The sequence below is a fragment of the Geospiza fortis genome, unplaced genomic scaffold, assembly GCF_000277835.1.
Source record: "Geospiza fortis unplaced genomic scaffold, GeoFor_1.0 scaffold217, whole genome shotgun sequence".
Classification (NCBI taxonomy): Eukaryota; Metazoa; Chordata; class Aves; order Passeriformes; family Thraupidae; genus Geospiza; species Geospiza fortis.
This window is the reverse complement of record NW_005054392.1, coordinates 580,681-652,769: the sequence shown is the minus strand read 5'-3', so window position 1 is coordinate 652,769 and position 72,089 is coordinate 580,681. Positions and strand designations below refer to the sequence as shown.

At 41.1% G+C, this 72,089-nt stretch overlaps 1 long non-coding RNA gene across 1 annotated transcript; it reads left to right on the top strand.

The window, feature by feature from the left end:
- Nucleotides 1-26,320: 26,320 nt before the first annotated feature.
- Nucleotides 26,321-48,940, top strand: LOC106631921. Its single transcript, XR_001335670.2, has 4 exons — nucleotides 26,321-26,420; nucleotides 37,495-37,578; nucleotides 38,932-38,964; nucleotides 47,614-48,940. It is a non-coding gene; the product is annotated as an uncharacterized LOC106631921 (long non-coding RNA).
- Nucleotides 48,941-72,089: the final 23,149 nt, after the last annotated feature.

Sequence of the window (72,089 nt, the reverse complement as noted above, 5' to 3'; positions counted from 1 at the left end):
CTGTGCAGGCTGATAACGTAGTTAGTGTCTGGCCTGCTGGATCTGTCCTCTGGTTTGACTCCCACTGCTCAAAAATACCAGGCCTGTTTGGGCTGTGTGCTTTTGACATAAGGGTGAACTTGTTCTGTTTATAAGAAAGGATGTGGTATATGGGACCAAAGCCCAATGGAATTGTTGCTGATCTTCACAGTATTCAAATCACAAGCTTGTTGGAGGAAAACCATTCATTCTTTTCCTTATTATAGTTGTTGCTTCCAACTAAAGTAGAAGGATGTATGCTTTAGAAGGTCTCCATTAAGGTGGAGACCATATATAGCTGAATAAAAATAACTTGTTAGATGGTTTGGTTTCTGAAGTGACTTTTAGGGGAAAAAGTGGTTTAGCATAACAGAACAAAATGCTTTTAGATTTGAAGGCCAAGGTCAAAATATTTAAGTCATTTTCTGCTCTTCTTTGCTATTATGCATCAACTCTATCCAGAGTCAGCACAGATGATGGTAGTGAAAAGGTCAAGCTATTAATATACTATCAGAATAAAGTTGAAGATGTATGATGAGTGTAGTGATTAAAGACAATAGCAATTTAATGCAAGATGCTTTGCTTGAATCTGCTTGAATTACTTCTAGGCTTAGAGATGTAGCTCTCAGGCTGAAATTTAATCACCTATGCAGACAGTTAATAACCCTGTCTGAGGGCAGGCTGGGAGGGGGTTGGGAATTGCTCACTTCAACTTCTATGGAAGATTACTATAACTTCCCAATGCAATGTCATTTACATTCTGTAATGATCTAAAATCTTCCAGATTGTCAGAAATAGCCATTGAATTTTTAATCCTGGAAGAGCTAACCAATGTCAGTGTTTCATTGCTATTCTGATTCAGAGCTCTATTTCTAAGGAGCAGTGCACTTCATTTCTGGGAAGAGCAGAAATAAGTAGAGGGTGCTTGCAATGTGGTGCACTGAAAGTCTGTAAAAAGACTTGCATGCCTCTTTGTTAGACTGCATAAATGTAGTGCCTGCTCACTGTTTTCCATTTAAATAATGTTTGCTATTATGCTAAGATTCATCAGTAAGTGGATACTTGCAGAAAGATTCCCTTTATTCAGAACTAAACATGTACTCATAGTCTCTCAAGTACTTGCAAGTTAAATCAGCTATAAGCCTGTCTTGGCATGGCGACAGAGTTTAGGAGATGAGGTTGGGAAATAACGAGACAGGTTTGTTTGTGTTCTTTTTCTCGTGGATCTTGTCTTTACTGGTACATTTTTAGTTTTAAAAATTGGATGCCAAGCAATATAATGGTGTTGGGAGTGTGATTTAGAAAGAGCTATTTGAGACTATTTTTAATGCAGACCTCAGTTATATGACACGGAGTTTAGCTTTAGAAAGGTTACTTCCACATGATGCAGACTCTAGGGATAAAAGACCCTTTACCTGAATGGTAAAGGTTATCAAAGTAGAAAACTTTAATAGGACCAGAGAGACTTAAGCTGGATTTGTTTGGTACCAGAACCTGCCAGGCTAATGTACTCAGGTCAGGTGCTTCAGGTGAGTATTGGTCTGGCTGTCTGCTTCTGGGACTGCTTCATTAAAAAAAAAAAAACAAAAAAAAAAAGAAAAAGTTTTATAACCTGTTTGTTCTGGTTTCTGTGAATGCTGAAACTGAGGTTATGGTTGCAGGTTAGTATGTTGAAAATGCAATGCCTTAATTGTAGGACTTGAACTGGCTTCAGTGTTGACCTTTATTAGGTATCTTGGTACTAAAAATAGTTTCTCCACAGATGCTTTGTGTTTTGGGCTAAGTCCATTATTGGTTAAGAATTGCAAAATAATGCTGCATGGAACAACTTACACCATCACTATTCATTCCCGGATGGCTTGCAACTTGTAGTTCAGCATGGAAGTGGTGACAGACCAGTTTTCCAAATGTATGATCTATGTTGTGTTCACCTGCCAAACTTTGTATATGAAAAAAAGAGACCACTGAACTTGTCCCCAGAAACTATTCAATTTTGCAGGTGAATTTCTGTGCTCTGGAGTCCTGTCTATCCAGAATTATAGCATTTGCTATAAATGGCACACAGATTTTTGCACAATAATGAAGAAAGATTTTGCTTGTGCTATGGATTTATTGCTGACTATTTTTTAATGTAGAGATTTACATGTGCAAATCAAATGAGCCCCTAGACTTTGCGCTCTAAAAGCTAAATACAAGAATTGCCTTCTGAGATACTGCTGAGCTTAGCTGAGTAATCAACTATTTTATTAGAGTATGTCTAGTGATATATGGAAGTCAGTGCTTGGCAGGGCATATGATGTTGGTCTGGAAGTACCAGAGTGTTATGTCCAAGCTTATTATTTTTCCATTCCAGGAATGGAAATACCCTGAGACTGTGTTTAAAAATTCACTGTACAATAAAATGCAGTTGGAAGAGCTGCCCATAAAGGCCCTTCAAGCATTTCCATTAAGAGTACAAATCCATGTCAGACTGAAATTAGTATGTGTAAGATTTTCTTCCATCTTCTGGTACAGATACTGCAATGACAACAGTGGCATGAAGCACTGAAATGGGTAGGGGATTTCATGTTGGCAATGGAGTATGGGAGGGAAAGGAGCAATTTAGCTCAGTCCTGCACAGATCAAGAGCTCCCTTTGCCTGATTGCTCAGTGACTATGGAGCTGGAGAGCACCCTCTTTGTCTGTCTTCCTGAAGCTGCTGGGATATGCTAACATTTCCCTCCACACACACTGTCTTTTCCAAAACAGCCTGGTCAGCATCTGCTAAGGCTGCCATGTGGTGATGTGGACCTGATGGTATGATCAAGTACTACTTATGCCTCAGGCTCTAGTGAGGTAATGTTTGAAACTCATTATTCATTTCTCAGAAAGGTGTTTGGTAAGAAAATCCACTGAATAAAACGCTACAGAAGGAAACTTCTGCCTACAGTCTCACTCTTTGAATAGACTTCTAACTTGGACTAAGATCTCAGAAATGGTAATTGCTTGTGGATTCCTTTCTCAATGGATTACAAGTGGAAAGAGGCTGAGAAGGATTTGAGAACTAGAGAGAGAGTGTCACTCCTTTAAAAAGATGCAAGTTAGTAGAAGGCATAATAAAGGATTTCTTTCTTTGGGAGATTGAGTATTGCAGTTCAGATACATTGGAGTAAAGAACTTGTAGGTCCACCAAGGTTCTTAGAAATTTATTTGAATTATTTATTTTGGACAGCTCTTACAGATCTTCATGTTGTACAGCACAAACTTTGGTGTACTCTCTTGAGGGCAAGGGATACTGTGCAACATACTTGTGTCAGTTAAGAGTTGCTGTGATCAGGGATCTGTAAAGGACACAGGCAAGACAGGTGTAGCAAAGGCTTATTCTATCATGTAGCAAGCGCAGAAAGGTATTTGAACCCCAAGAGCAGAAAATGGGAAGCCTAAGAAATGCATGTTATCTTAAAACAAACCTTGTAAAATGTGTGCAGTTCTTTTCGGAGGAGTGGGCTTAAGAATCTGTGAGGGTAGCAAGCACCTGATTGTGATAAAACCAGAGCCTTTTGTTTCTAAATGAACTTCTTAAGATCTTGCCTTAAGTTCTAAGACCCTGCTCTAGTAGGAAATGTACCGCTGTTCAACTACTGAACTTGCCTTCTTTTTGCATGCAACAGTGCAAAGGAATTCAAGGAGAGAAGTTCATCACAGTCAGATGCAAGGTTCTGCACATGGGTCAAGGCAGTCCTGACTACAAATACAAGTGGGGTGGAGAACGGATTGAAAGCAACCCTCAGCAGAAAACTTAGGGGTGTTGGTTGACAAGAACCTCAACATGAGCTGGCAATGTGCACTTGCAGCCCTGAAAGCCAATTGCATCCTAGGCCACATTAAAAGCAGCATGGCCAGCAGGTCAAGGGAGACAGTTCTTCAGCATTTACTTCACTCTTGTGAGACCCCACCTGGAGTACTGCATCCAGCTCTGGGGCTCCTAGCATAAGAAGGACATGGACCTGTTAGAGTGAGTCCAGAGGAGGGCCACAAAGATGATTGGGGGCTGCAGCACCTCTCCTGTGAAGGCCAACAGCTGGAATTGTTCACCCTGGAGAAGAGAAGACTTCAGGGAGCCTTAGAGAGGGCCTGCAAGACAGCTTGAGAGGGGCATGTAGTGAGACGACAAGGAGGAATGGCCTTAAACTGACAGAGGACAGGCTTAGATGAGATAGTAAGGAATAAATTCTTCACTGTGATGGTGGTGAGGGACTAGAACAGGTTGCCTAGAGAAGTTGTGAACTTTGCATCCCTCAAAGTGTTGAAGTTGGATGTGGCTGGCCAAGTGGAAGATGTCCCTGCTGATGGTAGGGGGATTGGAACTAGATGAGCATTAAGATGCCTTCCAACCCAAACCTTTCTATGATTGCAAGAAAATGATTTTTTCTACTAGTTGATCTTTGTTTAGTCTAGATGTCATTTCTGTGCTGGTCATGGTTCATTGTTTTATCTGAATCAGCAGCAATGTTCTTGACTTCCAATTTAAAGCTTCACAACACAGATTATTGTTCAGCAGCTATTCCATAGAAATTTTTTTGTCTTTTTCCTCTCTGTTCAAGATTCAACTGGTCTCTTTGCTGAAACAGTAGGTGTGGTTGTTTTATAACAAGGTGAATAAATAATTGATTGCTTACATCACTTAAGATTTTATAATTGTACTTCTTATTAACAGTAGCTTCCAATCTTTGTGGCTACAAAGACTCTTGTGCCTTCAGGCAAATTGTTTTACATAGAGCCGGTTCTTGATTATCCAGAGTAACAAAAAAGAGGAGGGGGTGGGTGGGAGAATGTGGATACAATGGAAAAACTGTGGATAAAAAAACAAATGGTAAAGTCTGCTACAAATCATGCAGTGAATGTACAGCTGAAGGGGAAGAGGGGGAACTAACTGATCATTAATCTACCCCTTTTAACCATTCAGGTTTATAACAAAAATTGATTATATTGCTTCTGGACTTGAGTGTAGCTTGGATGTGTCTGTACTTGCAGCACAATTAAACTACAACATGGATGATCCATCCCCAGACAGCTGAGAGCAGGTTATATTGTGCTTTTTTGAAGGTGCTAGGCTGACTTGAGCACTGTTGGTTCCTTGTGTTATGACAGTCTCTTCTTATTCTCCTTGCTTTGCATTAGCTGATCTAACCTGTGCTGTCAAAGCAAATGCCTGAAACAAAAATAACCCTGTTTAAATGAGGAAAACACCTATTTCATGGAATGTTTGACTCTTATAAGGCATAGGGAATATTTCTAAATAGGTCTTGAATGTAAATAAAAAGATGTGAAGTTAAGTCTTACTTCAGCCAGAACAAGTAGTGTGATAGTTGACTCTCATGACCACACTAAACTCATTCGCTTTTGATTCGTACCTTGCAAAGACTGGCTGAGCTCCTGGTTGCATTCTCATAATTCTCCCTTTAGAACAGGTTATCGGCCGCTTGAGAACACTGTACTGGGACTTAAAACCCAACCAAAAAAACCTATGTGGTTTGTAGAGCATACTACTGTACATAATGTGTACATAACTTACATAATATTCTGACAGTGCAGGAGATGCCAATGGGGGAAAAGGCTATCCCATCTCTAACCTGATTCAGTCTGAGTTATGGTCCCCTTGTCTCTTGTCACTACAGGTGATAAAGCAGCAGCAGCAATATCAATACATTCTTCCAGTCTTGTGTCTTGCCTGCAGTATTCAAAAGCCAAGCTCTCATTTTTCCCTGCCTTACATCTAACTCCAGAAACTTCTATTTGACAGCACAAATTGAGCAGGTTAGACGTGGTCGTCCATCTTTGTCACCACAACTTTTGGCTGCCTGTTGTAAAACATTAGCAGCTTCTTTTGCTGTTCTCCCATGTGACACATGGAATTATGGAAGTCAAGATTTCTAGAACTTATTAATGCTGGAGAAGGGGTATAAAATCTTAATTGTATGCAGTCCCTCCAGCAGCAGTACAACTTTATTTCAAAGGATAGAATAAATTTAGCTTGTTAAAGATCTTCTTGGAACAAGGAATTGCTTGGGCATAGGTACACACTGAAACAAATCAAATCTTCTTTGAAGTGATAAGTATTTAATTCTGAGGATCACATTTCATTAGCAGAACTGTTACCTTCCCTCCCCACCACTCCCTCCTACCCTGGAAGCATGATATCTATTCTGGGAACCAGTTCAGCATGGCATCTTAAATTATTTTCAAGGAACACACAGATTGCAGCCCCAGAAGGCATCTTGTGTATTTTCAATCCATGTGATTATTTATCAGTAGCATAGATCTAGTGGATCTAAATATAGAGAAAAATCATAACATGTTACTATAGGTCTTTAATTATTAGAACACTTGTAGATTTTTAATTCAGTGCAATACTGTTCAGCCTGTAAAGCAAGGGTAGTATAGAAGATAGCATTAATTAAGAGGCCTAATGGTAAGTAAGTGAATGGCTAGTGTATGTAGTGGTGACTCAGAAGAGTTCACCATTCCAAATATGCTGCCAACAAGAGGATCACACACACTTCAGTCCTCTGTGTTGGACTTCATGAAGTGCAAATGATGGCACAATCAATGCCTAGTGAAAATCCTCTTACCAGACTGTCTTAATAGGATTACTTTCCAGAACACAGAACTGGGAAGGATCTCCTAGGTCACATGGTCTGCCTTATTTGCAGATAAGCTCTTTGCATTTGATGTAATTTTTTAATGGAGTAACTTGGTTATATGATGTTTCTTCCCACATTATTTTATGTATTTAAATATTACTTTTAAACCATTTATGCACTAGAATCTTTCCCATCCTTTCCATAAAATATAGAAAGACATAAATGAAAGACCAGTACTTGCTTGGAATGCACTTGGTTGGACTTTCACTCTGGGGTGAAGTTTAAACAGATTGTAAATGTGCTTTACTGCCTGTTCTTACTCTGGGCATCATCAGACTCAAGTGATGACCACAGCTAAGGGGCAGAAGTATTAAGACAGTGATTCTCCTGTAGGTCACTTACTACCTTATAACAAAATCTGTCTTTTGAGTACATCTGCAGACTCTGGGAGAAATGTGCTTACTAATATTTCATGGAATTCATTTAGCACTCCTTAGAAAAATATGTTAGTGGCTTAAGATCCTAACTTACTTTAGCACTTGAATGATAAATTTTTTGAAGTAGATATCTAAATTAACTCTAGCATGATACAAGTGATTAGTTCTACTTTAGGTGACTGGTATATAACATTTTGATATACTTTAAACACAAAGAATAAGCCTTTACTGTTGATTGGTTTACATTTTAAAAGATAGTACCTGAAGCATGTAGTGCACTTTTTTTTTGTCAGAAAAGAATTCCAAATGGATATACTGGAATAAACTATTGTCTTTTTATTTTTGTTATGCTGTCATGCCATTTTAGGTTTATAGTAAAATTTTGTACTCCTGTTTCAGGTGTGTTGAAGTTAAACTGCATACATAGTCTTCTTTCTTAAAACATTAACAAAGCTCCCTAGAATTTGGATTATGTTGATATGGAAAACTGAATCCTTTCTGAGTGCAGAAACTGGTGAGGGGAAGGAGTGTTGGTGGTAACTAGCTCACTGGCAGCCAGAAACATTCCAGCTCTTACTTCAGCTCTTGCTGCAGTACTGCCTAGTCTGCTTAGCTGAAGATTTAATCAACTTGCTTATAACTAGCCAACTACTTTTTGTTTACTAAACCCAAACTCTTAGGCAGAAGATTTGGTTTAGTGACATGAAGTAATTGTGATAACCAGAGAATTCATTTATAAGAGGAAGCAAAGTATCAGTCTTTCACTGTATAATGTGGAGACTGTCTTGTCTCAGGTTGGGGCCAACAGGGGCTTCCAGGACTAGTTTTGTAAAAATCAACACCTAAACAACATCTCTGCCTTTTTTTTTCCCAGCATGTCTCTGAACAATTTTTATCTTCTTTATTTTAGGTTCTTATTGGATTTCACCTTAAAATATGTAATGGTTACATTGGAATTGTTAGCTCTTACTCTTGGTTAGTAGTTTGCAGTGCATTTAATGTAGCAAGTGGAAGTAGGACTATGTGCCAAAATACTTTTCTGAGAATCTGACAGTAAGAAGCAGCACTGGAATCAAACAGGGGTCCTGTATAGTCTTTAGCTCCCTTCTCTTTTTGTCATCCTTGGTGGGATAGTCACAGCAGGTTATGCCACCTCCTGGATCTGGAGTTGTTTGTGAATTCATTTTAAAGATCCCTCAGGCACTTTTCCATGTTTTGCAGTTCAGGGACTTGCCTGTGTAGCCAAGTGGTGTCTCTGGCCCCCAGGGAAGAGGAGTGTCTGCTTTAAAGCATGTTAGAACTCCTGCTGATATTTCTTGACACCAGTGGACCAGAGCCAAAATGCATTGACTGCCAGTCCCTGGCCTGCCTGCTGTTCCAAATGAGTATCTGGGGGGAGGGAGAGTCATCACTGTGTAGAGCACACTGCTATGCCCAGGCACCACTTGGAGGAGTGACTAGTTACAAAGCATGAGAAACTCTCTGTATCTCTTGCATGCATAAATTTCTTCAAAAAGATTACATTGCTTCTAGATTCTGCAGGATGTAAGTGCACTTGTTTTGATACAACTGAATAAAACATTCCTCCTCCCCCCACCCCCGCCTCAGAAAACAGACTTCTTGTCTCTCGTGTTAAATCTTAAAGGACCTAATACGTCTGGCTAAAGAAATAATAATGATTGAAAACGGTCTCCTGTTCCAATCAGTAACACTTTAATTGGCTGGTAAGACAAAAATGTGGTGAGAAGACTATGAGTGTGTCAGATGCTTGATGTACCCATACTGTATGACTTTTATTGCAGAAGTCAATTTACACGCAGCTTCTCAGTGTAAAGAAAATCAATACCGGAGACTAACAGATTGTTTTTACAGGGCTGCTGAAACTGAGATGAGAAGTGCCATTTAGAGGCCTCATTATATCACGTGCTCTTTCCTTGTGTTCTTTCAAACAATCTGATGGAGTAATTAATCCTTGAAGTGCCCCAAGAGGCAAACCTACTTAATTGCACTGCTGTTTAGCCTAAATTCCCAGACTGCAAAGGACCTGGTGTTGGTCCTGTTTCATCAAAAATTTTTCATGGAGCATATATTCCTTAGGTTTTTTTCATCTTCTCTCTTAGAAAAAAAGCAATCAATCTGTCAAATCTGACCTAGTGTGGCATGGTCCTAGTCGTTATTTCGTTCTTGCTGTAGGCAGAATTATATACAAATTGCAGGGAAGCAGTCAGCTGTGCCTGTTTTTTCTTGGAGATGGAGAGTGACCTGCTCTTGTGAATCGCAGAAGGGAGGTATGTCCTGTGACTACTATGTGGAAAGTCATTCCACTTCTATAGTCATCAAGGCAGCAACATTTAAGCCTGGTGGCTTAAGCTCCGTGCCTTTCAAGAGTGGCTCGGTAGCAGTGATTTGGTGTACAACCTGTATTTGCTAACTATTTGCCAAACTATTTCTGCTTGATGTGAAAGTGGATGATGACAAAAAACCATGATGTAATGTTTTGTTTAACTCAAGCGACATCCAGGCATAGACTTAGCACGACCTATTTTTGTATTGAGCACACAAAGCATTTGTTCTGGAGACAGCACTTGATTTTCAACAAATGTCTTGTTGAGATTGAATCTATGTTATGGGTATGGTTAGGAGGTGTTGAATGCTTGTGTTCCACTGCTCAGTATAGTCTGTGATCAATGCCTCTTCTTCATTTAGCAATTTCACACTCTAGTGATTCCTTTAGACTTCTGTAGAGATGCACAAATTAGACAACAATTCCTTAACCAGCATGTTCTGGCTGTATTTGGATAAGTTGTTTTGACAGTTCAGTTATGAAAACAGCAAAATACTGGTGTTAGTACTGATGAAGATTAAATGAAGTCTGTGACTGGGTATCAGTTTCTTCTCTATGCTTACTAGTAACACTGAAGCTGCAGAATGCAAGGTTCTTTGAATAATGAGCACAGATTTAATTTTTTAAAAAAAGTTAACCAACAGAATTGGACAAGTGGAATACCTGGTGTGCTCTACTATGACTGGCAGTTCCTTCTTGGAAAAACAGGCATTTTGGTATAGTAAAATCTTTCCCCTGTAATCACATCATCTTGCCAATGAATTTTTTCCTGTGTTGTGCTAAAGATGATAGAGGTGCAGCCATTGTAGCAGGGGATTGACTTTAATTATTGAAGTTACAGGCACAATGAGGTGGAGGGTTCTCAAAATTCAGAATCTTGTGGCATTTGCCCTTGTATTTTGTGTGATGCTTGTTTTCCATCATTTAGTAGCAATGACATGAATCCCAGAGAACTGCTCTGCCTTGTGTCTTGCCCGCACCCCCACCTGCTGGCTATAACCCTGTGTTCACTGCCCGTGGCTCTAGGGTAATTTATCCTCTTAGGATGCATACCACAAGGACACGTCTCCTGCCTTGAGAACTGCTCTGAAATGTAAGTGCTTGAGAAGCTGGAGTAATTGGTAACTTTAAAAAAACCCCTTGTCCTAGCAAGTCATAGCTGTCCTCATTGTTATAAACCATGCCTTTTACTAGTGGAGAACAAATACACCTCTCTCCTTTAGAGCTTGTTTCTGCATCTCTGCAATAGGCAGCAGAAGGATTTCCACTACCTCTGAATGGGAAGTGCTGGCTTATCAGGGTCAGGTGGGAAGAGATTGGAGAAGAAAGTGGAAAGTTGTTCCTGGAGAGGTAGAACTAAGGTAGAGATGGCAGTAAGCATGTATAAAGTGTGTAATAGGCTGCCTGCCTTGTTTCCATGTTTTTCCAGGTTACTTCTTTCACTAGCATGTACTTCAGATCCAGGTGTGTAGGTGTATGTCTCTTTGGCCAAATTCTGCTGGCTTGCTTGTGCCAGTTTGATAAATATAAGTAATTTTTCTTCTGGATTGCTTTCTTCCTGTGCCCTCAAGTCCCTGATCAAACTTGTCCCCTCTGTCTTTCTTTGCTAAAAACTCACAGAAATATTCACAGTAGTGAAAGAGAGAACTACACAAGTCAGGGGTTGTAGGGACAAATGAGATTGACAGTAGCTTGCCATAAGTTTGCTTCTTTTCCTCTAGATGTTGCTCTTTGGACAAATAGGAGCTGGAATTTTGTATTTTAGGAAGACTTGTTTGAATTATGTTTGAAGCAGTGCTAGTATTGCAGAGTCCATTAGAGGTGAGGTAGGTTAGAGGGGGAAGTAATATGATTGCTATCAACAGCTGCTGGTATTTTCTACAATTAATAAGGATGTCTGTACATTTAACTCTGAAGACATGATGTACTGAAATGCTTCTAAGGCATTTGTCCAGTGGGTTTTGTCACTTGTACATCAGATCTGGGCAAATGTCTTCAGGTACATTTGTACAGTTACCCCATCACTCCGAGTCTATTGCCAGCAGATGAAATGGTCTTTGTAGATGGCTCTTTCTCAGACAGTTCTGGGGTGATAAGTGTTCAATAAGATAAGTTGCTCATGGCCATAAGGACTTTCTAATGGATCAGGACCCAGGTCTAAATGTCTGAGGTGCTGGCTGCAGCAAAAATGAAATAATAGACAGGTTTGAATTGATGTTCTGCACTCTGTACCTCTTAAAGGCATATTATGGGGCAGATTTTTAATAGAGGAGATTTTCTACTCATGAAAGTCAGCTAAACACTTAATTTTAGTATTCCACCTCTGATACGGATGGTTAGTGTTAGAAAATTGCAGCCTTCCACCGTTATTGTTGAAGTGCCCTGTTCACCCTGTCACATCGTGGCATCTGCTTCTATTACAGAATACTGCTATTTTCTCATTCTTTTGACTTTTAAAAATTTTTTTATAAAAAGGCAAAACCTGAACAATATATGCAATTATTTCTGTAGCACTCAACAGGAGAATTAGGGATGTATTTTGGAAGCATTGTAACAGACTGGCTGGCTATGCCTTGAAAAAGCATATTTCTTCCCTTGTCATTTTCACAGCTGCAGTGTTAAGCATAAAAGCAGTGAAGTTAGGGTATGTCTGACTCCGTCCTCCCACACTGGCTTGTTTTTCATGTTGTATGTTTGTTACTTTTAGGAGTCATCCGTGTTTATGTGGGTTTTGGTTTTGGCTTTGATTTTCAAATGGTCACTTAGCAAATCAAAATTAAGAAAGTTGCATGAAAGCCCAGCCTGGGAGTTTCTTGCTCTGGAAGAGAAAATACATTGACATATATAGACAAGGCAAAAGAAGGGAAGCCATCTGTGCGTTAGCAAAGACTGACTTGCAGGGTAGCTGTGTGCAGAGCAGTTGGCTCTCAGCTCTGCTGCTGTAGATAAGGAGTCTGCTTGCTGTAGTCTAAGGAGAAGAATAATAGCAAGTGGAGGTTGTGTGTTACTGGAGAGGAACTAATATATGCAAATATATTCTTGTTTGGCATTACTCTGACATTGTGTTGGAGATATTGCAGGAAATGAGACATGGAGTGGAAGCTGGAAGAAAAGGAGTGTGACTTCTTGTCTCCTCTCTTCTGATATACGAATTCTCCCCTCTCAAATCTTGTAATGCTCAGTGTAGAGCAGCAGTTATGCTGGAGCTGACTTCTGATAAAAATGCAGCTGCAGAGCAGTGGTGTTGCTGGTGAGGTTGTCTGGCAGTGAGGAAAGAAAAACCTGGGCACCCTTGGGAAAGGAGGATGATTGTGGAATCATAGAATTGTTTAGGTTGGAAAAGACCTTTAAGATTATTAAGTTCTAACATTAACTTAGCGCTGCCAAGTCTGCCACTAAACCATGTCTCTATGTGCCACATCTACATGTCTTCTAAATACCTGTGGGTATAGTGACTCAGCCAATTCCTAGGGCAGCCTGTTTCAATGAATGGCAACCCTTTCCATGAAGAAATTTTTCCCAATATCCAATCTAAACCTCCCCTGGCATGACTTGAGGCTGTTTGCTCTTGCCCAGTCAGTTGTTACTTGAAAAGAGAGACCAACACTTCCTTTTAGATACTTGTAGGGAGCAATAAGGTCTCACTGAGCCTCCTTTTCTCCAAGCTAAACAACCCCAGCTCCCTCAGCTGCTCCTTGTAAGACTTGTGCTCCAGACCCTTCACCAGTTCTGTTACCCTTCTCTGGATGTGCTGCAGCACCTCTATGTCTTGCAGTGAGTGGCCCAAAACTGAACATAGGATTTGAAGTGTGAAGACCTGATCCTCCAGCAGATCTTCCCAGCCATTCTTCCACAAGCTTGTAGAGCTGCATGGGACTGTTGTGACCAGGTGCAGAACCCAGTACTTGGCCTTGTTGAGCCTTAGCCCAACAATCCTGCCTGCCCAAATCCCTCTGCAGATCCTCCAGCAGATCAACATTCCTTCCCAACTTAATGTCATCTGCAAACTGACTGAAGGTGCACTCAATCCCCTCATCCAGATGATCAGTAAAGATATTGAGCAGGACTGATCCCAATACTGAGCCCTGAGGGACGCTCCTTGTGGCTGGCCAGTGGTCACCAGCAGTGGCAGCCCTGTGTCTGGCTCCCCAGGGCTGGGCAGGAGGTGTTCCTTGCATGAGCTCAGCTGGGGATGCCTCTGCCAAAAATGACTGCACAAATGGTATTTGGGGGAAGATCTGCTCTTCAGTGTTGGTTTATGCAGTGGTCTGGCAGTGCTCACTGCAGTGTGCTGCCTTGCTGCAGGTCACCCACCTGCCATGCCTGTTCCATAGGCATTGCCTGGGGCAGGGAATGGCAGCCAGGGCCTGGCCCACCCCCAGCAAGGAGCAGGCAGCCAGCCAAGGGCACTGGGGCAGCCCCAGCTCTGGTATCTCCCTGTGTCTGAGCCAGGGGCAGGCTGGGATGTGGGTCTGGCTCAGCAGGGCCAGCGGCTGGGCAGGGCTGTGGGGGTCACCCTGCTGGGATGTGGCTGGGCAGGGGCTCATGGCCCCAGGAGCTGACCTGGGGGGCTGTGGCACCTGGCCCTGTGGCCCAGGCTCTCAGTTTTGCTTCCTGGTCTGGCTCGCATGTGGGCAGAGCCTGTTTTAGGATACATTTTTATAGGAGCCTTTGGGCCTGGGTGTTTCTTAAGGCTGTTGGGGGCAAATAGAGGAAGTTTGTCCTTGAAGGGAGTGCTCCAGGTCTGGATTGCAGACTGTAACACAGGGCTGTGGGTTGTGTTAACATGTGTGTCATGACTGAGCGTTTGAAGAGGTCAGTGCAGACCCAGCTTTGTTATCACAATCAAAGTGGCCATATGGACCCTGATGAAAAGGTGTGCGTGGCACCATTACTTTAGTTTTTATGTAAAGACTTGTTTTTTGAAGTGCTTTTGTTCAGCCATGACACCCATTTAAATGTCAACTTCTGAAACCACGTTTCTTATTTTAATTTCATCACATCACAACAGTTTGATATGCTGAAAGATTTTGCTTGCTACAGGGTCTTTGTTGCTGAGGCTGAAATAGCTGTAAAAGGCAGAGCAGGGGACAGGTAGGTAGAAGAGGGGCATGCTAAGCCCAGAGTCCCTGCCGTCCTGTTGGGGACTGGGGGCTGGCTGGAGGTGTTAAAAGGAGAAAAGAAGGTAAGGGCATGAGTACTATATCTGATCTACTGAAGCTGGCCATGCACTCTCCTCCCATCACTGTCATGCAAATGCAGTGGTAGATAACACAGGATTAAAGGAAGTACAGGATCTGATTACTTTTCTGGTTGTATCTTCATAACATTTAGAACTACCTGACCTGTGAAGATTTCTGCAAAGATTCCTGTAGGTAAAATAAAAAGGACTAAATTTGCTGGGTAATAGTTTCTTTGCAGCAGTGTAAGCTGGTCTTGACTGCTGCTGTGTTAATGGTGCCTTAAAGAAAACTATCAGCAGGCTAATGGCAGCTTTGAAAACAAAAACTTACCCTGCTTCATCCTATTCATATCCAAAGAGATGTACATTTCCAATCTTAATGATCCATTTAACTGCCAAGATTAAACACAAGAAGAAAATTACATGCAATTAAAAAAGAAGAAGCATGTTAATGCAACATTGAGGCTGTGTGATTGAGGACAGTCAAGCAACTGGAAGACAATCTTTAAAACTCAGGTTAGTTTTCATTTGGCTCTTAGAGAATTTTATTCTTCCTGTTTCCCAGATAAATATTTACATTGCTTTAATTCTGAAGCACAGTCTGAAGTGCTCAAAGGTTAATGAACAAAGCTTCAGCATTAAGGGCTAGCTAAGTATTTCCTCCATGTCAGAGATGGAAACAATCACTTTATGACACGCGTACTTGATGGTAAGATACTAGTGGAAGGTTGTTGGAATGATTCATCTGTTTAAGCTGTATTTAATTTAGGACCACCTCCATTTACTGTTTGTAATTCCTGTTTCCTAAGAGTGGAGCTCCTCACTCTCTTCAGAAACAAAGTTCCTTGAGAATTGCAGACTTCTGCAGGATAGCAAACTTGTAGTGTACAAGCATGCTTCTTTAGTGTGCAAGACAACCTCGCATGTAAACCAGCCAGATGCAGAGGAGGTGCACTGACCTGGCCTCCTGGATCCAGTGCGCTTGTAAGCAGCATGGATCACTGTGTACTTGGCCGCTTCAGTCCCATGTGCCTGTTGCTAGGACTGCTGCTGTCTTATTCCCATGGGGTTTTTTCCTGCATTAAACTGAGCTGCTTTTTATTTCCCAGGGAATTGTGGGAACTTGTCTGTTCTTGAGGCATGTTTTGAAGGGGAAGGGAAGAAGATATTGTGGGAAAGCATCAAATAACTGAATTTGCTTTAGGGCTGAAATCAAAGGGCTATAATCATCAAAAGGTGGAAGAGAACTAGCCCACAAGAAAGCAGCAGCGAGGGTTTTTTGCCTGTAGCTCCAAATAGGCCAGGGTGGCTGGGAGTGGAGCACTGAATGCAAGGTGCACTGACTGCTTATGTGAGTGAATGAGTGAGTGGGAGCTCATTTGGAGCAGTGCATAAGTAAAGGCCAAAGCTGACTTGCAGTAAAACAAAATGTTACAAGAAGGCCAGAATAGTTTCCTGTGAATTAAAAAGTTAAACGAGACAGGTACTGTTGCCTTGGCTACTAGGGCAACATGAAGATGCTTTGATGTAAAACTTTGGCCCAGTGCTTTTCTCACCTAAGCCAGATTGAATGTGTAGATAACATAAACCGCCAAGCTGCTCTTACTGAGAGACTGGTAATTTTAAACTGCAGTTTGTTTCCTCTGTACATTTGGAATCTTGTACATTAGAAGCTCAACCAGCTATTATTTCTCCTTTGGCTCTATCTGCAGTGTTTCAGGGCTTCATACGAATATTCCCTACTTGAGTATATATATGGGTTTTCCGTTATGAAAAGTAGGGTTTTTTCTTTGTGTATACTTTCTGTTTGTTTGTTGAAACTTAAAAATTAACCTGTATTCCTTAGTGTATTTTCATAAGTAGCTACCCAGATCTACAGCAGAAACCACAGTAGGAAACGAGTTCTGGTCTGTGTAGAAACAAGGTGAAACTGATGTCCTAATTTTTCTAATTAACTACATAATTGTTTAATCCCTTTGGAAAATGGTGGTGTAAATGTGTGTACTTTGGTTTTGAATATTTTTGTTTTACAAAGTATCTTATGCCTTGGCTTGTCTTTATTCAATGGTAGATGCCAAAGGCATTATATGAAGCATCTTCAGCGTTTTTAAAGTGGAATAAATACAGAAGTACTCTTGGCACAGCTATCTTCTTCTTACAGCTGAAGGTAGTGGGAATTTTAAACAAAGGGATATTGGGTATGTTTGATTTCAGTGAGTGGCAATGGGTTCTGCTACCTTCTTTTAACTCTGTATTCCACAGGCCAGCTAGAAAGCTTGTGTTGGCCTTTTCTGGTCACACAATCCATCCTGGTTGCCTGTATTTTGCTGTGCTGAAATGAGGAGGCAAGGACTGCTACACCCATTCCATATTCAGTGGATTTTACCCTGTGAATCCTTGTTATGGAAGGCAGCACTGTTTATTATGAATGTAGGATTTATTAGTGTCCTGACTTCTGTGCTTGGCACCATGTGTGCAGAACTGAACCATTTGTGCTTTATCTAAGGTACCTGCCTGTGGGAGGAATATGGGTACAGTGTCTTTTACACAGATCTTCTACAAGCTGTGAAGATGCATTTGAGGGGGTTGTTCCATCTTCTGTCTTCCAAACCATCTGGGTTTGGAAGAATATGAGAAGGATTAAAAGTAGATATTTGGCAGCTTTGGGCAGTAATGAGAATGTGGGGTTCTCAAACAGTGTCCAAATGTAGCTCCTGTAGAAACATCTCAACCTTTTCTGTCTTCTTTATCTTCAGAAAACTGTTCTCACTCCTCTAATCCTGTATGTTGTTTTGAACCAGCAGATAGGGACCTCATAAGGGCCCAAGCTTTCTAAGCCCTCTACCAGAGCAGTCAGACATTTCCTAAGCTGCTGCTTTGACAGTGAAGTTCAGAAAACAGGGGCAGGCAGGGGTGGAAAGTGTTTGCTGCACTGGAGGAATTCCTCATGTTTAGACGTGCTCGTTGTGGAGACATTCTGGAAGTGGTGAGGTGAACTTTAAACTCTGCTTGCATCGGCCATTTGAAGGATTAAGGGGACTGGCACCAAGTGAAGGTCAGTGGGAAGGAGCTGATGATACTACTTTGTGCTGACTGGTAGGTCCCTGTGCCAGCCACTGCCTTCTCTGAGCTAAGTTTCAAGTGCTTTGATTTGGTTTGCTGAAGCAAAGCTCGCCTGTGGAGGCTGCATATGTGTGCAGCCCAGCTCTGCTTGGTTGGAACAAAAAGTCTATCCAGGAGCTTGGATTCAGGCCAATTACTGCATGAGAAAATTCTCATTCTCCTCCTGTATTTTTGCATGCTCACTCAGCCTGACCAGCTCTTGGAAAAGAACTGGTGTTTCTTTAGAATTTGAGGGTGTCAGTCGGCTCATCCAAACTTTATAATTTGAAACTGGGTATTCTATTATTAGCTGTAGCCTGAAGTGATTTTCGGAATCCACCTGTCATTTCGATTATGCTTACTCTTTATTTGTTTTGTTTCCTTGTTCATTGATATGAGAAAATATTAAAGAAATGTGCATCCCTTGCAGCTTGTGGCTAATGTGGTATGCTAGCATGTTTTAGAGTGCCTGAAAAGAGTTTTAAAGGAATCTGGTAATGTAGGTTGGACAGAGTGATTACATGCAACCATGACTATGCATGGGAGTCGTCTACAGCTCAGGCTTTTGATTTGAGAGGAGGGAAAAGAGAGCTTGGAGATACCTGAACACCGATTTACCACTGCCAATTTTAAACAGGTCCTCTTCCATTGCAGAAAATATTTTGAACTGGTGCTACAAGGTATTTAAAAGCTGAACAGGAGCACTATTTTTTTTTTAATGGGCATAAACACTTTTTCCAAGCTCAGGACAGTTTGCTGAACTCCCTCAAATACAAATCCTGAAAGCTGCTTCTCTGGCCTATATGAGTTTGGATTGTAACTAGATCAGGGTTTGCTGCATTTTAAGAGCACTAAGTTTAATTTTTTCCATTATTAAGCTAAAATGATGTGTTAGAAATGTTTGGCAGAAAATTTTGTCTGTGCATCTTCTGCCATGCTCTTATCACCCTAGCTTGAAATTGGCCGGAGAGATAATGATATTATAACACAATGATACCTGTAGGATTAAGCTGCTTATTTTCACAAAATTTACACAACCTTTGAGTATCCACTAAAGCGAAGAACTTCATGCTCTTTTAGTTGGCAGTGAATCCACACAGGTAAGTTGTTATAGCTTCTGTTGTATTCTTGAAAAGGAAAAGGCTTTATTTGGGCACCTGAGAATCAAGACATGAATTACAGGAAACCCACACTTCCTTAGCACTGGTGCTTCCCAATCCATGTCATTGTTTCTGCTCCATGTAAGAACAGACAGGAGGAAATCAAACAAAGATGTGATACACAGCCTTCTTTTGAGTAGCTCCTTTGTTGGATACCGACAGACTAATCATGGCAGATTTATCTTTGTTTGTTTGTTTTTTGTTTTGTTTATGGAAGACTGTTCACTCTAAAGTGTATGTTTTATTAAAGAAAATTATCTGCTAGCAACAAGTCCCACACTGATGTGAAACATTGTCAAGCTACCAGTCATTCCGTAGGTCTCCTTTGTTGATGTGCCACTTCATTGCTCTTTGGTGTGCCACAGTGTAAAAAAAGCAAACCACAAACAAATACCCAAACAAAATGATCCACCTGAAAATATACCACCTCACTTCCCCAAGCCCCAGTGATCCTGGATGGTACTCTGGGAGTACCAGCTTTCATCTACAAGAAATCTGGTGGAAGTCAACTCTTTTGGGATGCATTGGATGTAGTTTGTGCTGAAAACTCCTTTGACAACTGAAATCTTTTAAAGTGGAAAACAACAGAAACATGAGAGAGTAGCAGCATGGAGCTTCCTCTCTTATCTTTTTTTCCCAGGGAGGGAAAGGGAGTGCCTGACTTTGATCTTATTACCTTCCTTCCACCTGATTCTCTGTGCGTGTTCATGCAGTTTCATGTCTGGAGACTTGATTATCCTTTCTGGTGTTCCTGAAATATCTCCCATTTGAGAAAATCTGTAGGTGGAGATAGAAAACCCTGTGAGAATCTGGAGAAGCAAAGATTATAGGAGTCTCCCTCATTAACATATTTGTGTCCAGGCTGATCTCTACAAGTGCTTCAAACCTTAAGACTTTGTGTATTTGTAAAAAAGTAGCCAGTTAAAAATAACTTCATTGTTTGTTTAACAGGGTATTATGCTTCAAATTCAAAGTTCCTTTGAGCTGGATATTCTGTATCAGACATAGATTGGCACACAGCTGGTACTTTAAAAATGCACAGGAGTGCTTCTGGATTCCTTTTGATGGCAGCAGTTCTGTAACCATGACTGTAAGGTCAGGCTCAATGTTTGTGGAAGGCGTGCCATGCTTATGCCTATCATTTTGTCCCTAGAATGGAAATGGGCTGCTGCAGGTATTTGGTTTATATGCAGATGTTTTGTAGGTGTGGGCCAAATTAAGAAGGAGCTCTACTGAAGGACTGTATTTTGGATTCCTTGGAATTAGTTCCTCAGCTATGCCCTGTAGGGTAATGATGTGATGTTTCTTGCATGTACTTCACTGGCACTTGAAACTCTGGGTTTCAGAGTATATGCTAAGTACTGTGTCAGTGAGAACACTGCTGTCCTGTACACCTACCATTTTATCTGAAGTTGCAGTGTTTAACTGCTTGAGGTTTTCTTCTCCTGCATTTCCAATCCTATCTTTTATTTCAAAGGTGGAGTAATGTGAAAAGAATGCAAAATAGTCTGCTCTTTGTCTGAGATGTACTAGTGATAAAAAAGCTGAACTATGTTTAAGAACTGGAGCAGAAAGGATGCTCAGATTGTATTAGTTCCTTTTCTTGGCATCTGGAAGTAAAAAATAATTTTCTACGGAAAAGGCTACTACATTATATTGAGTAAATTAATTAAATCTGTCCAAGTTGAATGTTTGACTTGAGAAGGGTTGAGGTTATGGTTTGTTTGGGGTTTTTGGGTGGGTTTGTTTGTTTGTTTGTTTTGGGTTTTCTTTTTTGTTTCTTTTTTTTTTTTGGTGGGTATTTTTGTGGCTTTTTTTGGTCACTGAAATTACCATTTTTAGGTGTTCAAGGTAACCAGCTGGTAGTGCCCATCTTCTGAACTTTTGATGTGGTAGTAAAGTAATTAGTCTTAAAATACAGTGTAACAGATGGAAAAGAGTAAATTGCATTAGTTGTGATTTATAATATGTGTCTTTTGGTCAAGCATTATGAGCAACACAATCAGACAGCCTTTAAGACAGTCTGTCCTTAGGCCCATGTCCTGACCCAACCTTTGTCATGGTACACTGGTTAACTTTGTTAAGGTCTGAAGGAAAGCACTGTGTCCAGGTTTTCTGGGCTAGGATGATACTCTGTGTTGCCTTCAGGATCAAAAATAGCAGCAGTGAACTTCAGCTACTCCTGTAACAGGAGGATGTGAGTCTTCCATGTAGTTACATGAGAGATACCATTGGTAAGATTTATCTGCTGCGCTGTAGTGCTTGATGCTCCCTTACCAGTCCCCAGTTATTTACTGCAGATGGATGGTTGCTCAATCATAGAATCATTGCATGGGTTGGAAGGGACCTTGGAGACCACCCAGTTCTAACCCCCCTGCTGTGGCAGGGACACCATCCACTAGACTGGGTTGCTCAAAGTGCCATCCAGCCTAGCCTGGAATACTCCAGGAATGGGGCATGATGCTATTTCTATGGTAGATATAGAAAGCCTGTGGCAGACATAGAAAGCCAGGTGAGGGAAATCCCAAATTGTCCAACATAAATGATTTTGACCAGATGAAATTCTCATTCTGGAAGATGTCTGGTCCTGAGTTAGATATGACTCTTTACATACACTCTTTACTCTTAAGTGGCTTAGTATGTATGAATTCTAGTTGTCATGTGATAAATGTGTGTATTAGATAGCAGGGAAGGTGAGGAACAGAGGAGGCTAACCTCCAAGTGTTTCCAAGAAGCAAGATAGTTAAAGGAAAGTGAGACTCAGGAATGAGCAGCTGAAGTGTGAATCCAGGTAAATTCCTTGAGTGGTTCCTTGAGAGTGTGCCAGAGGCTAGAAACTAGCTAGCATTGTCCAGAAGGATGACATACATGTTAGTGTCACCTGATGGCTTGCTCAAGCTGTTCTGGCTCCTTGGTGCAAATGTATTGTATTGGCTGAGTTCCAGATCTAGAAATTTTGAGCCCATAATACAGAAATCATGAAGCAATTTAGAAAAACAAAGTTGGTCTGTCTCTTTACTCTTAATTGTTCTTGCCAGCAACTTTTGAATGATGCCCAAAACCTTATTAAAAACGCTTTGGCAGTTGTTACAGGTCCTTTTGGAGGACAAAGTTACCATTATTAGAGCCCTACTGTGAGAGGCATTCTAGTCGTAAATGCAATTTATGAGATTTAATACTGCCTGAAGAATGTCTAGTGATGGTGACTGCAATGCACCCAAGTGAGATGTTGTTCAATCCATCCAAAACAGCAGCTCTCATCTGAGGCGGCTGGCCTCAAAATAGGGTATTAAAGATGAGCACCATTTTGGACCCTGGTAAGATTCTGGGAAGCAGAAGACTTAACTAATAATACTTTGTTTGTGAACACAAAGGTGGCTTTCTAGAAGGACACTTGCCTTTCATGAGCTTGCTGCAGAGACAGGGGAGTCAGCTCACTGGACATCATCTCAAGGCTGTATAGTAAAGTTCCCGGTTTGTTAAGTAAAAAACTGCATTTTAACTTCTAATCACAGTATTTTTCTGATGCATTTTCACGTGTTCTGGGGCCTGAAAGACACGTTTAAACTTTTAACCTCTCCTCATGGGGATTTTCAGAAATTTGGGCTCAAAACTTTTTAACCCTAAGCAAATTGCTCTGGTAGCTAGATGTAGTGCTGAAGCAGGATATGTGTTGTTTTTAGCCACTATCTGGCCAGGGAGCAGTACACATAGGCATAGTCTGGGTTCCTCGTGGTCCTGTGAGCAAAGCAGGATGGAATTTTAAGGAAATGTTAAAACACTTCACTCTGGAGATGGCTCAGAACAAGGCCCCTACACAATGAGTAGGCAAAGAGGCTACTGTGGCACAAACAGATGGATTTTAGCAGAACAAAACGAGATGTAGCTGTATGTACTACCAGTAACACATCCTCTAATCTGGCAAAGCTTGTGCTCTTTGCTGAACCAGACTTCAACTCTGGTTATTTGTTTGGAGCCGCTGTCTTTGTTGTGAGGATCAAAGTACTATCTGGAGGTACATGTGAGGTAAAGCGTCTGAGATTGCTTCAGAGTTTATATGACAACATTTTTAGTGAAGAGAAGAATGTATTTTGAAATTTGGCTTGTTAAGCACTCCTTTTAATAAGACTTATGCTGTGTTGGTTTTCCTGTTTGGAATTCAAAGACTGAGGAGCTAATATTAAATTTCAATCCCAGCTCTCCTGATTTACTTGCTACATATTTAAATTTTTTTTTATTTTTTTAAGATGTAAACCACAAGGTTTCTTGGTGCAGTGCAGATGATACTGGCTGTTTTCACGTTTTTGTGGCTTTTGATGAACTTGAGCATCTCTTACCATGGGTTCCTGGCATGCTCTGAATTTAAAGATTGGAGCCTTGAGAAAGTTACTAGTTTAACCTTGACTCTTTTGATTCCAGCTCTTCTAGGAGGAGAAACTGAACTGAGGTTGCTGAGATTTAGCTTAAAAATTTTGGAACTAGCAGAGAGCTGTTTTGTGTCTCTTCATAATAGCTGGCCCTGACAGTTTAACAGAGCTTATTGACCATCTGCTTTGTCTAGTTTGCCACATGGCAGAGTAACAACTAAGCCAAAATACTGGCGGGGCAGTGTATTAATTAAACAACTTTCTTGTGAACACTATCAAAATACTAATTTGATTGATGTTATACATTTAACTTGAAGAGTTTTGTCCTTTCTCTTGCTGCAATTGCTGGGTATTGAGCTGAAGACCATAGGATAGTTGGTGAGGAAGGAGATGTTTGACTGTATGTTGGAGTCCCTTTTTGTCTCCTTGCCCTCTGTCTTCTGTTAACCCACTCTTAACAGATGGGATCCGGACAGTATTACAGTCTTGTTCCCCTGCTGCTACTTCTGACTGCTGTTCTTTGCCTCTCACAAGGCTGGCAAGGCAACAGCTGTTTCATAATTTTTCTGTTTGAAGGGAGAAACATAGCAGGGGGGCGAGGGGAGAGACTGAAAGACCAGTCATCTTGCTTGCATAAGACTAGAGAGAAATATCATTCTTGTCTCTTTTTAGAGAGCCAGTAACTCCTCTGTGAACAGATTTCCTGTTCTCCAGTGTTTGTGTTCCTGGAAATACAATGCATCTTTCTCCAAGGTGAGAGGAGAAGTTGAGAGCTTTAAGCAAATAGCACTGGTTCTGTCTGCGTGTACTTAGCTGGAGGAACCTGACTGTGGGCTGCTTGTTAGTGTGACTAATTCTGCTCAAGGGCACAGCCCCCTGGGAAGGCAGATTTTAAATCCAGACTGTGCTGGTGGCAGAGATGTGTAACATGCTCTCTGAAAGGGATGTGGTAAGACTTTGGCAATATCCAACAACTGTCTGCTTGATCAAGGGACATGCTGTAGGTAGCATCTCTGCATCTAGAAGATGAATCCTGTTGAGCTTGTTATAATGAACAGATGGCTTGTTAATATGTTCTGCTGTGCTATGGCAAGTCATGCTTCTTCAAGGCATTGCTAGCTACACTTTCATTGCAGAAATTTGTGTACATTCTCTTTCTTCTGATAATTTTCTGTAACAACGGGTAACTGTTCATGCATATGTGGATGTAGGTGTACATTTCTGGTCTGTTGACATGATCCTGAAGGGTTAATGTTTATGTATGTGTGTCCTGTGTATAGAGTATGCTCTTGGATGGTGTAACGTGAAACAGTATTGCAATTCAGCGCAACATCAGTCTCAATGAAGCTACTGTTTGGCTCTATTTTTAATATATAGAGCTGCTGGAAAGGCTTTGCAAAGTATGGAAAGAACTTCAGGAGAAAACTGAAAGACCGCTGTACCCATTTGGCTCTGTCTGAAAAGCTGTGTGTAGCTGGCTGCAGACAAAGCCTCTGATAACACACCCGTGTTTTGGCCTCTGGAAACTCAGTGCTAACCAGAAACATTGCTCTGATTGTGTTCAGGACTTCCAGGAGCTGCAAGACTACACCCAGGTAGTCTTGGTGTGTGCGTTGCCCTACAGAACCAGGAAGCTATTTAAGAAATGAGATCTTGAGTATGTATGTGAGTTCTCTCCTTTCTGGGAATCTTTGGTATTCCTGATAACTGAAAGGATAACTGAAAGTGGCGCCTTCTGGCATTTAAGGTATACTTGAGAAAATTACATTCCTCTTAAAAGCTTTTTCACCTCCTCACATATTTTTCTTTTTTGTTGTTTTTGGTGGTTTTTTTTTTCCTTATCCCCCCTATGTGTTAATTAAGATACTTAACAGTAATCTTTCACTCTTTTGTTAACTTGAAAACGTGAGGGTTATAGTCCCTCTACTAGGCCTCCAGCCCTGGAAATGAAGGGCTAGGCTTGATACAGCTTGAAAGAAGTAGTACTATCCTGGAGCTGTAGTTCAGTCATAGGAAATGGTTTAAGAAGTTGTTTTCTTTAGCACATGCACGGGAGTGGCACTGCTAAGAAGAAAGGGTGGGGGGAATAAGTGCTCACCCTTCAGCAGCCTGTTGGAGTGCTCTCTCATCTGTTCAGCCCAATTGCAATTCCTCTGCTTTTGCTATTGCCAGTCTGCCAAGTCATCTATTTTAAGGGCTCTCATCAGCCCCGGACTTTCTTTGTTTGCCTACATCATCTTTCTGCTACAGTGATTTGTGAGGACTAGCAGCTGTTGCATGAGCATCTGGAATTTTTATGGTTGTGCTGGAAAATAATGCCTGTTTGTGTATCAGAGGAGCAGAGGGACACCTCAGTGCTTTGGCCCCATTCTGTTTTGGGCTTGCTAACACTGCCACAATCATGTATCTCGCTGCAGTTTTTCATTATCCAATATGAAAAGGTCTGTCACGTTTGCTGCTGGCGAGAGAGTATGTTGTGGAAGATGATAGGCTCTTTAGCATTTAAAAAGTAAAGCTATAAGTAAATCAGAAGCCTCAGGAATTACTTCGGTTTTCTACTTCTATACAAAGCCAAAACAACAAATATCTTGCCTTACATTATACTTTTCTCCTTCTGTATGCCTTTAATTACTTCTCAGGCTATGGTTATGGAACTACAAAGCTTTCGTTTCTTAAAAAAATTAAAATATATGCATATCATCATAACTTACTTCTTTTGGAATGCCATATGGAAGAAAAACACCCTTTTTCTACAGCCTGTTACAATTTCCAAAAATGCATATGATTAGAGATTGCTGACAATTCCTGACTTTGCATGTTTGTGTCTCTGAAAAATGGATGCAAATATTTTCACATGTATTTGACATCTTTAGAAAGAGAAATCTTGAAGTGAAGTAAGAGAAGAGAACAAATTTCAGGCTGACCACAGCAAAGTGAGAGTTCAGTTGAAAAATTGTACTGTTTAGGGATCAAGGGGGCTGAAATGGGAGTTCCTGGTGCTGTGGGTTTTCTTGGAAGGCAGTTAGGCTGATATCTGTTCTTAAAACAGTTGTTGCAGATCATCTGCAGGCTCTGCCAAGGGACACTTGCTCAGTCTGCATTTTCAAGATGGCAACACAATTTATAAGGTTTGCTGGCTGTTCAGAGTGCAATTCTTTGGCAGTGAGCAAAGGTTAGCTTCTCTGGGGTAAGTAAATGTGCCCATAGGGGCCTTTATAGTGAAATGGGTACAAGAATGTGGGAGCAGTGGGAGTCAGAAGGGTTTGCTGGAAGCTTTTGTTTTACCTGGGCTTTGGGCTTGTTCGCAATGAATTCCTCTCTTGCATTTGTGCTCTGGTGGCAAGGATGTGCTCTTGATGTGGAAATAGAGTGTCTCCTTACAACCCATTTTTGGAGACTCTCAGGAAAGTGTGAATGTGTATACTTGAAACCAAATGAATGGCAAGGCATTTTGACAGACTCCTGAGAGTTTTTTAATGGAGGGATCCTAAAATGGTAACTAAAATTCCTTTCAAGCATGCTACATTTGGATATAATAAAAGGATTTTGGAAAGAAAGAGAATGGTTCAAAGCTTGCTGGCAATTAGATATTGACTAAAACAAAAATGACACAGAACCCATGAGCGCAGATGTCAGGTTGTGAAATGTGTGAAGGAAGGGTGGTTCTGCATGATGGAAATCCCAGTTAACAAACCAGCTGGGAAGATAACACTTCAGTGCAAGAAAGAAATCTGAATGATTCCATTGAAAATCCCTATTTTGAAAGGAATTAATACAACATTACAATGGCATAGAATATAGTCTGAACTTACACATTCAGCTTCACCTTCCAGCACTTACTTGTTTTCTCTATCTTCCAGTGATACAAAATTTTCAGATGAGACATTTATTAAATTGTGAAGTGGTAATGAAATGGAGCTTTCTTTGTATGTTTCTTACTGGCTTGGCCTATTTTTTCTGCAGAGAAATGTTGGGCAGAGCTGGCTTTTTCTAACTTAATGGAAGCATCTGCATTGGCATCATGATGACTCTTCCTTGGAGATTAGGCAAGAATTTCCCAGCCAGGAGAGGAAAGCACAAAGAGGTGTTCTGCATGTTAAAGAGAAGTGGCCATGTTTCTGTTGTACTGGGCAGTTGCATCAGTGTCACATCTGATTTTTAAGGGCTGTCACAATTTTTGAAGTTGTCAAATACATGATAAAAGAGAGTAGATCAGTTGTATCTGATTCTCAACTTCCATTTCCTAAATAAACTGATGGAAGTATTTGAATGAATGATGGGGCCATCAACCAAGCAACTCTTGCCAAACTTTTTTTGGCTAGCTAGGGATCCCTATAAGCTGTTCCATTCCAAGTCAGAGCCAATTTTGGTTACTCAGTGTTGGATGCTTTATGGCAGGGGCTCTGAGCAAGTGCTTCCTAAACAGCTGCTCATACAAGAACTACTGTGTGTGGACAGACCAGATTCAGCACTGCAAGTGTGTGACCCCTGACTAGTGTTTCAGTCACCCATTCAAGCAACCAAGATAAATACCAAACTAAAAATAGCAAGTCCGGGGCCCAGGATAAGTATTTTCAGTTACAGGCACAATAGACTCTTTTGAAAGTTGTTAAAACACAGGATACCATGAAACTGATTTGATTAAAAAAACCCTAAGTAGTGTGTGCGTGCATTTGTTTTACCTTCAGAAAATTCCATTTAGGAGTTAATTAGAGGAAAAATTACTCCTGTTGATTCTTCGCAAATTACTTCCTTAGCTTCCATATAATAATGAATAAATAAATAAAAAAAAAACGGAGAGGGGAAAAAATCTTGAACAGAAGCAGGGAAAAGAAAAGTACAAGGATCTGTTATTTAAAGTAAAAGGATCTGTTATTTATCTTTCTTGGCCAAGGCACCTGCACAAGCTGCCAGTGCTGTTCATGGAGTTGCAGGCTGCATCCAACACTGTATGAGTTACCTCCCTGCTGCTGATGGGAGAATGCAGCCAGTGAATTGTGGCAGGCAGCCCAGGCATTTAAATAAAGGGGCATGGTCTTCTGAAAGGGCACAGAAAGCCTTCCTTCCAGCAAGAAAACTTGATGGTGTGCTGGTGACCAACAGTAGGCAGTGTGTCTGCTAGGCAAGCGTGGCCTCAGCTGAGTTGGCAGAGTTCAAAGTGCAATAAAACTTAGTTTTTCTCCTAACACATTATTCTTTCAATAGCAGCTTTGTGGCCCTGCTAGCAAGCAGGTTGGACAGCAGTGGAAAGAGAGGAACCAAGATTTCTTCTTCTGCAGAGGCACTCCAGAGTATTTGGCTGAGGTCACCATGTCACCATTTTCATACGGTCTATATAAACACAAAGGCAACTCTGACAGTAGTGGTCACATTGGTGCAGAAATGTAAAGTGAATTTTAATGTCTAGCTTGCCCATACTGATTAAAGAGAGCCCTTGATCTCTGTTTGAAAATCACACTGCCACCAGTTCTGGGTGTAGGTAGGCCTGAATAGACATTGAAACAGCTTGCAGAAATTATGATGCTTCATCTGTTGCAAGCTGCTAATATTATAAAGCTCTACGTATCAATGTTTTTTCAACTACCTGCTCTATTGCTGTTTGGGAAGTGGTACCGTGTTTTATTTGAAGCTTTGTGTTGCCATAACTGTGTGGCACTGAGGCATTTTAGGTGTGATGGGCAGCATCTGTGATGCAGTGGAACACAGTAGTGGGGGAGTGGTCCAGATTTTCCGTTGTTCTAATTTGTAAAAGCCAGAGTTGCATAGCTTCTGTATATTGAGTTGTTCTCAGAAACTGGCCCTGCCCCCCCCTTCCCTGAGTAACTTCAGTTTTGGCAGTGCTTGTACCTGTCTCACTGTTCTTTAGCTTAACTTCCCCTTTCCCCTCCTCCAGCTGACTTTTTGACATAGTTGGCTGTCTTATTTTTCCCCTCACTCCCTATACAGGTTAAAATGTTGTGCTAACCATGTTATGATTTAGGACCTAACAGCTGACTTAAATTGAGTGCCTGTAACTGTAAGGGGTTTGGGGGGAGCCATGGTGTGTTGCCATCGTTTTTCTGCCCTCTAACCTTCTAATTGAAGGAAAGGCAAAGCTGCAGTGGCATCTGCAAAGGCAGCAGCTGACTCTGTGTTGAATGTCAGTGCAGAAAGGCTTGTGTTCTGGGGGAGGGTGAAGATATTCAGGGAGGCCGGGTGGGGAGACTTGTGCTCTGGATATGGATGTCCTTTCCCTGTCCTCTTTCACAAAGACTTGCCCATAAAGGGAGCTTTCACAGGAGTTGCATTGAGGGATTGATGTTCTTATCTCTGCCCAAAACCCTGATCCCTCCTTACTGATAGAGGGACCCCACCTGGAATAAGGGCACAAGAGTCTTGTGTCCTTCTGTATCACCTGAGTGCCAGGATTGTGCTGTTTCTATTTTTGTGTAGTTGGATGTGATTTTACAGTAAAAACTTCGGGGTGCATTTGCTACTTTAGAGGGGCTGGTTCTTTGAATGGAACTTTTAATTGGAATAGCATCTGTCTGTTTCCTCTGCTCTACTGTCACTTGAGAGCCAAGAGGAGAGGCTGATCTATGATAGTGCCAGCTTGAGACAAACAATGGTTTACAGTGACTGAGGCAAGAAAAAGAGCCCACTTGGGTAATGAGATGGAAGAACTTGGCTTGAGTAGATGATCCTCCCCTGATTATTAAAAATATTAGTTGTTAATTGCTTTAATGAGGTTCACAACTAGAATGTGTTTTGTGTGTACCATATATCCATTGCCATGTTAATTTATTTTTCACTTCCACTTGAAGTCTGAAGTTGCAGCTGTACCCAACTGCTGGCATGTACATGGGCATTAAGATGCCTTTATACTTAAGAGATTCCCAGAAATTTTCAAATGTTTTACACCATGTTTTTATTTGTAGTTGTTTCTAAGTAAGGAAGTTTGAGCTGTTCTTGACTATTGTTAAGTAACATTAACATACAGGATTACTGTTCCAGTTTGCTTAGGGTGATATCCCTATATAGGGCTTGTCCTGCTTGAGATCATTCTGATCTGAATTCCTTCCTCCTTCCCACAACCCGAACTCAAACCCCACAAATCTGTGACCTTCATGACTTACTCTTTCTAGGCAACTTGCAAAAGTACTGATTGACAAGTCATGTCAGGTAACATATCTCACAGAGGGAGCATGTCCCTGTTGTTTAACTCTAAATCTCTAAAGTTGTCATTATGCAGACTAATTGCATCAAAACTGTGTCCCTCTTTTTTTCTGTAAGGAACATACTGCTCAAACTGGTCTCCTAACTGTATGACAGGGAAAGATGATGGTGATGGTTATGGAGGAGGCCAAGAATTCTTAACAGTGCTCTTTTAGGGAAGGCTGACTAGCCTGTGGCATAGGCATGCTTTTTCAATTATCCAAGGAGCATGGTGGTATCCTTTTGACATATAATCCTATGCTTTTTCTTATGGTGTGTCTCTGGCTGGGAGCAACACGCACCTAACTTTCATACTGGCCTGGATCTGGGATGCTGTTAGGTTATGCTTTAGATCTTGGAGCTTGAGAGTGCTCCTTGTTCCCTGGGTTCAGACATGAATTTCCAACAGATTTCCTGGTTGAGATTTCCTTGTAGTATTATGTGTACTTCCTATTATAAGCTTGGGGCTCTTTCCCACTTATCTACTAACCAACATTGGGTAAATTGGCAGATGCAGACAAGGCTTTTTACAAGCAGTTTCTTTCTTCTCCGAGCCAGGTGGTTGTGGGTAAGCTTTGGTCTGGAAATCTAATTGCTCTGTTAATAAACTATGGCACTTGAATATAAATGCTCTGCCAACAGGGGTTGTTCTCTTGGTCTGAAAGCTGCCCTAATGCAGCTATGTTTTTTGGACCATGCAGTTTGTGCACACTGGCTGAGCAAGCTGTGGTCTAGCAGTGCCTGCCTCTGTAAACAGCATCACTGTGTGTTTAAGTGTCTGTCCATCTTCTCACCTTTTCTGCAGCTTTGTTTCATCCTCTATATTGCTGGACTTTGCAAATTCCTAGGTAATCTCCCTTCTGCTTCACAGCAAGGTTTGTAGTTCTCAATGCAGAGCTCTGTAAGCATTGTTCTTGGCATTACTCTTGATTTAACAACTGGCAAACACACTTAAAATGTTCAGCTTGTCCAGATTGAAATAATCTGAGCTAAGGAGGTTCACAGTATGTGCCTGCCTCAGCTGGAATATCTTGAAAAGCTTTTTAGGTAAGATTTCACTTATTTCTGAGGTCAAGATTAAAATCAGGAAGAAAAAAAAGTGGTTTTCCACATTGCTTGAGGACTTTCAATAGCCAAGTTGAAACTCTGGTATGTGTAATCTCGGAAATTTTGGAGGGACCAGATTTGCTGTGCGTCGGAGATGCCTGTGGCCAGTTTATGAAAGTGTTCTCAGTTTAATCAAGCAACTCCCCTCCTCTTTCACTTGCGCTTGTCATGTGCCTGAACTTGTTAAAGTTTGGCAATAAGCTCAAAGATTGGCATATGTGAACAAGCTTGCTCTGTGGGTAACTAGAAGGGGCTGGGCTCTTGTAGTTTCATCTTGGCAGGGAGCCCTCATCACGGTGCCTGGGAGCTGAGTTGCTCCTTTTTCTGCTTCCAGCAGTCCTTTCTCTGGCCCTCAGTTGCAGAGAAGGAGTACAAAGGATGGATGTAGAAGCAAATACCTGATAAGATAGGAGCAGAGGTGGTAGGATTTTGCAGGAAGCAAGATGTTAAAGCTGAGGACTACATTTTTAAGAATAGGAGGGGAGGGCAATATGTACTGTAATAAAATTAGACTTGTTCTCCAGACCAAGAACTGTATGTAGGGTTCAGAAGACCTTCCTGTGCTTTACCAGCAACTCCGGGGGCCCTTGTGTTTGCAAACTGTTACCTCCCTCTAGTGGTGTGTGCACAAGGCTGTGGACTGCTAGCTCCGGGGTGAGGGTATGTCAGATCTGCACCATATCTATAAAACACCTTGGCCTTGACTTTTATCCAGCCCTTTATACCATGTTATGTAGATGTATTTGGTGCACCAGTGAGATACTGGGCAGCTTGCATAAGCTGTCCTGTTGCCAGGAGTGGACTTTGTGTCCCTCCTTTGTTGTGTATTTAACTGGATCCGCATGATGTCAGACTTGAGGACAGGCTCAGCACAGAGAAGGTTTCTGTTCAAGAGCCACACTGCCACAGATAAATTATGATTATTCATAAACAGTAGGATTATTGACTCAAAATGGGTGAAGAAATCTGGTAACTTTGCCTTGAATGTCTCTGCACTTTTATTCAATAAACAAGAGTGATAGAGGAAGATAGACTTGCTGTTGGTAGAAGAGGCTGCTGCTCTGGTTAGGACAGATTGGGTACAACACAGGGTTTTCTACCTCTTAGTTGGAGCCAAGACTGAATGGCATGTGCTCAAGAGTGAGGCCTCTGTCTCTGTGGTGCCTTTGAGATTTCACGTTCAGTGATGGTTGCAAATGAGATAAGTGCCTGATGGGGGAGAAAATATGTAACTGCATGCTAAAGATTGTATCATACTGGGAGCAGCGTCCTAAATGTGTTCACTGACTATCAGCGGTGCAAACTAATATTCACTGTTGCATGAACTACTTCACCTGGACCAAGAAAAAAAGAGCTGATTTTTTTTTTGTGTTCAACATTAGATCATCATGTCTGCTATGGCATTACTGATGTTAATATTTTAGGATTGGAGAAAACATGCTGTCATTTAGTAATTGGGTTTTACCACTGAGGATTCTTCTTCTTACTGCAAATTTCATGAACACTGGCACTTTTGAGTACCTCCTTGCTGTCTTCAGCATCCTTTCCTAATCTTCATTTCCTTATACCAGTCAATAGACAGAGTAGTCTTTTTGTCTTGCAAATAGCTTTGTTTTAGCTGTGTATTTTGACTCTACACTTAACTAGGATTGGCTTTAAACAAAAAAGAGCTTTCTTTAATTCTGGATTAATAATTTTTGATCACTTAAACTAATTTTTTTGTTTTTACTTCTATCCACTTTTCCCCTCATGCTTAAGTCCCCCAAAACAAGTGAATGCTTTGAAATATGAAGCACATAAGTTTTTCTTTTGAGTTTGATAAGAATTACTATTTGATCATATTCATTTACCTGGACTAAGTGCAATCCATTCATAATCCCACCAGATTGCATATGCAACCAATGATTTCTAGTCCTGGTAATTTGTGGGGTTTTTTTATTTATCATCCTGAGACTTACACCCCTGTCTTGCAGTGCCATCCATGCCTGCAGATGAACTGGTTTAGAGCTGCCTTTATTAGATGCCCAGCAGATGCCTGTTCTAAAATAAATAAACATTTTAATACATTGAATGGATATTTCCAGCAAAACTGGTTCTGTTTTCTACTTTGATTTTAATCGCTTACTGGCAATCTTCCAGGACTCTGAGAGAAATCCCTGATTAGTACAATCTGAAACTTTCATATGCCTGAATTGTAAAATCATCTTTCCTTCCTCTTCCTTCATTTTTCTCTTGTTATCCTTTCCTCCTATTTCCAAGCTCACTATACAAATGATGACTTTAACTTTTCTTGCTGTGTTTAACTTCTCCTTTCTTTCCGAGATTTAAAATCTAAAGTAAAAATCAAACAAGCCTATTTAATTATTTCCCAGGACTGCAAATGTGATGATGCACAGTGAATGACAGTGAGGGTATGGGATAATGGATTAATTTGCTAGTTGGATTTATAGTGGGAAGTTATCCATAGGGCAACCATTGCCCTTTAAGTTTTAAACCCTCCAATAAATGTTTAATTAGTAGATACTTGGAATGAGACCTGCTTTTGCTGTATTGGAGGTGCTCTCCTCAGGGTCAGCAGGCTGGACTGTGCAGGTGTTCTTCACGATGCCCCTGCAAAATCTGGTCCTTTGGCTTAAGCTGCTGTGGGAGCCGGTTTTGAAGACCTTTTTCTGGTCTCACTAATGGATGTTCACCTGTTTCTGTTTCATTCAGCACTGCCAGATGGAGAGGTTGTCTTAAACTGCTACAGCTATTTACTACTTAATGCACGTTTGTGCCCAAGGTCTTTTGCCAGCAGTCTGCAAAGAATTCATTCAATCTAAAGAGTAATGGGGCTGTCTTTCAATGCAAGGTTGACTTTAAGTTTTATTAAATATCATGGAAGCTGTCTTTGATATTTTCTGACTTTTGAATGATTAAGCAGAAATCAGCTCATGTTCTGCCTACATTGTCAATGCAGACTGCAGAGGGTGCTTAAAAGGAGAGTGTCCATCCTCCTCTCCCCCAAGAGTCTCGGTTGATAGATGTTTGCGCCCAGAACCCCCACACCCCTATTTTAGCTTTTCTGGAGGCTGCTCCATGTCAGCATGCTGCTAGTGGTTCCTTGGTCCCCCCATCTGCTATTTGCATCACTTTGTCTCCCTCTTACTGGAGCAGAACTGGTGGCAGTGTTTGTTTTTTTGCACAGCCTCATGACAGTAACAAGATCCTTAAATTACCATCCTTTGGCTACGCACAGACCCTTTCAGGCTTGGCCCAGCCCAATTTGTATCTAGCTGCTGAATTGTAATTGGAGCAACCAGATTAATGTCACCAATAAAATCTGTCAAACAGAAGGCATGACTTTGTCTTTCCTCCCTCTGTCATTACAGCTGTTATGGAGAGGTCGGGCTCCTGACCTCAGGGCATGTTTTTCATGCCTTACATAAAACTCTTCAGATGGTGCAGCTGCAGTAGTTCAGATGGAGAAAAGGTGTTTTGATTGCTTGTTCATTCAGCCAAAAATAAGAGCAAGAGTTACCTTTTTGGGCTCCCCCCTCCATTTGTGTTATGTATCAGAGTTCAAATCTGCTGTGAACTGAAGAAGATAATATTTTACAGAAAATGTAACTTAATTGAATGCCATTGTGTCAGATACAATTATAGTTCCTTGTTTCAGAAACATTTGTAATTTATTTTGTATTATCACTTTTTGTGATGTACAGGATCTGTGTTACCTCCTATACTGAAATTTCAGTGAACTGCTGGTGCAGTTGCCCTCTGAATTGATGGCACTGTGAACTTTGAAGATGTAGGAGAAAGTTGATTTGAAGAGGGAAGGAGCAAGGATTTCTTCCATTTGACTGGTACCATTCAGAGTAAAACTAACCTTTCAGGAGCATTCAACTTCGATGAAGTGTGATCACAAAAAAGCATTATATACCTTCTAGGCAATTTCCCCTCACTGCTGCTTTTCAGCATTGTTTCAGTTTGCTAGAATGCTGCTCCAAGGGACAAGAGTTCAAAATGTGTATCTGACAAAATACTGAATGTGCTGAACAGCACTTCTGAATGCAAACATATGCACAATTGCTATTTACACAGTTCAGTGGATGTATATTTGATAAGTTTACAATATTAGCAGTGACTCCAGGCACCCTGTCTGTATTTAGGCTGAGCTGCTTAGATAAAATGTTCAGGAGATTTACTACATATGTGGGGAATTTCTGGTTCTTGGTGTGATATACGCATTAGTATAGAGTTGGGATTATAAACTACTAAGTAAATGTACCACTGTTATGGATTATTCTTTATCCTTTCCAGTTCTGATAGCTTTTACTGAATATATAGCCTATGGAAGTCTTCTCTTCCTCTTGTTTAAATTGCTAGTGAATCTGTTGCATTGGGTTAAAAACTGCCATATTGCCAGATTGTGTTACAGTAACTGGTATCTTTACTTCATCTCAGCAAATGTCCACCCTTCCTTTCTGACCAGGCTGATTGGGCAAAGGGTGTGCCTTGTGCATTTTTGTTCATTGAGTCTAACTGCCTGCATGACTGCCCTGTAGTGTCCCTGCACACTTTCCTTCAGAGATGAGGAATGAGGAACTTCGTCATCCAACTTCTGTCTTTCCTCCTCACACTCAAGAAGATATTGAATAGTTGGCACTTTAGCTGGAGTTTAATACACCTAGTTGTTTGCCACTTTGGTGCTTAACTTCTCTTAGATTAACTTGAACTAACTTACCTTTGTTGTTAATGTTTAGACTGTCTTTTACCCAGTAGAAGAATAATTCGGTATTACCTGAGGCAGTTGCTATTGGAGCTGTTAAATTATTTCACAATTGTTGGAACTTCTGCAACTTGCTAGAACCACCACATTTTTGTAAAAATGCTTCTTTAAGCTTCTTTAAGGATCTTGAGAAGTGTTGGTGGGGTACAAGAAAGCAGCAGCACCTGCTGTTGTGATCTTTTTGCTTCATCCTGACTCTTGAATCCACCCTCTGCTTTGGAATCCTTCAGGTCCCTGTTTTCATTAGGTAGGTACCAAAGTGATGCCACAGCAGTCAGTCAATTGATGGCAGTGCACTTGTGGGAGAGGAGAGTCTTGCAGTGCCCATGTGTTGGCTTAGATGGAGGAGGGTCAACAGAGGAGCTGTGTGCCATGGCACTGAGGCCACTGTCAAGGCTGGACTTGGTGTGGGAGAGTGGCTGAGACCAGAGTTTTGTACGTGCAGCAGGGAGCTGCATAACAGTTTTGATGAGAAAATGTATAAAATGGCCAGCAGGATGTTTTTTGCATAACTGAAAACGCAATATGTGGTGATATCTGTGGATAATGAATTCTCATTGAGATTCTAGAGCTCAGAGGTCCTTCAAAATGTATGGACTGCTGCTCTGGCTCAGGGAACAAGGCATATGATGTGTTGGTGATGCACAGAGAGAAGTGTGTGGGTGGAGGAGGTTTAAGGAAAAATCTCTAAAGTACTCTATGCCTTAGACTTTGTGCTTCACTGCACGTACTGAAAATCTGAGTTCTTCTGATGGAGCATGTATGTCATCCTTGTAAGCCAGCTTTATGCAAGGGAGATCTTCCACAGTGTTACCAAGAAAAGCAGTCCAATCAAAAATGCTTTCAGAACTATTTTGTGGCTTGCTGCAGTTGTTATCTACTTCCTCTTCCTTCTACTTTTTCTTCTATCTCCTCTTGCCCAGTAATGTGAGAGTAGCATGATTTGTCCTGCTGGCCATGAGTTAGTAACACACCCTGGCTGAGAACAAAGGATTTCTTAAGAGCTGTCACCTTCTGTAAGGCTGGGGCTTGGCCTGATGCTGGCCTGGAAGCAAGGAATCAAGCCACCATCCCCTATTGATTTCCTTGTCTGGCACCAGGAAGATGGGTTTGTGTGCCATCACTAGGCTGCTTTTGGGGTTAGTTAAAAGATAGCTCTATGGACTAAGTGGGTATTTTTGCATTTCAGGAAGAAGAAATGCCAGAGGTAGAAATTGACATTGATGACCTTCTTGATGCAGCCAATGAAGAGGAGAGAGCTCTCAAATTACAGGTAATATTATTTTATAATTTTAAATCAGAAGGTGGCTGAAGTAATGCATCTGGATCGATATCTTATGTTCCATTGAATCTAAATGTAGAATTAGAATTGAGAGATTCCTAGATCCAGTCTAGCATAGTCTACCAGACTGTTCAAAGTTAATCAAAATCCTTTTAGATAAAAAAATTTTTGAAGGTAGGTGATAACACTAGTAAATATAAAAGCTCAAAGAACCCAGTAATAGAGGCAAATATGCTAGGCCAAATTAGCCTCATTCTAATTTGTACAAGTATATGAAATAAAGAACAGAAAATGTAGGAAAATGAAGAAAAGCACATGGAAAAAGCTGTATGACTGAGAGTCAGTTATGATGACCAAATAGTTTCTGTGATTCACTTTAGCAGTAGAAATGTGTATACAGACCAGAAATCTTCCCTTGTGCTTAGACTACTGGCAATTATTTCTTTCTACACCAGAAAGAAATTGGAACCCATCAAAAAGTTCAAAGAAAGGGTAAGATGGTCAGGAACAGGAATTAGTCAGGAAATTCAAAAGCTATCTGCTGAAATTAAACAGTTTAAACCAGGTCTCTAAACTTTTGAATCTTGTGTGAGGTAGGAATCAATGAATGGAAGAATGAGGGGGAAAAGAAAAGAACTATCATTGCCTTAATATAAATCTCTCTGTAAATCAGCATATAAAACCAATAGGAAATGTCTCCATATTTATAATCTTTTCAGATGCACTAAGAAAAGGAAAAGTGTTCTAGAGTCATGGCTTGCCCTCAGCTTGCTCCTGGGAGGTGACTAATGTGGTGCTTCAATGCAGCACATCTCATTTTCGTGCCTGTTAGCGCCCTATTCTCAGTGCCCGCTGGCCAGCCACAGAGACCGGGGCATGGCCTCAGGCTGTTTGCTCAGCGTTCACAAATAGCTTTGCTGCTTCTGCCTGAACTAGCTGCAGCAGCCCCCTGCTAGGAATGCCCTGCTAGGAATTACTAACGTCTCTATTTCTGCATTGCAAAGGCTCTCATGTCCTCACAGAAAGCTGCCTTTCACATGTCTGTTCCTGGGAGAAATGTTCTTGGATTCTCCTCCTGTTCTCAGTTTTCCTTGGAGACAGGGGTTTTGTAACTTCCTACCTGGAGAAAGAAGTCATTATTTCTCTCCTGGTACAAATCATTCTGATCCACATAGGGAGCAAAGGTGATCTGTATAACTTTGGGTTTTCACTAACATCTTCATTCAGTGATTTCTGTTCTTGCTTATTTTCTTTCTCCCCTCCCCTGCCAGGTTTCATACCATGACTTGTTTATGTTCACTATTACTCTGTATGGATACTGACACTTTCATATTTTGCTTCTAGGAAACTCTTGTAGATTGCTACAAACCAACAGAGGTAAAAGACTTTTTTAAAATGCTATTAACTTGTGGAAACTGTAGTTGTGTTCAAGCTAAAGTAACTTTATTTTTATTCTTATGATAAAGTAATTAGATTAACATTAATGGCTAGCTGATAGACTTGGAGCTTTATATCCTAAAAATATTTGTGCCTCTCACTTAGCTACAGTAGGAATGTGATTGTACCCTGTGGAGGAACTGCTGGTCATTCCAGCTGAACTACCAATATTGTTTGCTGTAATGTCCTTCTGACTATACTGACTTTTAAAGCTGCTATGTTACAAGAAAACTAAATATAGTTATCATTAGATGGCTAAAGTATTTGCATGTTGGACTGTGCTCTTCACTGTGAAATAATTTCATTTTATCTAGGACAGTAAATTTTATTCTGAGAACTTTTATGCAGATATGCTGCTTAGCTAATTGTTTGTGTGAATGGACTTGAATAAAATTGTGGGGTAACCTGCACTAGCAGGATTTAGTTACTCAACTTTCAACTTGTGTATCTATTGATGTGTCCAGTGCCATTATAGCCTGCTTTTCATACAGTAATGTGTGCTTACTAGGAAGAGTAAATATTATAAAGAAACTCCTTTGACTCCTTGTAAAAATCAAAAGTTTAGGTAATGGGTCACTTAGTTCCATTTACAGAGTCAGTTCTTCCCCAGAAGTGGCTGCTGCAGTGTTTAATAGAGGGGTTGGCTAACGGGATTGCTCTTGTCACAGACCTTTCAGCTGTGCATGACTAGAAGCCAGGTGTTTGGTTTTGAAATAAGGCTGCAAATAGGTTGGTTCTTCTGTAATGTCTGCAGCTGGACCCACATAAACTGGTGGGGCTTAAGGATAGTGAGACTATCAGGAAGAACTGCTGGTATGGTTGAATAAGCACTTCACAGTCCATGAGATATTTTCTTCAAGGCTTTTCCATTTTTATTGATTCCTATGGTAGATTGAGAAGATTCTCCAGAATTGCTATGATAGTTGCTGGTACAAACATTTTGACAGAGGGGAATTGACTCAGAAAGACTCAGCCGATAACACCTGTAGAGTTTGTTGTGTGTTGTATCTTTGTTGTCTTACAGCAGATAACACACATGTTCCATTATGGAGATGCCATAATGCCAAGTCTTCAGCTGTCTCACTGTAGTGATGCTACACTAAAAATGACCCTGTCAGCTTCTCCAGCCTTCTCTAAGCAAGTGCCACTGAACACTGGTGCTTCTTCTTAAGATAGGTGTAAAGATGGATACAGCTGTGGAGTCTGGTATGGCTCTTGTCACAGGCTAGTAAGAGAAAGCTGGAGTCATGACTAGGTGGGAGGAACAGGTTGCTAAGAGTTTAACAGTCAGTCATGTGCTGACCTCTTATCTCTGTGCTATCTGAAGGCAGAGGAAGAAGGCAGAGATCCAATAATTACTCTTCTTTCTTCTTCATTAAACATGCCACATGAATGATTTTTTTTTAGCAATAAAATTTGACACAATGCAATGCAGATTTCAGAAAGCTGATATGGATACATGACAGATGCCAGTGAGGGTTCCACTGGAAACCTTGGTTGTAGAATTACAGGGAAGATTTGTGCCATACTGGTAAATGAAGCTGGTGTGGCAGCTCTCAGGAAACAACATTCTGGACACATCCTTGTCTGCCCTCAAGGCACTGGATCAAGGTGAGATTTTAGTGCTGAAGTGGTAACCTGTGTCTTCAATCCTTTGTGGATGGGATGGAGGCAGCTCCCTTATCTGTGAGAATTTTCATCTTCCTTGACAGTCTATAGAGATAGCCAAGTTGAGAGGGTACTCAATCCACTCACTCTCTACACTAGCTGAAAGGATGTTGTAGACAGATGGTGTTGGCCTCTTCTCCCAGGAACTAGTGGTAGGAGAAGAGGACATAGCCTCAAGCTATGGCAGGGGAGTTTAGGTTAGACATTAGGAAGAAATTCTTCACAAAAGCACTGGTAGATATTGGAATGGGCTACCAAGAGATGGTGGAGTCATCACCATGGAGGTGTTCAAAGAAAGGTACTTTGTGCCATGGTTTAGTTGACAAGGTGGTATTTGGTCATGGTTTGGACTCAGTCTCAGAGGCCTTTTCCAACTTAATTGATTCTGTGATTCTGTGAGGATAGTTTCCAAAATGAGTCACATCCCAGGACTGTTTTACAATAGCAACTTTTCTTCATCTATGGCATGGTGAGCTCAGTAATACTGCATGACTTCTAGCTTAGGCCACTTAAAAATAGTGACTTTTGTCCTGCCATGTGTGGACTAAAGAGCCTTTTAGTTGACTTAAACTTGCTATATAAGGCTTCACACCTTGACTAGAAAATCTGCACTCTTTTTTTATATTTGCAGACCATTCAAAACTATTGAGGTAGTTGGCTTGTGAAAGGATTTTTAGAGGATTTGTGGAGAATGGATATGAGCTAATGAAATTTCTCCTGACCAATGAAATACAGTCTGTCAAGTGCACTAGGGGTTTTATCATCAGGAGTTATACAATTTGCAAAAGGTAGTAATCCCTAACTGGGGGAAAAGTTATGTAATATGATGTCCCTGCTATTCAGAACATAAAGAAAAATAGTATAGGCAAAAAGCTTGACTCAAAGCTCTTACCCAGCTGTGAAAAAAACCCTCTAAACCTGCAAATGTATATCTTAAGTCAGTTTTGCTTAGTATCTTCCATTTAGACTAAAGGCTAAGGAAAGACTGAGGAATGTTTATATGTATCCTGGATTGACTTTTCATCAGGAAGCTGAGTTATCCAGGTCACTTAAAACATGAGAAGAGTTCCCAAATTCTTTAGTAATTTGGCCAAAGATAGTAGCTGACTGTAACTAATGAGGAACTGTTACAAAACCTTTCTTCTAATGGAAATACCTCTAGACTGTTGAATGTGCTTTAAAGTATTAAAAGCTTTTCTTAGGTAGCAGTTATAGCTGTTTTAATTTGTATGGAAATATGCTTAATGTGGGACCTTTATGTAAAGAATTATTAAGTACACAAACTCAAAGGATTTAGTATCTGCCAAATCAGTGCCATAATCAAATTTTGGATCTGAACTTTTGTAATTGAAGAGGAACAGGGAGCAGCATCCTCTTCCTGCATCATCTGTGTGCCAGTCAGTTCTTTATATAGTCCCACAGGTCACTTGTGGAAAATCTTGCTCTGACATTTGTTGAGTTGCTGTCTCAGCTCTGTCTGATGTTCTCTGTCATCATCTGGTGGTGGAGAATCTTAATGTTCACAGTAAATATAACAGATTTAAATATAATGTGCAATCTTGATGATGATCTTTGCATACTTCACAATAGATTCTTATTTAGGACAGGAAGACAGTTGTGATTGTGAAATCCATGAGGTTTTTTCAAGACACATATTTTGAAAAAGGCTGACTAAATCTGTATTGCTGTTATCTCTGCTATTGGTAACAGCAAGGCCACTTATTTAGACTGGGCATTGGGGAAAATTTGAAGAATTTATAGCTGATGTGAATTAGAGCTTCCAGTAGTGGGAAAGTCAAAGTGATGACAGGAAAAATGACAAGGAAACTCTTAAACTGCTATGGGAGAGAAATCCAATGAGTGGGCAATTTTTATGCTCACTGGCTCCAAAAGATGCAGCTGAACGACGCAAGGTCTGCAGATAATGAGTGTTTGAAGAGAACTGAATAAATTAGATTTGCAGTTTATTTACTTCTTTCTTTTCTCATAGAAATATACGAAGCTTAAGATGAATGAGCTGGAGATCTCTCCCATTCAGGCAGCATTAAATCTATTTTGTTAGTACAATTCTTCACTTAGTGCAAAACGGGAGAAAAAGGAGATGAAATTGTATCGTAAAAGGAAGTTGCATAGCTGGAAGCTTCTAGTAATAATTTTTAATATGGTTTGCAAACAAACTATGTTGAATTGTTGTGCATATTTTCTGGAGAACTTGGGCAGAGATTTGATTACTGACTACTCAATTACTCCAGTGGTTGGACTATTTCAGCAACTTCTAACACTTTTGAAAAAGGTAGAGATGCATTAGCTTAACTGTATGTTTCTCTAAGTTTAATTCCTAGTTGGAGCAAATGACAGGCTTGTGATGCAACTTTTTAGAGTTGTCTAGGCACTGTGGTTTTAAAGATAAAAGCTGTTTTGTGTATGTATTGACATATTGTATGTTTTTAGTATACAGGCATGAATAGAAAGCTCAATGCTTCTTAACAGAACCCCATAACCCCAAACCATAAGGTTTGAAGGACCTTATGTTTATTTTGTTCCTAATATGTTATCAATTATTTCCAGTTAATGTTACTGTTTGTTTTTTCTATTGCAAGGCAGCAATTTATAGGATACCCACAAGAAGCAATAGTCACTGCAGATGTGTCCTAAATCCTCAATGCAGTGTGATGCCTTACATCTGGGCAAGCCAGGGCAGCTGATAGGTGGTAAATTATTAAATCACAGCAAATGTATTTTATGTCCATATTACTTGAAATGAAATAGGAGAATTTGTAGAGAAAAAAGGTTAGAAAACATGTTTGTTTAAAAGCAATGCAGGCAGATGCATTTCAAGTAAAACATGATTTCTTGTTCATTCATTTGACCACTGAATTCAGTGAACTAAAACTTTTTATGTGTCTGCTGAGATCTGCCCTATATTGTACTGCAGCATTGGAGGGAATTAAGGTTGCATGTTTTCATTTCTGCAAGTAATCATGAACACAACTTATAAATACCCACAGCAATATCAGAAGGGAAGAGCAAGTGGTGATTTGACAAGAATAAGCTGTGCTTGTTTACGTGCTGCTGAATTGGAGAATCATTGGGCTGCAAGTCTTAACTGTAGCTAAGCTTTGTGGTGTGTAGTTAGTGCCTCATACAGAGCTCACCAAAAAGCTAAAGTGCTGCAAAAATGTCATGCTCTGGACACTGATGGTGCTGTGGCCTCACTGGAGAGGGCATGTTGAGGGCATCATTCAGTGAGGCTACAGAGATGCTGTGCTGGTTCTTGCTAATAGAAGGCATCTTCTGGCCCTGTTCTCCCAAAGCAGGGAGAACAGTTCCCTTTTCTCTATACAATTGGCTTTAGGGGGGTTTGAGCCTGTGTGGAAGAGAAGGTGTTTGGCAGTAAGATGGGTTATTATTTAGGTTCTTTCCCAAGTAGCTATGGGATTGCTCTCCAGGCTGACTTTAGTTTTTACACCCAACTAATAAAGCCATCTCCAAGAAATAGCCTTGGGCAAACAGTTAATCTTGGTTTTTGACCTGGCTACAGGGAAGTAAAGCTGTGAAGGAAAGCTGACTTAGGGTTCACTTCATGCTCTAGTGAAGCAGGAGGACTAGAAACTCTAAATTTTAGTTTAAAAACTAGACCTACTAAATGTGTACTGTTTGAGGAAGAGAAATCTGGAGAGGCAGAGTCTAATTAGTCTCCAGAATTAATTGGAAGACTTGAATAGGAAGCCTGGAATTCATTGTCTGTCAAATGACCTCATTAAAACAATGAGTCACACCACCAAAGCAGAGAGGTGAAGTGATTTCCTCCCCTTCCCTGAATTATCATTTCACCTTTGTTTTTTGCCTTTATTATTTTTTGCCTAAGGCTGAATATAGATGAGTTCAAATGAACTATAGACTTAATCTGTCTCTCATTAAAATTTGCCTTTGGAATTAGAAAGATGTCTTCTAGAAACAATGATTTAGTATTACAAATTAAAAAGAGTCTCAATACTTGTAATAAGGGTGCCTCCTTGCAGAAAATCTGTAAAAAAAATTTAACTAAGTCTTCATGCATTTTTGCACTTTCTAAAAACTTTGTTTTTTATTTTATTTACCAAGGCACAAAGTGCTGGTGTGAGATTTTTCTTGCATTAGAAGTGCATGTAGCCTGTGTATTCCTGGCTATAACCCTTCAAGAAATAATGAGTAAGTTTTTGAATCCTTAGCTGAATTATTCTTGTTTTTTAACTCCATGAATTACATCAGTATATATATGTAGATAATTCAAGCTGTATTACAGAAGTGCTTTTAACATAGATTAGTACATGATCAGCCTTCAAATGTCTGATGCTGAATTTCAGCATATCTTGTTAGGGGGGATTTCAGTAAAATGCTCTGTGTAAAGTGATTTTTGTGTACAAGGTAGAGATAGATGTTGTTATTAAGTCTTGACTCAAATGGCCACAAGGAGCAACACTGCAATTTTTGAGTGATGGCTTAAGAAAACAAAATGGGTGTTGTTGACATAAACCTGAGGTGGTTAGTTACAAAGTGAAGGTTTACTGAAATGCTGTGAAGTCTCCTTTCCTGCCTCCATGAGGGAAAATGTGCATCTTTTCTAGAACGCTGCTTTTCCTTCATGGGGAAGGAAAAGCAAAGCAAGAAAGGCACAAGTACCAGAGCACAACTGGGTTGATGACAGCCAGCTTCATGTGAGTGTCAGATGCAAAGTGATACTTAAATCAGAAATGTGCTGAACCAGTGCTGTGGTTTGGGCGTCTATGGAAGTGCACAACAGCGCTACTGCATTATGCAAAATGTCTGCCACATGCAAAATGCTCTTGTTGGGTTTTACTCTTTGGTACTGCAGACCCTTATTTCAAGGGGAAAAAAAGTTTCTGGGGGATAAAGCCTTTAAAATTTTTATATGTACTTCTTCAAATGAATGCCTTCTCTGCCTTAAGAATACTTGCAGTTGCTTCAGATCTCCTTTAGGAGATTGACCCTGCACTTTGGTTTATTTTGGCAATATTAAGTTTCTGGATAGTGTTAAACTTGCCTGAAAACTTCAAGCAAATATCTTGTTTTGCAAAAGAAGGTGCTTTTGATAACTCTTCAAAGTTAAATGGAGAAATGCCTCACTTTTGCCATAATGTCATATTAAAAAGCAACTGACCCTTGGCTACATTTGATATCTAAGAGAAATTTGCTTCAGACTCTACTGAGTTGTGGGAGAATGGGCAGAGGAATGGCAGGTTGGGATATCCCTAATAACTGCAGAGTACCATAGGTGTTCCTGCCTGCAGATGTCCCTTCCCATAAGGCTCTTACTTCAGTGAAGCTGCTGGAGAGTTTCCAGATGCAGTGTCTTCTTGTAGAATATTTGTGGCTTGAACAGACAATTTAAAAAGTTTTTCTAAGGGAAGAACTTCACTTCAGCCCATTCTTCTCCAAAGTTTTCTTAATCTGATGGGACTATTTTTTTAAATGGAAAGACTTGCTGAGAGGCAATACAAATGACACTAATCCCAAGTAAAAATCTTCTAAGATTGCTTTATTTCTTTAATGATTGTACTGCAGGGCTTTATATAAGTTTGATAGTAAAAAATCCTGAAGTGTGTTTATATGCTTCAAGCAGCACCATGCCATATAGTTTTGCATTATGTAACAGATCCTTACAGTGATGATATGATGACACAGAATTAAGGCAAAGTTTGTTGAAAGCTGTGAATTTTACAGTAAGCATGTCTTCCTCCTTCTGATTTTTCAGTGGAGAAGTACAGGACTGTGACATGTTTAAAGTTTATATTGTTCCAGTGGCTTGTGCCTTTGTGAAGTAAGACAGCCTCAAGATGGAGGGAGAGGATTTGGGGGTCTTACGAAACTGTTTTTCTGATCATGTAATTAGGCTGTCTGTCCAGATGGGAGGCATGAAATTGATATGCATAGATGTATTCCTGAAGTGGCCTTTGCTTATTAGTTCAGGGTGGAGACTTCAAGCACTCATCCAGGAAATCATGCTTTTTAGTTGTTTCATAGTATCATAGAATGGTTTGGGTTGGAAGGGACCTTAAAGATCACCTAGTTTGACTGCCAAGGGCTGGGACACCATCCACTAGGCTCAAAGCCCTGTCCAACCTGGCTTTTCACATCAAGTTAATAATTACATTCCATGTTTACAGCTAGCTGATTTCATAAGAACTTTTTTGTAGGTTCATACACAGTACTGCGGATAAACATTGTTTTCCCAATGTGACAGTAAGGAGGTCTTTAGCTTTTAAGCAAATCTATAAGCTTCTGTTCTCACATAGTTTAAAAAGAGGAAATCTGCTGAAACTGGGGAAAATATCACTGTGAATAAAGGCCTTTAATTTGTTTGTTGTGTTCTGGTTTTTTGGGTTTTTTTTCTGGGAGGTGTGGGGCGGTTGGCATTTGTTTGTTTTCAAAGTAGTGTCATTCACTTAGTTCTGCAACCAGTTTAGCCCATGAAAAACCAGTGGTGCTACCTCTTGTACAGCTCACTATGCAGCCAACCAAAATACTAGCTCCAGCATGGAGAGTGGCAAGAGAAACACCTCTTTTGGCAAGAGTGCTGATTTCTGTGCAGGCTTAAGCTGTGGAAGTCTGCTTTGACTGTTTGCATTGTATCCAGCCATAGGTTTTGCTTCATTCAGTAGTTGGTAGAAGGCCCTGTGCAGTAAAAGCCTGGAAGATGGGTTGTAACTGAGCCAGCATAATCACAAGGAAAAGCTCATTGTTCACACTTCTGCTGGATGGGGAAGGATGTGTATTATGTTCCTGATGATCAGGGCGGAGAGATTCCAGTTTAGCAGTAAAAGCTTAAATAAAAATGTATCATTTGCATTTAAAAAAAACCAACTTGATTATAGTATTATGGGATCATTAAAATTGCTCATATTTTCTTTTTTTTCCTAGGAATTTATCAAAGAGCTGCTAACTCGGATAAGAGGAATGAGGAAACTCAGTCCCCCTCAAAAGAAGAGTATATAAATAACTCAAAGTAATAGCACTCTGTAAAAGACATGGCAAGGGAAATGGGACTTTGAATACAAGACCTTTATTAAAATAATTGTCTTTCTCCACAACTTTTTTGATTTTATTCAGTTTTGACTCAAGGATTTTTTTTGGTGTGTTTTAAGGGTTCTTTTTTAAGTGTCAATTATTTTTTATCAAAAATATCAACAATTTGGATGCTGCTCAACTTTCACCTGGAGGATTACTGAAGCAAGTGAAGAATCCAAGAGTTAGAGATGAGGGGCAGCAAGCCTATGTGGTGAACCAGAAGATCTTGTAAATTTACAGAGCTAGGAGACTTCTCCTTGCAACTAGTTGGATAACGTTTCTTAAGTTGGTTGTACATTTAACTCATGGATGTCAAGTTTCTTGTGCTTGTCTGTACATAAATTTTAAAGTGGGTTGTGAATACTGTTTCACATGATGGAAGGAGAAGTTTGTTATAGTAAATTATTTAAATTGTGGTTATTGCAAATTTGCTACCAAAAGGTACCAATTTAGATTACTAAAATGAATGCTGCCATTTTTCTAAATACCCTTAAAGCAGCCCAGTGAAGAATCTCATCATATCTCCTTGTTTAGACCGCAGCATATGAAAATTGGGAATTTTAAGGGCTTAATTTGTAGACTTAAAAGTTATTTGATTGACTATGATGCTTTGCCAGGATCACTTCCTCTCCCACCTCATGGTGTCTTGGAGCTGTGCTGACCTATTCTGAATATGGGCCTGGAGTGATATCTAGAGAAATGTCCATGAGCATTTAAACTGGTTCATGCTGGAGGAAAGGCAGTGATACCAAAATGAATTGCAAGTACTGTATTGCATTTAATGATGTGGTCTTAATCAAATGCAGATTCCTCCCCTATAAAGGTAGGCAAAGAGTAATACAGCCTTTGTTTCTGGCTCTGCCCTGAGAAGTGGGAGACTTCTTAACTTGGGCTCTCTTACTTGTAAGAGCAAGAGCAGAGATCCCTGCTCCCTTCTGGAAAATGTCCTAACTAGAATGTTTGATAAGCTACCATTTACTGGTAGGTGACATTAGTCAGGCATTTTATATCAAGGGTGCTCTGAACATATTTTATTTTTCAAAAGAAGTACATGTTTGTGAATTTTATGTATACTGGCAAGCTTTTTTAATGTATTTAATTTTGTAATGTTTACTGATGATTTTATTTACCAGATATTTACTCAAATAAATGGAACAACTTGTGACTTGTTACATGTACACTTTACAAGACTACTATTGCTGAGTAGGTTTGTAAATGGAATTGCTTGTCAAAAAGAGAAGCCTGTAAGGTGGTAAGTACATGGGAACTCAGCTGTATTGACCCTAACTGGATTTTAATGTACCCAGTATCACTCAGCCCTTGCCCAGTGTCACTCACACTCCTGTAACCTGGTGCACATTGGAAAATCTCCTCCAGATGAGGCCTTCCTTCCCTGTGCCTTAGGGAATTTAAAAAGGGGTGGGGAAAAAAAGCTTGAAGTTCTTTCAGATGGATGCTGATAAATTCAGATATTTTTTTTGTCCGCCAGAGATGGACTGTAGGGGAAGGCTTACACTGGGTGGCTCTCAGTTTCCTAGTGAAGGTGTGGCAGAAGGGGATCTTTCAGAAGGAGGCAGTCTATCTTCCTTTAGACACCTTTTTGGATCCTCAAGGAATTCCAGCACTCCTGAGAAAAGATTCACCTGCAGCATTTTAAATTTAAATCTTGTATCTTGCTGAAGTTGCAGTTTATCTCTGGTTTGGACTTGCTGGCAATTCTTATATTCAGGGTTTTGAGATGGAGTCTGAAACAACTCACAGTTTGAACAATAGGGTTCTAGTAATTTTCACATTCACAGATGCATTTTGTCACTTCACTGACAATTTCAAATACCACTCTTTTTTCCTTTATAATAACAGTGTGCCAAATCAGATGTCAATTAATGGCAGTTGTACCAGTTCTTTCATTACCTACAGCAAAAAATGCTATCCACAACTATTTTTTCTTTCATGTTTTTTGACTAAAAGCTGCCCACCCAACTGTACTCATGACGTATTTGTGTCTTTTATCCTATTCATCTTGCACTGAGTAGCTGTGGAAAGTAGCAGTGTACCCCTTCTAAAACTAATAGGTTTGGTGATACACTTAGAAATGGTGAAGGCTGGGACAGTCCTTACTATTGTTGCCTCATGGAGATGGGCTAAGTCACTTCTGAGAAGAGTTTCCTCCAGCACCACAGGTTTTGCTGTCTTAGAACTGTCAGTGAGCAAAACCAAACTCTAAATAGCTTTTGTTTGCAGCTGGCCTGATTTTCCTGGGGACTTGTGGGGTCTCATTCTTGCTAATTTTTACTTAGTGGAGCTACTCTTGGCCTTGGTCTTACTGGGGGGGGAATTGACCCATTCACTAAAGATTTAATTGTGCTTTATGTCTTTATACTGCGTGGGTGTTCTTGGCTCTGGGGCAATATTCAAGGAGCATATAAATAGCACTCTGTTACTGAAACAACTTGAAATTAAATCTTACCCCAGTCTCTTTACTGTCTTGGCTGGACAGTGTTCATGAGAAGGGCCAAGTTGTTGCAATGAGAGCTTCCTCTGGGCTTCTTAAGTGGCTAATGAAAGAAACTGAAGTTCCTTCTTATAAACACATAGTGAAACTGAGGTTTTTGTTTTGGAATTGAAGTGCTCTTGCATTGTTAAAAAATTGCCTTCAAGAGCATGTGTTTCTGGAGTCTGCTTCATGACATAATTAGCTTTTGCATGTTTTACAGCAGGACCTGACAGTTGGCTTAGAAAGAAAAGCGAAGTACTTGTATAATCATACTGTGTGCCTCAGGAGGCTGCAGTGACAGCATGGTGTATTCCTGTGGCACAGGAGAAAGGACATGAACTATTTGCCTGCCAGCCTTGTTTTTGTTCCTTCCCTGCCAACAATGGAGTTTACTCCTGAAGTTGCCATTCATGCTGGGAACATCATGCAGAATGTGGAAGGGAGAGTTTTTCTATTCTCAGAGAATATGGCCAAGAAAAGCAGGAGCAAAATATCTGCTCTGTTTGTGCACTTGAAACTCTTTGACGCAGAGTCTTAGTAAGAATTCTTAGTACTTTATGCTGGTAGGTAAAATAGCATAAGTGAAATTGAAATTACTGAGCAATTTATTTCTAAATGTTTTTTCAGAGTCAAGACAGTCTTAATGTAAACATGCAGCTCCAGGGTAAAAAAAAATTGCCAGCCACATCAACAGAGACTTATTTGAGTGGAAGCCAGAAGAAAATGCAGGTCTTATTCTGAACACACAGTATTTTGAACTGAAAACTCTGGTGAAGTGCTGTAACAAAAGGAAAAATTGCTTCTTGGTTGCATAAGATTTGTCATTGTGTACTGTGCAGATTGTATACAGGTACTGAGTAACTGCATGCAATACTTTTCAAAAGGTGTTGAGATTTAGGGAGGAAGCCAGAAAAGAAATCAGATGTCAGGAAGTCCAGGAAAAAACATCACTAAGAAAATTTCCTGTTAGGAAAACAGAAGAGTCTTGTGTTACTGCATATACTTCTGTATGGAAAGAAAATGAGAGATGTCAATGCTTTCCTGTATTGGAGAAAAGCATGAAGAGGAGAAATACCTGGAAGATAATGGAAGGAAACTTGAAGTGTTGAAGAAAATAGAGCATCCTGATGGTGATGAGCTCTTTGAGCTTGCTACTGTGGGAATAGGTGAGATTGACATCTATTAGTATCTCCAAATGGAAATTGGGTGCTTTTCTAGATAAGTTGTCATTGGATCAGTTATTCAGTTTCAGTCAAGGTAATCAAAGGCCTTATAACTCGAGACTTCTGCTTTGTGGGGTTTTGTTTGTTTGGTGGGTTTTTTCTATGATTGTTTTTGGTTTTGTTTGGGGGTTTTTGTTTTGTTTCTTTATTGGTTCTAGTTTTTTTTTTAAAGCAGAGGAAACTAATAGGAAACTGATTTCTATGTATTATGGCAATGTAATGACATGCTTATGTAGTGATCAAATCAGATTACTAATACTAACTACACATTTTATATATAACTCAAACTACTTTTTACTTGACTTTCATGGTACTACTTTTATTTATTCTGGAAGTAAGAAAATAGGAATTGTGAATGTAATTAAAGTTGCTGTTGAAAGCTAGAGAGAAATTTAAATGAAGAAGAGAAAATGTGACAAGTGCTTAGTGCAGCAAGTTTTATTTTTGCCACTGGAGGATTCTGTCATCAGTGTGTAAATAGAGTGTTTCTGAAGTTTGAAATTGCTATTTGTAATAATCAAACCTAGAGCTGATGGGGTTTTATTTGTTTTGGGGTTTTTTTGGTGGAAGTAATCACCAAATTCTATGAATTTACACTGTTTACAGACTTTTCTGTTTTCCAACAAAAACTGACATCAGTTGTTTAATGAAACTGAGCTATTTAAAAAATTATCCTAAAAAATGTATATAGGACTGAAAATTCTTTTGGAGGTGCAGGTAACAGGTTTTGTTTTGTAGTAAACTCAGATGTCTTATTGAATTGGTATTTTAGTTAAACTTTTTACCTTCCAAAATCAAAATCAAAAATATCCTGTGGTAGCCTTTAGCAGAGGTTTCAGTCTGCCTAACTGTATATTACTGGGTTGGACTTGAAACCCATAATTACTTGGCAAAAAATGCAGCAGCCAATCCTCTTCAAGGACAGAGACTTGTTTTACCACCCCTTCTAGGGCCAAAGGGGATGCCCCACAAAGCCCCACAAGGGGCTTTCCTGCCTTCGTCAAGGAGGATCCTACAATCAGTGTCAGCAAGGCTTTGGCTCTTGCAACAGTTTTGTACCCAGTTTCTGCCACTAACCCAACAAACTGCATATTTTCTGTTGTGTCTTTCCAGACTTAATTTCAAGCCTGCCAAAGCAATAGTTACTAAGTCAGTTTTGGTGCCCATTGTCTCCTGTACCTCATGATGTGTTTGCCAACAGTCTGCATTGTTTTCCCCCATTCCTTCAAGTTTGACAGCTCAATTATTTCTCCTAGGAGAAAGACTTACTACTATATGGAAATGGAAATGTGTCATGGTGCTATTTCTGCAGCAGTGTTTCTGCTGTCAGTACCAAATCAATCCAAAATACTAGAAAGGATGCTGTAAATTTTAGTGTCTTCTGATTTATGGTCTCATATTGCTGAGGTTTACTCACTTTTTGCATTATTTCTTTATTTCCTTGAGTAAGTTTTCATCAGTGTGTACATGCAACTCAGCCACAGACTGTAGGAAGAGAATAAACCTCCTAGAAGTAATCAGTTTCTTGTACATTCTGAGAAAGAAATATAAATGTGATACTTATTTTTTCCCCAAATATCTGGAAGATGCATTTGCAGTGCTATAGAAATGTTCTTGTTTAGAAACCTGAGGGTGTAGTGTAAGTGATGAAACAAGGGCTGAGTGGTGGCTGACACACAAACTCACCAAATGGACACATTCCTTGTATCCTTTAGGAAAAGAAAAAATAAACCCACGTCCATGTTTCCTGAGCTCAGTGCTTGTCAGACTAACCTACTACTCTTAGGCTCTGCTGGGCTTTGTGCTGGTCCAGGCAGGGACCCTGTGGTGATGAGTACTGGTCCTTGAAGAGTACTGCAGATATGAGCACATTTCTGTAATTGCAGACCAGCTAAATTGCTTAAATCTGAATCCAGTGTTTGGGCTGTTGAGAAGCCAGTGTTTCAGGCAGTGTTGGTAGGATGTGTCATCTCCCTTTTCCATTTTGCAACGACTTGTGATGTGCACAGTCTCTGCTGCCACTAAGGAATACTGCAGTTTTTCAGGCATTAAATCAGGAAAGAGCATGTTTTCATTTGGGAGGTGCAGTAGTTTGTTACCAGCCCACACATACTAATGACTTTGTTCCTCTGATGTAGGTAGCTAAAAAACATGCCTTTCAAATAGGTATAGCTGTAAATACACTGTTACCAACTGGCAGTGTCTGCTTCTGTGGGAAAATGAAGCTGTTCAATGGGTTTTTTTCTGAACTAATTTAATTTATGCCTCCTAAACTCCAATTAACCTTTTAATATATGTTTCATAGTCATAAGAAAGGCTTTAGCACCTTTAGAGAATTTTTCTGGTGCTGGTTTAGACTTAGAACCACGCACAAAATGATCTGATATTGGAAAAAAGCTATAACTTGTTTGTAAGATTCCCTTCTTTAGAGTTATCTCAAAGGTGTTTCTGTTTCCATATCAACAATGTACCACAGTAGTGCTTGTTTTATAATGGTAAATCCTTAGAATTTTAATAATTTACCTCACGTGTCGGCTCTTTCTTTGGTCCTCTGATGTGCCTTGGCCAAGAGCTGATATTTAAAGTATTGATTATTTCTTCATCTATGAAGTTGTATGTTCAGCTCAGCACTTAATCAGTCTGAGGCTGGGTTTTTTATGTTTGGCACAAGGACAATGTGTTTAAAAATATGTCAACTTCTCAAAATTAAAAGTTTTAATGGCAGGGTTGAGTGAAGTGATAGTTGTTTAACATTTTCCTCTCTTGGTTACCTTTGAAATCTGGAAAACCTGAGTGCTTCCTGAAATTAGCATGATTTTTTCAGTTCTAATCTTGTTAGATGCTTCCTAATTAATGTAGTACTTGTATTTCTTACAGTTTTTATTTGTAGTAGCATTTAGTGTCTGCTCTAACAACTTTTCACCCTCCCTTAGAATCCTCCTCTTCTGCTCTCATCCTTTTGCAACAGAAATTCAGGTATGTAAAAATTATGCCACATCTGCAGCACCAGCAAAGATAACTAGGCAGGGATTCAAGAGAGATTAAATAAATCAGACTAACCCACAGTATCGCTGTGTTTTCTTTGCTGGAGACAGTTAGGCTATCATGCCCAGCCCACTCCTGAATTTCACATCTTCTCCTTCTTACACCAGCAGACTCTTCCCTAGGAGAGTGTGTTTATTTTAGTTGCTTAAGCACCCAAATTAAAGCACTTAAAACTCTGGGATTTGGTTCAAAAATCTCAGATGGAACTACTTTTTGAGGTTGGCTTTAAAAAAAAATAAGTTTGGGGTTGTCCTTTGCATCCAACCACTCGGTCTTGTTAATTAGAAATGGTGGAGCAACTGTCAAATATGCAGGGGGGCAGGGGCCCCAGATCAAACAGCAGGCATGGAATATGCTGCCCTTTCACTTCTTTCCAAGTTCCCTCACTGTCTGAACCTTGCTCATCTCAAATGCTCAGGAATTATAAGACAAGTAAACAGGCACTCTGAGGCTGGAGTCCTGAATGCTTTGATTGTTCCTTGAGTTGCTTTCTCAGGGACCACTTGTTATTTGTTCATACTGTTGATGACGGACTGAAACTTCCTTTCCCAGCTCCAGCAATTTCAGGAGCAGAAATCCTCCTGAAAGGAGGAAAGCTGCTGGGCTTGTGATAAAAGCATTAAAGTCAGAGACAATCAGGGCAATAACATCTATAGGTGCTGGAGCTGACCTTACTCTTGATCTGCTACAGTGCCCTTTTGGATGCATCTCATGTAGCCCATGGAGATCATGCTCATGCACAAAACCCTACGAGACAGACAGGCTAGGTAAAATTAAAATATCCTGGTGTTGCTTGGCATTAGACGGTCTACTCTTTATCCATTTTAGTGATTTTCTCTTTATCCATTTCAATGCAGGCTACTCATTTCATTAGCTGGAAAGCAACCTTCCTTTAAAGTAGGTTGGTGATGGAGGCTTTTATATATCGCTTCATCCCTGCTTTACTGCAGTACACAGGGACCCTGGTGGAAAAAAAGCAGTTCTTCAGTGAGTACTAGAAACAACCAGCTCCCTCTTTTTGGTATAAATAGTTGAGGACAGAGAGAAGCAAGCTCATTTTTAATATGTGTTTAGATTGAAAGTGAGTTGCACTGGAGCCTAGCTAACACTCCAAGCAATTATACTTCCAAATTTTGCCCTTTGGGGAGAGAAGAAGGCTGTCAAATGCTGGGCTCCCTACAAATCAAAAAGTCTTTTGAGTTCTCTTCATTTTTAAAAGGGTCACTTACTGAGAGCAAACAACTCTAATACATGAATAGTAGTTGCTCAAAACTTGGCAGAAGGTTTCAGAGCTGTGTAATAGCATTTGGGAGATGGGTACACAGCTTTCTATGCCACGTTTGTGGGGAGCTCCATAGGGGCAGCGAATTGAAATGACAACATTTTCATTGTATCCTTTTTCTGTAAATGACAAAAATTTAGGTGTGGGGTTCAGCTATCCACAGATCTTTTCCTCATGATCTGGGAGTGCAGTAGTGCTGAGGCAAACAGATAACCAGCAGTTACTTTCTGTATAGAGCTTTGGACAGGGACTATCTTACAAGATTTTTGTGAGTGCTGTTGGGAGTTATTCAAATTAAACTGGAACCCTCCCCCTCTTAGGGTGGAGCAGGGAATTGAAAGAGTTCCCAGAGAAAGACCAGGTCTGCGTGGAAGAGCAGGTGACCCCACTGGTTTGTGTGCTGTCAGACTGCTTGAAGTTGAGCCAGAGGTCAGTGCCACAACAGCATATGAAAGACTTCAAGTTATTTACTTAGACATATGTAAATATTAGCAAATGACTGAGCTCTTGTTTGTAAAGACCACAAAATACTTTCCTCTCTATTTGTTGGCATTAATTAAACAGAAATTAGTTCTTTACTTCATCTGTTATTCAGGTGCCCACTGACCTGGGTCAAGGCTGAGATTTCTGCCCCATCCATTCTGTTCCAACCTAAAAATCTCTGTCTGCCATTTTGTCATCTGTCTCCAGTGTTGCAGATCTTGGAGAAATGTTTCCCACAAGAGGGTGTAAGACAGCATTTTGCATTTACCCACTGAAACTGGATTGCCGTGAAACTGGATTCCTACTACTTGCATTATCCTCACATGGATCGTGACAGTGTGCTATCCATCACCACTTAGGGAAAGAGAAAGACTCCAGTGAGCACAGCCTGCCTACTGGCTCCAGCTGGGACTCAGATAAAACACACAGACTCTCACAAGCTCACACCTAAAGTAGTGTCAGCAAGTCCCCTGGCTGAAAGCTCGGGTATGGGTGATGCTCCCACCTACAGATGTCAGGTGTGCCTGTCAGCAGCAGTGCCAGGAGCAAGGAGCAGCACTTCCTCTCCTCCTCACAGAGCTCTGGACAGTCACTGTGCCGAAAGCTTTGTGTAAGACAGTCTGCTGCCTTTAGGAAAACAAACATGTAAACTCTCCTGTATCTAATGTCAGATCACATTGTCAAAACAGATTGTGATCAATCTCTTTGACGGAAGGAAAGGAAATCCCTGTGCCCCTCATAAACTTCAGTGGTAGTGCTTCTCAGGACAGACATCTAATGGTATATCAGTATTTTTCCTTCCTTATTCCCTGATTTCTAGTTCCCTAAAGGAGTGGAGTTGGTCCTTTCAGCAGCTGATATGTCAAAAGCATTCAGGAGGAAACTACAGGAAGCTGGCAGTGACTTGGAAAAATGAAGCAAATCTGCAGGGAATCTCTTGGCTGATTCAGTGGCTTTCTAACATCTTTCCCTTCCAGCTGGACCTGCCTCCTGGTAGCAAAGGCCCTGTCTAGGCTGAACACATCAGAGACAGCACACTGACCTCTTTAATTTCTGAGGCTTAATGAGGTTTTACTGCTTAAGGTAAACACCTAAATTAATGCTGAGAAGCTTTGCTCACATTTCTCTATCTTTTTCCATCCTCCATCACCTCTCAGTTATGACTCACTGGCAGGAGTCATAAATAATGTAGTATTTTTAAAATAACTCTGAAAAAATTGAACTGTGCAGTATAAGATCACTTGTGAAGGAGGAGCTGTGGCAGATGTAACAAGTGGGAATCCTGCTGAGGCACTGTTGTTGTTTGGATGTATTTCAAAGGTTTAAATAGGATTAAGGTATTTATTATTATTAATGGGAAAATAATCTTTATCCTTCCAGAACATTAGAGATATGCTGCTTTTTTATGCCATAGAAGAATACTCTGTGGGCAAGTACAAGGTTCTTGTAGTCTAAATAGTCAAGCTTGAAGCTTATGCAAACTGAGGATTTTCTCTTACCAGCAACACACAGTGTTCATTCTGCTGCAACCTTGTTGAGGCCAAAGGCTGAGGCATTCATAATAACTACTGACTGAAGTGCCTTGATTTATTGGTGTTCCACATGAGGCACTTTAAATGGACCTTTATTTTTAGAATAATACTCTTTAACACCTGGAGTACCATACATTTGAGGCTCCCAGCTTGCTGACCCTTCTTGAAAACCTTTGGAATATTGATGGATGAACAAATTGCACATGCCTAGGTAAGAAGGTCAGTGACTGCTTGGTGCTATAGCATTAAGAGAGGAAAAAAAAAAGATAGGCTTTATAGTTAAATAAACTGCCATATTTTGCCAAGATAATGCTAACATCTGAATTTTAGGGCAGGCCAAAGGCTTTTTCCCTCATAAAAATCTTGGGTTAAATTTGAAAAAAACCACCCTCTCAAACTACCTTCTGTTACGCCAAGAACTCTTAAAATTTCAGAAGGTAGCATTATGTAAAATACTCATTTTACACTGACCACTGCTTCCTCCTTTGTCCCTGGCATGTGTGCAGCACTTTCTGCTATTTGAAGTGGAGAGAGGTGTTTTGGTGTGGTTGCCTGCCTCAGTTCAGGACATATGAATATTTTTTGCTGCTGAGGATGGTCTTCCTGGTGTGTGGAGAGGAGCAAGGTCATCTGGAGCAGCCTAAGGGAGGGAATAAATCAATGAACCAAGCAAAGGCAGTTGCTGGTAACTAGCTGAGAATAAAGAATCAGGCTTGGGTGTGCAATGTTCACTGTCAGCAGAGCTTGAAATCCTCAAGCCAAATGGTGAATTTCTGAGCTCAGGATGGGCTTGGAGGAAGTGGAGTTGTAATTGGATCTTGGGATGCCATGGTCTGAGTGAAGGTCAGCTTCAAAGAGTTTTTGCTGACAAGTGCAATAGAGGAGTTGCTGTGTGAGCTGGCTTTAATGGACTTGAATGAAATAAGAAACGTTGGACCCTGAGTGTTGTTAAAGGGTTTTGTGTATGAAGCCATTATCTCTTGGTTCTTTTAGCCTCACTGGTTTTGCCTGGGAGATGGCAGAAAACCTTGTGGAGCTCTTTCTGACCCAGCTGGTGGGTAAGGAGAGACCTGAGTGCCTGACTGCAAGGTTTCCAGCCCAGTGAGTAGCCTGAAAAGAACTGGATTATTCAAACACTATAAAAACCCTATAGATGCTCTGGGAAGGAAGTAGCACATGTGAGGTTTCTTCAGTGCTTAGTCTGGTTTTAGATTCATCTATTGCTCTTTAGTTTAACTGGCTGCTGTGGTTAGGTAATGCTGCCTTGACATACTTGCTTTTAGATGGTAGTAGCATGCACTGGACCAGGGCTTGATCCAGCTCAGTAGAAAAGTAAAATAAAATATTTCTGACCTGTTCCAGAGAAAGTCCCAGATTTGCTCCTTGCTGTGCTTGCCCCCATGGGACACTCCACTGTTTGTCCCTTTAGTCTTCAAGTTCTGGTGGCTGTCCTTGCCATCCCTCGCCCATGACCTGACCCCTCCTGCTTTGGCAGCTCCTTTGCCCACAGGAGGGGTGACTGAACTGCCTCCTGCCTCACCCCCCTCCTGTCCCCAGGGCTCTGTTCAGCTCCAACACCTCAGTGCTGTGCAACACTGCAAGGTCTCTGTCTGAGCTGAGGGCTGGTGCTTCCAACCCAGCAGCTGCACAGCATCCTCCTGTGAGCAATTCCAGGGATCTCCCAAGCTGTTACTGCTCTGGTGCACCTGGGTGCTGTGCTGGGGATTTCCCGTTTGGCAGGGAGGAACTCGCGATACAAATCAGCTTGGGCTGCAATAAAGAAAAAAAAATGCAGTGGATAAAGGATATTATCTCTTCAAATTGTAATTTAGGCTTGCTCTTGTGCCAGCAATCTTCTGTGTGGCCTTATGACAGTTGCTTCTGTGCATCAACTCCCCCTTGCACTAATGGTCCAGGGCTGGTTTTGTCACAGGGATATTGCCAGGATAAATGCAGCTGGGCCACAAAGCACTATGGTGGCATGGAACACTTCACTGTCTTGATTGATTGCATGCCATAAACAGGATGTCTGTCACCTAACTCACATCACAGGAGACCTCACTCTCACCTTGATGAAGCAGATTTTCTGAGCTTGCCTGTAAATTGTGTTGCTATTGTAAAGCAGAAAGCAAAAGCAACCCCGAAGTCCGGTGCATAGAGACAAGGAAGGTTATTTTTAACAGTGTGGGAAGTGCTGTACTCACAGGGCTAATGCTGCCCACGGGACGTGCCTTGCATTTTGCTTAACAGAAGCAGAGCCCTCTCGAGTTACAGAGCTGAAGGGGAATAGCAAGCTGGTGTGCTAATAATTCCCATGTTACTATTTTTAAAGTTCTGCCTGCGTTGTCTGGAGCACTGTTACCCAGCAGTGCCTCCCAATGCCAGGTTATTTCAGGCAAAGTTGGTGTTTGAACTTAAATCTGTATTAATTTACTTGCTTTTTGTTTGCTTCCTTCACCTCATTACAGTTTTATGCACTTGTACGTTAAAAAAAAAAGAATAAAAAGAAAATAAGCTTGTAGCCAGAAACTAGAATTTGACAAAATTCAAGTTTCTTGTCTTGTTCAAATACTCAGAGCTGTATTTACAGAGTCCCAGCACCCTTCACCTTAGTTGTGGGGACACAGAATGACTTCTATGATTTTTTTTTGTCTTGATGGCTCAATGCTTTCCTAGTCAGCTTGTCTGTGAAAACACCATTGAACACAACTAGGCAAGCTGATGGGTCAAATAATTAGAGGTACAAAGCTGCTTTTTGCATGCCAGGGCTGCATGGTGCCCATTGCAGGCTTGCAGGGAGGCTTGCCCTGCTGCAGTGGGGCTTGGTGGAGCCTCTGCTCTGCTGGCAAAGCTGTCTGGGATATTTGGATCCCTTGCAAAGGCTCTGGTGATATGTACTGACAACTGTGAGGATGCCCCTGAAAGGAGAGCTGCTGGAGGAGCAGGCAAGGCTGTTATTAGCAATAAAAGCTGAAACATTTGTGAGTCCCTCTGAAAGAAAGTGCTTTTTCTATGAGAGTGAGGAAAAAGCCAAAGTACAGCTTGTCTTCTGCAGTAATGCTGTTTCTTACCCCTTCCATGCACAGGGAGGTTCCAGCACATCCCTTGCCTGTCAGCCTGTTGGTGCCGTGATAAAGCATCGCTTACCTGGGGGCGGCAGGACTGCTGACTTCTGCCGTGCTCCTATAGTGACAAGCAGCCTTCCCAGGTGTGTGGAGCAAAGAGGGAAGGGAGAGAGCTGAAGGGGAAAGGAGGCAGCTCATTTTTGGGGTCTCAGGGGAAAGAAGTGGGAGCAGAGAAGTCCTTACAGGTTGAGCAGTCTTGCTCCAGCCTCTGAATCCCCTTGCTGTAGTCGCCCATCTGCCAGCACACGGAGGTGTAATATAAAGGTTATTCCAGTGCACCAATCCAACTTCATTTTTATTCCACAAGGGGTTAAATTATTTATGTTCAGCGCAGCAACAGCTGAACCTGCTGTTAGAAGGTACCTTGCAAGACCTTTTTAAATATTTAATACTTACTAACAGAACGAAGCAGGAGTAGCTAAAGTGTTGAGGATGCACTCAATTTTTAAACAGTTAAAACAAATTAGGCAACATTTCCGAAGACAAGTGTGCAAAGGCCATTTGCTTCATACCAAGTGGTCTGCACAGTGACAGGAGACCATCTGGCTGATCTGGATTTTTCTGTGGGGCTGACTGCTCAGTTAAATGCACGGTGCTCTTAGAATGATGATCCTGTAGATTCAGCTGCTTGGCACTCCTGGGTCTATCTCTTGGTCAGCCACAATGGGAGCCAGGCACTTTCCTTTATAAAGATGCATCTGCTGTGGGCAAATCTCGCTGTGGTATGTCCTTGTAGACCTATGCTGGAGCTCTCACTCTGCCAGCTTCCCTCTATTTTCCCTTCTGTGTGGGTGGATGTTGCCAAAGCGAATGGATAGCGATCGTGCTTCCCCCAGGCACAGAAAATAGAAAACATTCTCTGGCAGCTTTCTTGATTTCTTATTCCAAATTTGTGTTTATCTTATCAATATTCATGTGCTCTGTATATTTTCAGGGTATCTAATAGGCCACTGTGAGACTAGGTAGATTCAGGAAAGCTCTGTTCTCAGCAGGGGTTGTGGAGCAACTGGACTTGCCCAAGATAATGCAGGAAGTGCAGAGCAGGGGCTTTGCCTCCAAGTTTGCTGGATATGTTATTGCTCCTGGCTGCTGCCGCAGGAGCTCGGCACAGAGTCCCTCCCGCTGTTGCTGGTGGCATCCAGAAACAGCAAGGGGCAGCTGTCTGTGTGGCTTTACAGCACCTGGGTGGGAGGAGTGGGTATGGCTTACTGACCTCAATCTTCCAAGAAAGGCCAATGGCTTTTGTGGAATGTACAACAGTGATCTTTGGTCCCTGCAGGGAAGGAGGAAAAAACCCAAACTCAACACCCAGCTGAGGCCTGGATGCAGGAACAGCCCTGTTTAGAGCATCTCCTCTCTGTCCACTGAAGCCAAGGGGCAGGAATAACTGTATCAGAGTCAGGAAAGGTTGTTGGCTCTGTGGGTGGACTGAGGACACCTCTGCACCTGGGTCTGGACTGAGAAACACAGGCTGCCCAGGACAGCTGGCAGCCATAAGGATCAGGGATGAGGTTAGCACAGAGGACAAAGGGGAGAGCAGATGTGTCCTAGGGAAACGCTGTGCTTGAGCTTTGCCCCTCCCCAGAGCAGGAGGGAAGATAATGTGTGACACTGGATTGCTCTGGAATAAAATCATATGAACAAGCCAGAAGAGCTGTGTCTGAGAGAAATACGAAGATAGGAACTGATAGTGTGAGAGGGGTGCAGGGGAGAAGCATGTGAGCAGCAGGGAACAGCTTGAGATGAAATGAAAAAAAGTGGAACAGAGTACAAGCAAGTGACATCAGATGTAATAAAAATCTTGGCAAGGACTAGAAAGCATAAAATGAGGTGTGGCTGAGGGAAAAGAAAATATAAATATTAGAAGTAAATTTTAAATGTCCAGGGCTGGAGAAATGGTGGAAGATAATGCAGTAACATTAAATAGAGCAAGCACTAGCACTCATTTGCTAGGATAGATCAGTGCTGTATTTATTTGAGTAACACAAATACACTTCAGGGTTGCTTAAAAGGATTATATGGCCAGAGCATGTGAATGCTAGCTGCAATAGCTGACAGTAAATAATTACAAGTGGGAGGGCTAGAGTTACTAATTATTGAAATTTCCTGACCCTGCTCATGACAAGATGCTCATTTTGGTTACTGGGCTATATGACTGGGCTGTAATTTCTCATACCAGCTGTCTGCCCCAGGCTGAATGTGTCTGAAAAACAGCATTTCAAGACAACTGGGACGAGACTTGGGGTCACAAAGAAGATGGAAGTGGGGACAGACAATAGAAGTATAGAAGTATGCCCCATGTGCCTAAGGATGAAATCAAGAAGACAAAAGCCCAGCCGCAGCAAAGACTTGAGGCAGGCTTTTAAGGGTAACAAAGAAGGAATCCTGCAGGTATGGTAGCTGCTAAAAAAAATTCAGGGCAAATATGGATGTGCTGACAGAGAGAGGAGGCAGCCAGGTTTGACATAGAAAATGGTGAAGTGCTCAAGTACTTGAAAAATAGTTACAAAGAATGCAGGACCCAAATCTTCCCAGTATATCAAGGGGTGATGCCCACAGACTGCACCATGGGGTGCTTGGGTTGAAGCCAAGGTAAAAGGAGATGAATACAGCATAGTAAAGATACCCAGAGGGGTTTTGAAGGTTTTTGGGGCTGACATAGACAAAGCTGAGACTGACTTGATGTGGCTTTACTGATAGCCCTGCTGTGAATGGGGACTGGACTGCCTTCCAGCCAGCATCTCCTTGGTTCCTCTGAAGGAACCAAGAGCATGTTGTGGAGAGTGTTGCTGTGACTATGCTGGTAAAAGCATTTTATTTGAGAAGACTTAGTGTCTCTGTATTTTAGATTTGAAAGGCAAAAGAAGTCAGGTTTTGGGTCACGGTAGAGGACCCAAAACATGGTCCAGCAAAGCAGCCTTTATTTCTAAGTCTGTGATGACAACCTGAGGTTTTCCCCTTTGACTCTTACTCTGCTTTCTGGAAGTGTGTGCCATGGGCAAAATATCCCCTCTCCCCTGGTGCTGCAGATGGCAAAAGAGGTAAACCAGGTCTGGCTCTCAGGTGTGCATTTCTGCAAGTGGCAGCAGTCAGCTGCATGTCTAAGCTCTGGCAGGGTTTGTATGTATTTTTCCCCATTTGACATCTGAATGTTTCTGACATGCTTGGAGATGTGATAGGATGACATTCTTGAAAAACACTGGAGGAAGCAAATAATTCTTTCTCCAGAGCAGGGATTAAGTTGTCCCTCATGCAGAAAAATAAAGGTGAAACCAAAGTAACTGTGAAGTAAAACCCAACAATTCTGTGTAGCAAAAAATGGAAGAGCCCCGTGGAAAAAATAATAAAACCTGTACAGTAAACAAGAACAACTGACAGAAGTAATGTCTTTTTTTCTCAGCTTTCAATTACCCATGTTGTGGCTGGTGCCTGGCAGTCAGTTTTAAGCAGGAAAGATCTCTGCAGCAGTCTTACACAACAGACTCTAGTTTGCCCTGAAACCAGGAGAACAGCATCTTGATAAAAACAGCACTGGTGTATTTGTAGACCCCCTTTTAACTTAGCAGGCCTTTGGCATGTGAGGAATGGGTGTAGACAAACAGGATATGTACCAGTATATCTCCTGTCTATAGGGCAGTAGTTACTGATGTAGTTACAGGAATTCAGAAATGTGGTTTCAATTTAGTGGGTCAGAGAGACAGAGCCCAGCCAAACAAGTTGAATCTCAGCACAGAGTAGAGGATATTCACTTGCTGCCTCCTGGAATACCACTCTTGGCCAACACACAGAAGGGAAAATCCTTACTCAGGTTTAAAGTCAGGAGCCAGGGCAGAAGAAAGTGTGCAGTTCTTGGATTGGAGAAAAATCACCAGAGAAGCTTGTGGAGCCTGTGCAGTTCAGCAGATTTCTGTGTGACCTGGAAAAGGGGTCAGCTGTGAGCTGCCAACATTTGCTGATGGCATTAAGTTGTTCAAATTAGTAAGAAGCAGAACCAGCTGTGAAGACATGTAGACAAACCTTGTAATAGTGGGTGACTGAGCAAAAAAAAAAATTGCATATGACATTCAGCATAAATGAATGTTCAAGGGTGCATGTAAGAGCAAAACAGTTATGACTCCACATATAAAATGATAGCCCTCATAAGAGCTGAGGGAGCAGGGAGCTATAAATCAGGAACTTGATCTGGGATGACATCAAACACCTGACACGCTGCTAGTGATCTACACGCTCTGTGATGGTTAAATAAAACTGGCATACAAAATGTTAGTAATTATCAACATGTTAGGGAACAAAACAGAACATACTAGTTTTGGTAAAACAGCACTTTCTGCTCTGACTTCACTAGATTGGTTTCCCAGATGATGAGTGTTCACAGCCTTTGTGCCATTCCCTTGTCTCGGAGAGAGAATGGAGAGGGCTAGTAAAGGAGAAGTTTCTTCTCCTAGTAGGTAATGTGAATTTCCCTTTGACATCAAGGACTTGTTCCTCTGTCAAAAGAAGCCAATTTTGCAATGTGTGGAGGAACAACGTGAGCCCTCCAACAACTGCTGTGGGGAGAACCCCATAGTCCCTAACTAACCATTCTATTTCATCTCACCCCAAAGGTTGCATGAAGGCTCCCTGTTAAATGCAGTAAGAACAACACAGGTGAAAACTGATATTGGGGTGAGGTTATAGATGAGGATTATCTTTAAAAAGTGGGAATCTTCAATAAGATGCAGTAAGGAGTTCTTGGAAGAAAAAAGTTGAATAGCATTACTGAAAGGAATACTTGGAGCTCATTTAATCTAAGCAATTTCTAAAACCACCATTAACCTTTGTGGGGGGATGGAATGTAAGAGCATGGAGAGAGTGCAGAAGGCAATCTCACCCCTGATGAGTTGCAGCTGTGCTAATTACCAAAGATTAGGAGCAGCCCTGCCCTTAATAGGCCACAGCTGTGTCCAATAAGGATGAGTGCTATAAAAGCTGGTCAAGAGGGGAGCTGTAGTCTTTTGGCTGTGCTGTGAGGAGTTGCCCATGAGAAATCATCAAGAAGGTATGGAACTTTTGCAAAAAGATGATAACAAACTTCAACCTCAACATGAAAATAGGTTGGTCAGGGGCTCTTTGTGATGCAGTGACTGTGTTGAGGAGTTTCAGTGGTCAGCCATGGGCTACTTCCAGTGCCATGAGTCCTGTGTAGATCACTGTGTTTTGGCCAGGATTGTGAAGAGGTAATGAATCTTGCAAGGTCAGATTTTTTTACTTATATTTATTCACGTTATCTGTTTTTTACTGGGGCCGTGATGTTGGTAGTTTATGCCGGATGGTGAGAAAGACAATTAAGTTGCCAGCCTGGGCTGGGAGGGTTAATGGCAAATATGTGCTACAAGCAGAGCACTTCAGGCGCTTGAGCCAATCCTGAGAGAGAAGTGATTGGGTAGGCCTGACCCCCAGGTGCACTGCACAAGGAAGGCTGATGAAAATTCGCAGCTTTTCCTGTCCATGAGAGCTAGTCCTTGCCCAGCTGTTGAGTGGCAGGAGGACACTGACTGATTGCCTTGTGTGTTTTCTCTGGTTGCTCCGAGAGTACCTTCCCCAATAGACATAACCTCTGGGCCTTGCTCTCTCCCAGAAAAGCTGGTGTGTGGGCTTTGTGTAAAACTTCATACTGGGTTGGAAAAGCCAGCTCTTGCTCCCTATGGGTCACTTATTTTCAGCCTCCCTTACTGCTGTGTTGACCACTGCTTCCAAGGTGGGCTTATATTGGGAGCGAGGATCAGTGTGTGTGGGGATTGGGGGTGGTGTTCAAAGGCAGTAGACACATGATTTTATCTTAAATACCTCTTTTGACTGCCTTCTGTGTGGTTTGCTGAGCAGGATGAAGCAGCACAAATGAAATCAAGTACCCTGGTTGTGTCCCTTCCTAGTCCCCTAGCTCAGGTGTATTCCAGCAGCTTCTTGCTGTTGAGCTTGTGTGGCAAAATGAAGGCTGTGGATGAGCTGGGGCTCAGGGCAGTGGCAGGACAGTGTCCCAGGAGCTGGGCACAGGGGGCAGTGAGCTGCCTGCTGCTGCCCAGCTCTGCTCTCTGCTGTGGCCCAAACAAGGGCTCCTGGGCTGGCTTTAATCTATGCAAGCTTTCTGCCACCTGCTCACAGAATGAAAAATTAATATGCTTATGCACTGACTAAATTATGCTGTACACTAATTCCTGAAGAAAATGTTGATAAGAGTGCTTTGAGAAAGGCTTTTTAATATCCTTTCCAAGTGACTAAAGGAATTCCAATTAGACCTTACATGTCATTTTCATTTCCCTTGTCATTGCTGTCTAATTCTGAAAAATGCTTCCATCTCTCCTGCTTTCATGTATCATCTGCTTTTCTTATTTGTCCACCCATAATCCTGGTGGGTGACATGACAGCTATTTCCATGGCAAGAGCATTACAAATTCTAATAATATCTTTCACTGAAGTAACACTTTTATCCCTGGTGGAGCTGTGCAAAATGAAGTTTTATATACATAATTTCATCACTTCATATGGTTTTCTAATCTTGCATTGTGCAGTTGCTGGTTACCACATTTCATGTAAGTTGCTGGGAAAAAAACCCACAAGACTCCTTTTTTACTTTGTGGTTTAATCTAAAAAAAAAATCCTTTTGGCTTGGAAGTATGATTTATTTAGGTTTTGGATTGGAAACAAAGCTATTCAGCATTTAAAAATGTTAAGAAACTGTCCCTATGTGCTAAAACAGGTTTATTTTGGTTTGTGTAACAGAAAGAAAAAACCCATCCAACCCCTCTGAGTTTTAGCTAGACAGCTTTGCATTTGGTTGCCTCTATCCCATGCATCTTTACTCTGAAAAGTAAAAATGCATTTTTATGCTGAAGACTTGACAAATAATAATTGTTTCTCCTGCCATTGAAACACAGCCACGTTTGGCAAGGGGATTGGCCAGTGCTGAGCCCTGAGCTGCAGTGCTGCTGCGCAGTAGGGGCTGGGGGGCTGTGAAGGGAGCACAATGCCCAGGCATGAGGATAGAGAGGATCTGTGTAGGCTGCATGTTAATGACTCAAACTGCAGTTTTTCCAAGGCACTAGGCTCAGCTTCTCTTGGGATGGAGGACAATGAACAAGAGATTTTCCTGGCCAAGTGTCATGGTTTTAGTTCAGCACAGATGTGGGGGGAAGGTTCCTGACGAACGCTAGCGCTGCTTTGTTGGGTTTTTTTGCAGTACCTGGGATTTCTTTGTCCTTGCTAATTAAAAACATGTCTGTGAAATGAAGGAATAATGAAAAATAGCCCATTTCTACTTTGGGTGTTGGCTTAGGACAAAAATGGTATTTCCTAGAATTCTTTAATAGTTCTGCTCTGTGACTGAATATGTGTTGTTTAAATTGGATAACTACTGCTGCAGCCTCCTCTTGAGAGGAGAGAGGAACTAGAGCTCATTTGTTGAAACTCTACTGCATTTGTTCTCACACAGTACTGAGCTGGTTTCTTATTTAATTGCTGGTTGGCTGGTTTCTTATTTAATTGCTGTTGATCAGGAATAATTTCACAGAAGGCAAAAGACTGACGCTGCAAATAGTGCCAAAGAGAACTAAGTAATGCACAAGGACTAAAAATCTCCTTGTGCATTACTTATATTAATATGCTTGAGAACAAAGAATATAATTTGAGTCAGTAAAATGTTTAGTCAGTCACTGCTGCATAGCCCCATCAACTTGCCAGGGGTGGCTGTGCAATTTGTATTTTGCCCCTGGAGAACCTGTGAGCTCAGTCATGTCCAAATCAGTAGTACTTATGTATTTAGTCCATCTTAGAGTTCATTTTTATTAATTCAAGGTTAAGTATGGATTGCCCTTTTACTCTGTGGTGTTACATCACTTGAAGGAAAATTTCACTTTTAGTTGTCCTACATTTTGCAATGTGTAGCCCCAAGTATCCCATAAAGGGGGTATTTCACAAGCAGTAAGTACCTGCTTTTTGTTAAGGTGTGCACAAAAGACATCGGTGAATGATGTTTGAAACCAGTGAAAACTAAAGTGAATAGTCCATGAAATTCTGGGGGAAATCACAGCATGACCTGTCCACTGCCCTTGCCAGCCTTGGATCCAGGGTCCAAAGAAAAGCACATGTGCAGTGGTTTAAAGGAAAAGGAATTACACAATATGTGAGGGCATGGCACAATGTAGTGTGGCACTAGACAGTGTCCTTGGTCATGCAGAAGAGCATTTTTGTACAGGGAAAAATGTTGCATTTTCAAATTCATATTGTATTTGAAAGGGACCTGCAGACATGGTAGCTGTGTGAAAAAGCAAAGCAAATTTGATTACATGTTCAGCAGCAAGTTCACCTTCTTTTGTTGTTTTTGTGTGGATGTTGAATGCCCCCAAAAGCAGAGGAATTATCCTACAAAACCCTTAATCAGGATACTGAAAGTTATGGGTTTGAAGAACACTAATTATGATGTTAGAGATAGTTATTTCTGATTTGTTTGAGATCCCTTACTTTGTGCTTAACATACAATGCAAAAGTGCTACAAAACCAACTTCAGACAATTTGTAGGTAACATCCTTGATCTCAGGGATACAAAAACTTTTGGAAAGTGATGATCAGAACTGTGATGTAAAACCCCAGATCATTTGAGGATTCACCTAGATTATGGGAACTTTTTACCTGCCCTTCACTGCTGCCCTGCTTAGGAAAGCTGATTCTGCCATGTTGGTGCACTAAGGGCAACCCAGAAGAAAGCATCAAGCCCAAAACCTCTGATTGCTTTTGCACTGCTACTTCCATTTTCACTGCTAGAACTATTTTTTTTTTCATAGTGCTTGTGTCTAGAATCCAATTGATTTAGTATCTCCGCTCTGGAAAAAGTGGCTTTAATTCTTCCTTACTTTCCTCAGAGGACGTACCATCTATTGTCTACTGTAACTAGCTGTGCCAATGCATCTCCCTGTTCCCAGTCTGGCATCCCTTCCCTGATGTTCCAGGGCAAATCTCACATTCCTAAGCAGCTCAGTTCAGTTGCCTAAACAACAGCCATCTAGTGCTGTTTAAGTGCCTTGCAGTATCAGCAGATGTGACACAGTCTATGCACAGTCCATTCTCTACGGAGGAGCAGGGTGTGGTAAATCTGGTATCTTAGGGGGACTGGGGAGAAGTTGTGGATGCCCTGAAAGTATCCAAAGCCAGGTTGGATGGGCCTCTGACACACCTGGTCTAGTGGAAGGTGTCCCTGCCCGTGGTGGGGGACTTGGAAATACATAATTTTTAAAGTCCCTTCCAACTCAAACCATTCTACAAATCTAATATATAGATTATCATAACATTTAGACGGGAGAACTGGTCCCACCCTCTCCTGGTAGTATCCATCTGTGCCAGAGTCAGAATGAGGACCACATGGATGGATGAACCTTGGCCTTCTAGCAGGATGCTTGCCTTGCAATTCCCATTGGCAGAGAGTCTTCACAGAGGAGGTGATGGGGCAGAAAGGTAGGATTAAAGTGTTTTAGGAAATAAGGACACTTCTGGGACAAGAGGGACCTGTGCAGACTATGCCATGGTTAAATGAGGTCAGGCTGTGCCTCTGAAAGGGCTGGGAGGGAAATAAACAGATTGGAATGAACAAAGAAATGAGGCTGCCTGTGGTCCCTCTTGGCCAGCAATGCTCAGTGACAGAGCTAGGGAAAAGCAAACCCATGCTTTTACAGCAACACTTAGTGTTTAAAAATGAGGATGGAAGAATGAGCATTCCTGGACTCAAATGGGAACCCTGGCAGAGCAGTCATCCCAGGGACATGGTGGGAGGAGTAGGATCAGAGGGATATGGTGTTGCCAGGTTACCAATCTTACAGGAAAAGAAAGCAGGACATATTTGTGGGGGAGTGACGTTGTATTTGAAGGATAATATGAAGTGTAATGGCATAAAAATGTTCCAAGGAAAAAAGGCACATTGTGGAACCCCTAGTTAATGGTGGCATGGTGGGACTGTACTGACAAGCCCCTGATTAAGGACAGGGACTGATCATCATAACAGGACTGGGCAATGCAAGGTGAGAGGAGCTTCACTTGCAAAACAGAGAGCAAAAGGGGGTAGTTGTGCTGTTTCTCTATAGACTGGATTGATGCCTTGTCAGGGCAAGGTGTGGAGGGAAAAAGTTTGACATGAAGTATTTCCTGCTGTGTAGAACAACCTGCAGAAGATACTGATCTCTGTTTGGACCCAAGTGGTTCACGAGACCTTCTTCAGGAGGTAGCTGTCTCAATGTGATTAGATTTCAGCAAAAGCAAGCCAAGTGAATTCAGAATATGAATATTCAATTTCAAGACAGGGCGCTCTGTGGAAATGAGGCAATTCGTCAAAAAAGAAAATAAAACAACCTTGAAAACACTAGTCTAGGAAGTGAGAAAATTGAAGCTTCTAAAAATTACAGTATTAGAAGTTGAGGTAGACTTTGCATTACAATTAGAAAGAAAACATAAATCCAGTGAAATCCCTTCAAGACTTAATAGAGAAGTTGAGGCTATCACATAGAGTGGATTGATATTAAAAAAATGGGAAAATTGCCCAAAGGAAGAGAGCATGCACAAACATGCATCAAAGAACATGGATAAAGAAGTTCTAGTTGGCACACTGTAGCTTGGACCTTTCACATTCAGAATGCCAATGTAGATGGACCATTGCTCTAACCCAACAGACTGTCTCTTGTGCTCTCAGACACAAGATTTAAACCCTTGCAAATCTTTGCAAACAGAATGAATTCTATGATGCAGGGCACTGTGAAGTGAAGAGCCACTGTGGGCTGCTGCTATGGCATGGCAGTCTTTCTCCTCTTGGAGTCTACCTGCTCATTATACAGATAAATGTTTATTCTTCCTTTCTCCAATTTGTCTGAACACTGGACAGACAAATATGTATCTGATCCCTGAGAACTTACATCTAGTTTCCCCAGACTAACAAATCACCAAATTGTAATTTCCTTGCTGTTAAGAATTGGCTGGGGCAGATGTCCCAGCAAAAATGAACTTACAGAATCCTTCAGAGCAGCATGTGTTGTTAATGGGGGTTTAATTACCCAGGCATTTGCTGAAAACAAACATGACAGAACACAGATGGTTTGTCCAATTTTTAGTGTACTGGTGGAGAGTTGTGAT